The 72089-nt window shown below is 37.1% G+C and overlaps 1 protein-coding gene and 1 non-coding gene across 5 annotated transcripts; both read right to left on the reverse strand.

Annotated features, from left to right (window-relative positions):
- Positions 1-19946: 19946 nt before the first annotated feature.
- Positions 19947-38494, reverse strand: LOC131239623 (selenium-binding protein 3-like). 4 transcript variants are annotated; one of them, XM_058237418.1, is made up of 8 exons: positions 38343-38494; positions 37645-37824; positions 29169-29364; positions 24979-25206; positions 23465-23696; positions 23270-23377; positions 22522-22794; positions 19947-20422 (listed from the first exon to the last, which is right to left on the reverse strand). In XM_058237418.1, exons 2-8 carry the CDS (start codon positions 37790-37792, stop codon positions 20141-20143), a joined length of 1467 nt encoding a protein of 488 aa, XP_058093401.1. In that variant the 5' UTR covers positions 37793-37824; positions 38343-38494; the 3' UTR covers positions 19947-20140. The 4 variants fall into 4 exon arrangements, with proteins under 4 accessions (XP_058093401.1, XP_058093402.1, XP_058093403.1 ...); XM_058237419.1 differs by lacking the exon at positions 38343-38494 and adding an exon at positions 38096-38113; XM_058237420.1 differs by lacking the exon at positions 38343-38494 and adding an exon at positions 37927-37945.
- A 14157-nt stretch (positions 38495-52651) lies between these two features.
- Positions 52652-52758, reverse strand: LOC131241856 (small nucleolar RNA R71). Its single transcript, XR_009169423.1, has one exon. It is a non-coding gene; the product is annotated as a small nucleolar RNA R71 (small nucleolar RNA).
- Between the last annotated feature and the right edge of the window lie 19331 nt (positions 52759-72089).

The following is a 72089-nucleotide window of genomic DNA, read 5'->3' on the forward strand; positions in this document are numbered from 1 at the left end:
GTCGAAATCCAGCGATCTTCCCAATCCAGCGCAATACCTTGCCATAGACAGCGGTGGATTTGACAATCCAATCCTTCCAAATCCATCTTAATACCACCGAATCCACCCGTCCAAACGGCCCCCTAATGAATATGTAATTGGAATGAGCATCAATCCGCACTATTATGATTGTGAGATCTTTTTTTTTTTAATTTTTTTTATAATAGCATAAAAATATTAATTAATCTCTCTTAGCTTATCTAATTGATGGGTATGAAATGAAAGGCCATAAGGTAAATAATCAGTAATTCATATCCATTTTTTGTAACATTTTTAGGACCCCCGTGTTTTGAATGGTAAAGATTGGAGTATATATTCACTATTGTATATGAATTACCACTAATTATTTCATAACTATTGAAGGCCTGAAGTCCCATTTAGCGAAATCAATAAATAACAATTGTATCCAAGTAATTGTTGTCTAAAGCCTCCTTAGTCAAGTGGGCTCATATCTGGACTTGGGCATTTATTCATGTAATATCATTTTTTAAAAAAGAAAAAGTATCAAAATCTTCCTTTTGTATAAAAAATAAAATAAAGGGACCATCGTTAGCATTCCATGAGTGGTTGGAAAGACTATATGGACCCCCTATTAATATACAAATTCAAATGGGCTAGAATTGAAGTCTAATTCACTTATTTTAAGATTAAGTATATCTAATTAAAGCTTTTTTAATCAACCATTTGTGGGTTAATGTAAACCAAGTATTTAAAAGTGACTAGGAGTTTTTTAAGTAAGATCTAACCTATAATGCAGTCCATTTTTATGATTAATGATTAAGATCTCTTGAAATGATAATAATCGATGTATGTATTAATTTTTTTTTTTTTTTGTGATCTTGATTACGATATATTAGTATCATGATTGTAATAATTTAAGGTGGGCTACACATTTTTGGAGTTTAGCAATCAAAATATATATGTCTTACATGTTTCTTGATTATTATATGTACGTGTGCATGCATGAGAATTAGTTTCCTTAATATATCATTCTATTAACTATTGATCAATGGACCATTAGTGATAGAAACCATCATCAATCGTGATGATCAACATTGATGAGAGGATCCATCGTCAATGGTGATCATTATCGGTAATGATCGGATCCATCAAGAATGGACATTATCATTGGTGATGATATGACTCTTTTAATATTCAAGTACTTATATATATATACATATATTTTTTTTCTGATGATAACATTTATATATATGATATAATTAGGTTTGATGTGATTTGATCTAAGCCCATTTTCATTAGAAAATAGAAAACTTACTAGTAGGATGTTCCATATATATAAAGGTTGTGCATAACCTGAGTGGGAATTAAGTTTTCTCCACCAAATGATTTATGTAACTTGTAATGGAATGTTGCACGTTATACAAATATTTTTTTTTTATAAAAGTATCGAATTCATCTTAAATAAGAGAACTTGATTGATCTACATCGCCCATTCAGATATGTAGACTTTCAGATCTCGTTAAGATGTGTTGACTACTTTTATACCTTCAAATTTTGAATAATAGGTAGAAATGTTGATGTTTAGTGCTAATATTTTATATTATAGCTAAGTAGTGATACTTGATGTAATGTAGAGATAGCCACTAAAGCATTAATTGTTGACCAACTCAAAGGTCAATAATTCGATGATAACAACTACAAATACTGGTAATGTGCGGTGCGAAACTTTCTGGATGAGTACGACATATCAAATACACTCGATGAAGTTCAAGAGGAACCTATATTGGCTAATAATGGATATTTATGAGAATATAAAGCTGTAATGAACCACTATAATAAGTGGCATAAACAGAATCGTTATGCCTGTAATGTCTTAATTAACATAATGCACAAAGAACTTATACTAACGTGTGAAGTGCATGACACTGTTAAAGGGATCGGAGAAGCACTGGCAAATGCATATGCGCAGAAGTCAGATACCAAAGTTCGAGCAATGGAATTAGAATTTCAGGAATATAGGATGTCAGTCAGGTGCCCTATCAAAAATCATATCCGCAAGATGGATCAAATGATAATTGCCCTTAGGAATATGGTATGCAAATTGACTAAAAATCAAAAGATAATAGCAATGCATTATTTCTTACCCAAATCTTGGTCCCCAATTAAAAGGATTTTGAATCATACTGATTTTACCACTATGTTCATAGACTTTTGTGGCAATTCGGTACTAGAGGTTGAAATGAATGCAATTCAGCCAAGTTCGGTCAAGGCCTTTGCAACAGAGACCCAAAAGCGGAAAGCTAACAAGAAACGATACAAAGCTTGTAAGAAGGCAAAAAAGAATGACCAAGAATATAAGTTTGCAACACTTTCTCCAAATCTTTAGAAGATGAATGGAAAGAAGAAGCAGAAAAATGCAAACATAATCTGCTTCATTTGTGGAAACTTCGGCCATTATGTTGGCATTGTGCCTATAAAAAGATGATAATTTTAAGTCACTAGATACTTTATATGTATGCATTTGTTCTGAAATCATTTCCGTTGATACTCTATGTAACGAGTGAATTTTGGATTCAGGCGCAACAAATCACATGACACGAAGTCATCGATAACTTGAGAAATTCTTACCTGTAGCCATGGGGAATTACAAGGTCATGTATATGGGAAATAATGATGTTGAATCGAGCATTCATCAGCCTATATCACTAAAGATATACAATACTTCTGTCATTAGCTTGGTAAAGGACCCTAAACACCATTAGAAGTTCAAGCACATTGAGATTAAGTATCATTACGTCCGTGATCAAGTAAGAGATAAGAAGGTCACCCTCACATATATTTCTACTAAGGAGAATATGGATGATCCCATGAGATTTTCCCGCGTTACTCTGATAACGGCTAACTATGCCAATCTTGAGAAGCAGAATTCCCACTCTCCTGAGATACATCGAAAATTTTAAAAAGTTCTATTGTAACCTATTACTTCATTTGACTAGGATAACTATATTCGATGAAGGTCATGTCCCGAGATTCTATCTCAATATTCATCCATGGTCCTTATAAACTAGAACACATCTCTTTAAGTGCATGAGATACTTTATGAACATACATTTAATGATTTTACTATCAAGTTTACTTATATGTAGGGCAGGCAACAAAACATATTCCAAAGATCCCAAAGGGCGTAAGTTGGCTAGAGAATGAATTCTCCCAAACCACATCTCATATGGGCTCTTAGGAATGGATTTGGATGTGACTTTATTAAGGACGTAGATGGCTGTTAGCAGTGCATCTCTTGAGAATGTGGTAGAGAGATTAACTTGTGTCATCATCAATCTAACAATATCCAATAGTGTCATATTCCTTCTCTCTGTAATACCATTTTGTTGTGGAGTGCAAGCCATTGTGTACTACCGGATAATGCTAACGTTTTCACAATATGATTTAAATGTTTCAAATGTATACTTGCTACATTTATCGAATTGAAGGATTTTAATATTTTTCTCAAGCTGATTTTCACCTCATCTTTATATTTAAGAAAATAATCAAAAGACTCATATTTGTATAAGATTAGATACATATATTCATAGTGCGAGTAATCGTCAATAAAAGTGACAAAGTATTGATATTCATTTTTAGTACGTACATTTAAAGGTCCACATATATCTGAATGGATTATCTCTAGTAGGCCCTCGGACCTAACTGCTTTAGGGAATGGTTTCTTGAAGTCTTCTCAAACACAAAATATTTATAAAATGGCAAATCAACTTCGGATAAAGAATCCAACAGACCAAAAGGTACTAGTCTTGCCATCTGATCCTTTTCGATATGACCTAACATTGCGTGCTATTTTAAAGATTTAGATATTACAGTTCCATTCAACATAACAGATAAAGGAAGCTGTGCATTATCACTACCTATGTCAAGAATAAATAAATCTGAAATTAAAATTTTCTATGCAAAAATGAAGCTATTGAGTCTTAAAAAAACTCATGTCCCAAACAAACTAATATTAAAACCATCAATTAATAACCTATAAATAAAAATTAAATTCCGACGCATGCCGGTGCATAAACAATATTAGGAATGATTATTGTTCATCCTATGTGCATACGGAGATGGTAAACATTAATCCCCAGTATATATTCAACGTCATTATTTCATATATACACCTTGTAACTCCCCGTGGATACAGGTCATAATTCCTGGAGTCCTCAAAGATTTCGTGTCATGTGCTTTGTTGTGTCTAAATTTAAAATCCACTCGTTAAATAGAGTATCAATGGAAATGATTTCAGAATAAACACCTATATACAAAGTATCTAGTGACTTGGGAATTACTGTTTTTTTATTGACACACTGCCGAGCATAATGGCCTAAGTTTTTGTAAACGAAGCAAATTATGTTTGTATTTTTTTCTTCTTTCCATTCCCCTTCTTAAGATTTGGAGGAGGTGTTGCAGATTTATGTTCTTAATTGTTCTTTTTTGCCTTCTTGCAAGCTTTATATCGTTTCTTATTGGCTTTCCACTTTTGGGTCTCTGCTGCAAAGGCCTTAGCTGAACTTGACTGAATTACATACATTTCAACCTCTCGTACCAAATGGTCACAAAAGTCTCTTAATATAGTGGTAGAATCAGTATGGTTCAAAATTCATTTGTTTGGAGACTAAGATTCGGGTAAGAAACAATGCATTGCTTTATCTTTTGATTTTCAGTCAATTTTCACCCTATATTTTTAAGGACACTTATCTCTAATCCATCTTGTAGATATGATCTTTGATAGGGCACCCGACTGGCATCCTATATTCCTAGAATTCTAATTCCATTGCCCGAAATTTGGCATCTGACTTTTGTGCAAATGCATTTGTCAGTTCTTCCCAGAACCCTTTAGCGGTATCACGCACTTCATACGTTGGTATGGGTTCTTTGTGCATTGTGCTAATTACGACATTACGGGCATAAGGATTCTGTTTACGCCACTTATTGTAGTAGTTCATTACAGCTTTATGTTCTCCTAAATTTTTGTTATTAGCCAATATGGGTTCCTCTTGAATTTCATCGAGTGTATGCGATATGTCATACTCGTCCAAAAGGCTTCTTACTGCACGAGACCAGTATTCGTAGTTGTTGCCATTAAATTGTTGACCTTTGAGTTGTTTAACGATTAATGCTTTGGTGGCCATCTCTACATTGCATTAAGTATTACTACTTAGTTATGATATAATGTATTGGTACTAATTATCAGCATTTTTACGTGTTGTTCAAAATTTGAAGGTATAAAAGTAGTCAGCACATTTGAATGAGATCTAAAAGTCCACATACTTGAATGGGCGGTGTAAAATAATTAAGTTCTCTTATTTAAGAACAATTTGTTGCTTTTATTTAAAAAATTTTTGTATAATGTGCAACCTTCGATTACAGGTCACATGCGTCATTTGGTTGAGAAGACTTATCTCTGACTTAGGTTATGTACAACCTATATATATGTATATGGGGCATCCTGGCATTGAGTTTTTTATTTTTTAATAAAAAAGGGGCTTAAATCGAATCACATCAAGACTAATTATATCACACATATAAATGTTATCATCAAAAAAATAAAAATAAGTGCTTAGATATTAAGAGAGTCCTATCATCACCAATGATCATGTTTATTCGTGATGGATCCGATCATTACCGATAATGATCACCATTGATAATGGATCATCTCATCAACGTTGATCATCACGATTGATGATGGTTTCGATCACTAACAGTCCCTTGATTAATAATGAATAAAATGATCTATTACGGAAACTACATTCCCATGCATGCATATGTACATGTAATAATCAAGAAACACGTGAGACATATATTTTGATTGTTAAACTCCAAAAATGTGTAGCCCACCTTAAATTATTACAATCATGATACTAATATATCATAATCAAGATCACAAAAATAAAATAAAATAAAATTTAAATACATACATCGATCATTAGCATTTCAAGAGATCTTAACCATTAATCATAAAAATGGACCGCACTATAGGTTAGATATTACTTAAAAAACTCTCAGTCACTTCTAAATACTTGGTTTAAATCAACCCACAAATGGCTTATTAAAAAATCATTAATTATATATACTTAATCTTGAAAGAAAGTGAATTAGACTTCAATTCTGGCCTATTTGAATTTGTATATTAATATGGGGTCCATATAGGCTTTCGAACGACTCATGGAATGCTAACGATAATCCCTTTATTATTATTTTTTATTATACAAAAGATAAATTTAGATACTTAAAAAAAATGATATTACATGAATAAAGGGCTTAAGTCCATATATGAGCCCACTTGACTAAGGAGGCTTTAGACAACAATTACTTGGACACAATTGTTATCTATTAATTTCACTAAATGGGACTTCAGGCCTTCAATAGTTATGAAATAATTGGTGGTAATTCATTTACAATAGTAAATATATACTCCAATCCTTACCATTCAAAACACAGAGGCCTAAAAATGTCACAAAAAATAGATTTAAATTATTGGTTATTTACCTTTTAGTCGTCCACTTCATATTCATCAATTGGATAAGCTAAGATAGATTGATTAATATTTTTATGAGCTATTAAAAAAAAGGATCTGACAATCATAATAGTGCAGATTGATGTACATTCCAGCTACATATTTATTAGAGGAACATGATAAACCCACACCGTATCAGTCCCTTATGTTTACCCTAGTGTAAGAGAGAGGCGTCGCTTATTAAAAAGGCTTCATTTTGTTTGACCATTTATTTTCCCCTTATCATTTATTTATATCTCAAATCAATCTATGTTAATATATTATATTTAAACTTTATCAAATCTCCAATGTCTGATTTTATTAATCATTAGAATTGACTTTTTTTTATTTTTCTTTTTTTTTTTTAATTCTTCTTGGGCTAATAGGATATAAATTTAGATATCATACATTTGATATTATGATTATTATTATTATCATTATTTAATGCCCATACATTAGGAGGAAAATAAATAATAATAATAATAAATGAATATAAAAATTATCGATGTGTAATTAAAATAAAATATAAAATATAATAAAAAGGGCCACTGACCTTTCGTGATTAAAACAATAAATCGGAGATCCGCTATTGAGTTGCTCTGATACCACTGAAAGTCTGTACAGAAAAGCGAGCCCTCAAGATCTGAAGGTTTACACGATATGTGACCTTCACAAAGCCGAAGATGAACGGTCTAGATCTAGCACTCCACCTAACCATTACTAGAGCAAATGGGTCTAATCACCCCTATGATTCTACGATATAGATGGCCTCAGATTACGATATATGGCTTAGATCGTATAAAGGACAAGTTATAAATGGACAAATATCAATATCTTAAATTTCTCTTTCTTACTCTTGTTGTTGCTTAATGTATAATTAACGAGAAAGCCTCTTCCCATTTATAGGGAAGGATGAGGAGTTTGTATGAGACTAGAAATTATTCGATCTTATCTCATCTCCTCATCTAAATCTTCATTTAAAGTTGAATTTGAAATTCAACTTCAAACGGAAGAAAGAAAAATGATTAATAAAAAAGAGGTCAAACCTCATGGGACCCACCCACTAGTGATTGCTCGCCAGTGGCCTCCTTGGCCTATGTCCACCTAGGACAGTCTCATTAGCAAGCTGTCAAATATATATTCTGTTATCTCAGATGAATGAAAGACCTAATGCTGTGTTATAAAGGCACAAGTCTCGAGCTCAAATGATATTCTGATGTTGCTTAGGGTAATGACGCCGACGAGGAAAAATCTACTTCAGGATATGTCTTCTTACTCGGAAGGGGAGCTATCTCATGGTAGAGTAAGAAACAAACATCCATAACTCTTTCATCTATGGAGGCTAAGTATATTACATGCTGTACTGTAGTTCAGAAGTGTGTATGGGTTCATAAATTTTTACTAGGTCTGGGTGTTATACCGAGCGTTCATCAGACTACATCGTTGAAGATAGACAATACTTCTGCCTTTGACTTGGCAAAGGACCCTAAACACTATCAGAAGTCTAAGTACATTGAGATCAAGTATCATTATGTCCGTGATCAAGTCAGAGATAAGAAGGTCGCTCTCAACTATATTTTTATTAAGGAGATGATGGCTGATTCTATGACGAAACTTATAGCTAGAGATCTATTTCAGGTTCACGTCAGGTAGATGAGGTTGATGATTGCTTAAGTGATATGCTTGTATGTAGTACCATTGATATTTCATTAATGAATAACACATTTCATTTATTCAGTATTGAGTACTTATATAGACTAAGTATGTAGATCATCAGCATTTACTATGAGATCGTGTAAGATTTTTATTTTTTGTTGGTAGGCTGGTCACCCACTCGCACGGGTTAACTAACCTTAAATGTACAAGAGATGTATATTTGAGGTGATGTTCATACACTGAGATATGAACTTCTCTTTATTGTAAATAATAAATGATGAGGATATGAGTGAGTCCTATCCACCTACAGTTTTAAAAGATTGTAGATGAGACTGATCGAGTCGAATAACATAATTGTACCATTACTTTACATGTGATCAATGTTATGGCCTGAATTAATAGTTAGGTTGTGAGGATATGAGATGAGTCGTAACTCATGTGGAATAACCTGCGTATTGTAGACCCGACATATACCTAGTATTATCTACTTTATGAAGTGGATTGTAGTCACGTGCTGGTACCTTTTACCTACAGATTACTTTGATTCAATTTAATCATTACAACGTGAGAGTAGCCAGTTCCATAGGTGACTCCTTGTGTCCTTAGCTACCCTCTTCTTGTGTATAGGAGGATGAGATTGAGTATCGCTACTTTAGCGTACTATGCTGAAAGGCCTTTGATTGGCCAGACACAATTACGCTAGGAACAACTTGATTGATTTCAAATTACACATTTATGTGGAAAAGATCCCATGACAGCTACACTAAGTTTTTAAAACTATAAATACGTACTTAAAGATTTATCCGCCGACAATATCGAGTTTTTGTTTTGTAAACAATATTCTTTCTTAAAAGTATATATATATATATATATATATATATATATATATATATATATATATATATATATATATATATATATATATATATATATATATATCCCATATAGGGAAAAGGTACTATGCGCTCAACCTCACGATAAGCTCCCGTGAGGTCGAGCTGTGTGGGCCCCATTGTGATGCGTGTCGACCATCAACACCATGCATTTGATGGGTCCCCTCTAAATTATGGGATATCCCAAAAATTAGCCGTATACGGAACTCAGGTAGGCCATACCATCTAAAATCATGTGAAGACACCGTTAAAACATACAAAAGCACTTGGTGGGGCCCACCTGAGTTTTGAATGCTGCTGAAACTTGGTATGAACCCTCATCCAAGTGGGACACACATAATGGATGGGCTGGATTTGCAAACGACATCTCGGTGAGCCCAAAAAATGATTATGAATGTTTTAATGGTGCACAGCCCCTCCCCACTTCTGTATGTGGTGTGGCCCACAAAAGTCATGGATTGACTTGATTTTTGAGACCTAGGCCCACGATGGAATGGTGCATCTAACTGATGGGGTAGATGTTCGAAACGCATCACGGTGGGGCCCACATAGCTCGACCTCATGGGACGGACTCGTGAGGTCGAGCGCATAGTACCTTTTCTCATATATATATATATATATATATATATATATATATATATATATATATATATATATTATATTACGGATATAGCTGCTGCTGTGCAGCTTTTATGCATATACATATAAAAAATAACTTGATAAGTTGGATAAGTGCGTATGTTAGCCGAGTACTCCAGATTGGGAGTTAACTCCATCCGGTGTGGTCATGTGGACTATGACATGTATTATAAAGTTTGGGTTATTAAATACTAGTTAGGTGGTCATTTAGTACTTAAACACCCATGAGAATATTACGGTGATCCAGTTAGTCCAACGCCTTTGATTCTTTTGATCGTGATGTTTGGTTGTGATTGTTATTAAGTGAGTTAGATGGACAATTTTATTTTATTATTATTTTTTTGTGCCTATCCCGCAATGTGATTGAGTGGGAGATATTGGACATAGGCCAATGGGGCCCACTGGTGAGCAATCATTAGTGGGTGGGTCTTATTAGGGTTGGCCTCCTTTTTATTAATCATTTTTCTTTCTTCCGTTTGAAGTTAAATTTCAAATTCAACTTTAAAAGAAGAATCGGATAATTTCTGGTCTCATACAACTCCCAATCCTTCCCTATAACTGGGAAGATGCTCTCTCATGAATGATACATTAAGCAACAATGAGAGTAAAAAAGAGAAAATTGAGAGATTGATATTTGTACATTTAGCTTATCATTGGGATGATCTAAGTTATAGATCGTAATCTGAGGCCATCTATACCGTAGAATCAGAGGGTCGATTAGACCCATCTGCTCCAGTAGTGGTTAGGTGGACTGCTAGATCTAGACCATTCATCTTTAGGTTTATGGAGGTCCCCTATCGTGTAGACCGTCAGATCTTAAGGGCTCACTCTTTCGCACAGACTTTCATTATATATATATATATATATATATATATATATATATATATATATATATATATATATATATATATATATATATATATATATATATGAGGAATGCTTAGCTGAGCACTGAAGGGGAGTTATTTCAAGCTACTTTATAAAAAAAGATATGTTTATAGGCCCCACCGTGATGTTAATATGAAATCCACCCCAACCATCAAGTACATCAGCCCATGTTAGACCCGTGGACTGGAAATTAGCCTAATTTGTGGTTTAAGTGGGCCCACAATTGGAAACATTGTACAAGCAAAAGCTCAACCTTCAAACTGTTTTCCTTAGTATAGTCTACTTGAATCACGTACAACTTGATTCTTACACTCTCAAGTCTAGGTTTTTGTGTGGCATCTAATGGTTGAATTGGATTTCACATTCTTATTAGACACCTCTGTCCAAACTATTCCATTGGTATGGCACACCTGAATCACAAATCAGCCTGACTCTTTAAACTCTAATCCTAAAATGAGGTTACATTTCTAATGGTAAAAGTGGATCTATATATACATTACAGTGGGCCGGTCAAAAATCAAGATTAAGGCTTCCGACTCCCAACAATTCCATTCCACATGATATGAAACAACTGGATACGTTACCAAAAAAAAAAGGGTGTTCTCAAGTCTAATTGTTGGAATATATGCTACAGTCGATTATATCATAATTTACAAAATATTAAGTTCATGTGATATCCAAACCTTTTAAAAGATTTCCCCAAATGATTAATAATATTTGCATGTCAAGGATTCACCTGATATGAAACAACATTAAAACATTGATAAACAGTGAAACAAAAGTCTGGACTACCTAATGAGTGACTTTTATGATTTTTAAAAGGGTGATGCTCACGATGGCCAACTCATTAGATAGCGGTGGATATCATATATACATGAAATGTTGGGCCATTTTGGTTAGTTGGACCTAAGCTGCTAGTCCAGCCCCTTGGACCTTATAAAAATTTCTTTTATCCGGTATCAGTGTCTATCCAGGTACGCAGTTTATAAGATATAAAAAAAAGAAAAGAAAAGGCACCGAACAAATCACAAGTGGCCATACCATAGAAAATAGTGGTGATTGAAAATTCCTTGAGCCACAAAAATTTTGGATCAAGCTTATATTTGTGGTTCCTTTCATGCAGGTTTGTGAGACCTAATCACCAGGTTGGATGGCAAATAAGCATTATAGTGGGCCTTATGAAGTTCTCAATGGTGGGCATTCAATCATAGCTATTTCTTGTGGCGTGGTCCACTTGAATTTAGATCTGCTTCATTTTTAGGATCATGTTCCACTATGATGCCGAAAAATGGATGGACTGCATGGACAAAACACATGCATTATGATGGGTCCCACAGAGCACCTCTAGTGCCAGACTTTGGCATTAAAGGAAACTGCCAAATCCGAGTCATATAACATCTAAACACTCTAATAAACATCATAAGAATCATCTCTTTTTTTCTTTTTCTTTTTTTCATTTAACAATGTATGCTTATTGTTTTACATGGTGTGGACCACTTGATGAGTGAATACTAACAATCATTGTGAATGATTCCCATCTTGGGGCTAAACCTAAGGGTTGGACTTTATAGCACTTAATACTTTAAAAGTTATCATACGGTCGACCATAGCCTGTAACCTATAGCCCAACCGATTACACTAAAGGACTACTTGTCTTGGGAAAGTATGACTTTCATGGGGACTTAGGGATGATCTTACGGATGTGGGATGGATACTTTCCCTTGATTTTTTATTTTTTATTTATGGGGTTTATGATCCACTCTGATCATTACATGTGTAATCCCATAATGGTCCAAGAGCCAAAAAATCAAGCTGATCTGTGATTCAAATGAGCTATATAAGGGAAATGATTTGGAGAGGGATATCCACCCTTGATTTTTATAGAGCTCAATATAATGATGGTGTGAAATCCAATCCAACTATTAGATGCCACATCAAACGGCCCAAAAATTAGGTTCATATGTGATTCAAGTGGGCTATGGCACTTAAATCGGCAACTAGTTGGACTGTCCAACTAGTTGTGTGTGAGCATCTCTCTGTATATATGGAACTTCATTCCTTATCATATCACAAGTTTTACACTTTTTTTTGGGTAGTTTTACTATAAATAAAAAATAAAAAAATTGCCATGGATCATTCCATTACCTTTTGGAAAGAGGCTTTCTATAGTTACCATTCCATCCTGTCAGAGCAAATAGTTCAGTGGGTCTGGTGGGTCCCACCGTGATGTTTATCTACAATCGACCCAATCACCGGTTGTGTCACTTCATGTTATGCCAAGGGCTCAAAATCAGTTACATTTGTGATTTCGTTGGACTACATGATTAGAAGGAATGTATAGGACAACACTCGTGCTCCAAACTGTATCTCCATTAGTGTCGTGCAAATAAATCATTGATGGGTATGGTTTTTGGGCCATGGGCATGGTTGAGTGGATTAGATATAATTATCATAGTGGGCCCCTTAAAAATTAAGGATGAATGTCTCTCTACCTACTGTTTCCTTTGGTATGGCCCACCAAAATCACAGATCAGCCTTCTTTCTTTTCTTTATTATTATTATTATTAGTAGTAGCAGTATTAGTATTTTGTCTCTGGAACTAAACGTCTAATGGTTAGAGTGGATTTTACATAAATATCATGATCGGCCACACATAAATATCATGGTGGGCCACAAGAATGAAATCCCATACAATTCCTAACCCCCCCCCCCCCCCCCCCCCCCTAAATGGTCTCTTTATACCATTGGAGAGTAACGCTGTACTTATTTTGGTTGGGCCGACCATGATGTTTTTTATGTGAATGTGTATGCAAAATCTGCTCTAATCATTAGATGCCTAATCTCAAATTAGGCACAGAGATTTCAAAAAAATAAACAGAGAGAAAGAATCAAGTCAAGTGGGCCACCCAAAGAAAATAGTTGGGAGAGACGTCTACCCTTGATTATTTTTTTACTTGATTTTTATAGGGCCACCGTCCTAATTATATGAAATCCACTCCAACCTAAACCAAAATTAGTCTTCGGGACTAAACATCATATCCATCCCTCATTCAGGTGGGCCATACCAAGGGAAACAATTTAGAGGGCGCTTTTTTTTTTTTGGTTAGCTTGTTAGTACACCCACTGTCAGTTCACACTTCACTATTAGCCACCCCCACTAGGGAATCAATACCAAGACCTCGGTGTTGAAACGAGGTATCTTTCACTCAGTCTACCACTTGAGCTATGGATCAGGGTGTTGCCCTGCAACCGTTTCCAATCATGTGATCCACTTAAATCACAGATTGAGGTGATTTTTGGACCCTTGAAGCACCTTGTGCTTGGGATGGGAATGAAGCATTTAGAAAGATTAATTAAGCTGTATTTGGTTGCCTTTCTACTTGTCGGTTAGATACTTTATTGAAATTAGCCAACAAGAATCCACTGGCTGCTCTAAAACATGACCAGAAGTATCTGTGAATAATGGTCCATCCAACCCATTTATCACATGCTCATAGTACAGGCAGAATTCTAGCACTTTGTCTTTTGAAAATCTAATTCATATTTTGTATATGCTTCTTTGACTGGAATTCAGGTCCAGCTTGATGCACTGAAAATGTCAATCATAGTGCTCTGAATGCTCACACAGCAGTCACCCTCCACAAGGGTCCTCTTCAGGGAGCTTCCAAAAGAGATATATCAAATGCTATCACTGCAATCAAAGGTCTATGACCATCTCCAACAACATGTACAAGAAGATTTCATAGCAGTGATCAAGAACATTGCTGTTCGTGATGATATCAGCAAGCAAATGATGGGGTAGAGCCTAGATGCCATCCCATTGCTCATTAAGGCCTTGGAAACCGGAAATGATGTAGAGTGGGTCGCAGACACTTTCATGTCCAAGATGGACCAGAGAAGGCCTGATCGGAGGCGGAAGTCATTAAGACCGTCAGAACCTTAAAACAAGCATATCTCGCAAATTGGAATGTTACTCGATGTACCATTTATGATTTTGGGTAGGACGAGCTACTTTAGCCAACTAACCCGGAATAGCCGGGTTGCCCATGCCGAATTTGTGAGATTCGATTAGATCGACGGTAGAATTCCATGTTTATTTCCGTTCTTACTATTTTTCGTTAGTTTTAATTTGATTATAACTCTTCATTTGTTGGGCTTTAGGAGTTGTGTCCCACATGAAAAATGTTTAGAAAAATTAGGAGAATAGTGTGGTTAAGCCACATAGGACACTTATTATAAATAGAATTTTACTATATCTAGTAAGTTACGAATTTTAGGAAGTTTTAGTTATAGTTTAATTCCTAAACTTCTTCCAAGTCTCAGTATTCCTATTTAAAGGGTTGTAGTCTCATTTATCAATGATTAGCGAGTTTCTTTCATATATTTTAAAATTATTACTATTTCTTTTCCTTGTGGATTTGAGAAGTCTATGTGAGGAGTCCGTGGACTCAAGAGTAGTTATCCTCGAGGAAGAGTGATTGACCTCATCATGTTCATCCCTGCATCAGGAAACATGGATACTAGAACTCAAGCAATCAAAGCGATTATTGCGTTATCCACTGTCAATTTGAACATGATCATGCTCGGTGCGTTGGGCACAATAGAGGCCCTTGTGCAAACACTAGAATACAATACAGTGGTTGAGAAGGATGTTTTTGAAGCACTTTATAAGCTATGTAAAATTCCCAATCCCAGATTGAGGTTGTTGCAGGTAATTCTGGACCCGATGAAGGGAAAAAATGTTGTGGTCAGGATGTTGCCGTTGCTTGAGAAAGTGTCAAGAGATCAGAATGGCTGTAATGAGATGTGTAACGAGGGTGCAGTGCGTTGCTTGCTAGCATAATCAGGGAGTGGACAGATCCTTCATACCAGGAGATTTCAGCTACTATTCTCTTTAAGATCAGTTACTGTATGATTAGTTTCGATAAACAGTTCAGTACTTTGAGGGAGATCATGGAGGAAGGGGAATCCTTGCATACCATCTCAGAACTGGCGAGGGATGGAACCCAGTTGGGGAAGGTGATGGCCCAGAACATCCTCGATATTCTGAGATTTGAACCCCCAACTGCATGAATTCCCCATACATGTGATTGGATGAACCCTGTAGATACTTGCTTTCTGATCCAACTCTATATCAGGTCCTACTGGCCTGTCTTTCTCCTCATAAGACTAGTGTTTCTTCATTTATATTTATTTTGTTTTTTCCATGCATCATGAATGAATATCATTCTATGGCAGTGTGCTGTTTTAGCCATTTTGTGTAGTTAGAGGGATTCTAGTAAGCTATAAGAGGCAGGGACTTATTGATTGATGTAGAACGTGTCGCAGATACATTCCTAGCATGGTTGGACCGGAAGAAGGTGGATCGTAAATTGATTATAACTTTTGATCTAGGTATTGTTACGGTGCATTAGACCGAGTATCAAGAACCAAAGCAGCACGAGAACTCGAGGACGAGTTCTTTTTAAGTGGAGGGGACTGATGTAGAGCGGGTCACGTACAACTTCATGTCCAAGATGAACCAGAAAAGGCCCGATGGAAAGCAAAAGTCATCAAGACCGTCAGAACCTTAAAACATGCATATCTTGCAAACTGGAATGAGTTACTCGACGTACCATCTATGATTTTGGGGTAGGATGAGCTACTTTAGCCGACCAACCTGGCTGCCCATGCCAAATTTGTGAGATTCCATCAGATCGACGGTTGAATTCCATGTTTATTTCCATTTTTACTATTTTTAGTAAGTTTTGGTTTGATTATAACTCTTTATCCATTGGGCTTTAGGAGTTGTGTCCAACATAAAAAGTTCTTAGAAAAATTAGGAGAATGACGTCGTTAAGCCACATAGGACCCTTACTACAAATAGTAAATTTACTATTTATAGTAAGTTGTGAATTCTAGGAGTTTTAGTTGTAGTTTAATTCTGAAATTTCTCTCATTGCTTAGTGTCCCTATTTAAAGGGTTGTGAACTCATTTATTTCATTTATCAATCAAATTACGAATTTTATAAAATTTATTTTTTATTTTTCTTGCTTTTTCCTCGTGGATTCGAGAAGTCTTTGTGAGGAGTCCAAAGAAGCTCCGTGGTTTTGGAGTAGTTATCCTTGAGGAAGATGGGAAAAACTATCTTTAAGTACTTTTCCGGGTGGCTATTTCGCCATGGCTTCCTCATTGTATGGTCCTTTTCGAGTAGGTAGTTCTTCTTGGATGTACCTTGGAGTACTTTTTTGAGTGACTAGTTCTCATTGGACGACTGATTCGCCAACTAGATATGCATCTCCAAGTCAATGAACATGTGCATATATCCATGTCGTTAAATAAGAGTGTGTATTATTTAAAATGATATAGGCATGTCTTATGAATGTGCCTTATTGTTATACGGGTCATTATGAATGAGTTATTGTAGACTTTTCCTAAAAACTATTATTAACTGTTATGATGGTATGGTAAATCTTTAGAGGTATACCTTACTGGGATAACCATCGATGCTATCAAACCATATTTAGTGGTGCAGGAAACGTGGATGATGTGTAACTTAGTGCTCATGTGGAGCATGAGGAACTAGATGATCTTTATTTCTTTATTTTTATTTATTTATTTATTTATTTTTTACATGCACACACACCCCACACACTCACGCTGGTGGAATTTCACCACCTATGGGTACTCGAACCCTTGACCGAGAGTTGAAACTCCCGAGAGTCTACCACCCGAGCAAGAGTGAGGAGCTAGATGACCTTACAGCTCTAAATTCTTAATTTAATTATATTGATTTTTGTACTTTCTTGTATTTGTAAGTTTTGAAACATTGGTTTGTATAAGTCCTATGAGCAGACACTTGTATATCTTGTGTATCTAGAATGCATATTTGAACTTTTCATTTATGTCTGATTTGTCTTTCTTCCTTTGCGGTGCTCACTTAAAAAATAAATAAAAATTGATTATACGGTGAAATGTGGACTATCTTTTAAGGTTAACACTCAGAATTTTGGAAAATATGTTTAAAACTCAAGTTAAGAAATCCGGGGGCATTACAAAATCCATGTCCAAGATCTACGCCATTCATCCGAGCTCATCCAAAAACCAGGCTATGCCACAAATCAAATAGGCCAGGATATCATTAGTCTAAATACTTTTATTCAAGGATCAAATACCTAGTCAAATAAAATAAAACACTGTATGAGTCTTCTAATCAACCCAACCTGACTGGACATCGAGTTAAAGTTCTCAGGTTTTTGAAGTATATCACACTGCAACCCGCCTGATGAATCACATATTTAAGACACAAAAACTTGACTGACAATCGAGTTAGGTTTGTTGTAAACTCATGCAATCTTTTATGAGTTTTTTCAATATTATTAATTATTTAAAAAGTTAACGTCGAGTTGTTCTATCAAATTGCAACACTAAAGTGGCTGATTTCTGGGGTGGCCATCATGCGGATTAAATCCAGTAGAGTGATATATGTACTTGGGAAAAGCTATCTTTGAGTACTTTTTCGGGAGGCTATTTCACCATAGTTATCCTCGTTGTATGGTCTTTTTCAAGTAAGTAGTTCTCATTGGCGTACCTATAAGTACTTTTTTGGGTGGCTAGTTCTCATTGGATGATTGATTCGATAGTTGAATATGCATTCCCAAGCCTATGAGCAAGTCCATGCATCCATGTATTTAAATAAGAATATGTATTGTTTAAAATGATATGTGCCTTTCATATGAATTTGCCTTATTGTTATAAGGATCATTATGAATTGGTTATTTTAAACTTTTCATAAAAATTATCCTTGACTAGTATGATGGTATAGTAAATCTTGGAGGTATACCTCACTGGGATAGCTATTGACGTTATCAAATATATTCAGTGGTGCAAGAGATGTTGATGATGTGCAGGTTGGTGCTCATGTGAAGGATGAGGAGCTGGATGATCTTGTGACTTTAGATTTTAGATTTTATTATATTGATTTTGTATTTTTCTGTATTTGTAAGACTTGAGACATTGATTTGTATAAGCTGTATTGGCCACCACTCATATATCTCGTGTATCTGAAATGTATATATGAACTTTTTCATTTATGATTGATTTGTCTTTCTTCCTTTGCAGTGCTTACTTTTTTTTAAAAAAAAAATTATATGGTAAAATATAAATTATCTTTAAAAGTTAAGATTTTGAAAAACAAATATTAAACTTGGGTTACAAAATCTGAGGCATTACAAAATCCATGTGTGAAATCCACGCCATTCATCTATGCTCGTCCAAAAATTAGGTTAGTCCACTAATCAAATAGTACAGAATATTATTAGTCTAAATATTTTAATTCAAAGATTAAATACCGAGTGAAAAAAAAAAAAAAAAAAAAACTCCATATGAGTCTTCGGGTCAACCCAACCTGACCGGACATCGAGCTAAAGTTCTCAAGTTTTTAAACTATGTCACACTGCAAACCACCTAATATATCATAGATTTAAGACAAGAAAACTTGACTCACAATTGAGTTAAGTTTCTTGGAAACTCATGCGATCTTTCCCGAGTTTTTTCCAACATGATTAATCATTTAAAAAGTTAATGTCCAGTTGTTCCAAGTCGAGCTAACTTTCACCCAGTTTTGTATAATAGTTTTCAATTTTGAGTCAGGTTTCGATAGATTCATGACCAGATTGACGTTTTCTCAGGTCATGGTGAAATCATGTTGAGTAGAGTTTTTCTCGATTTTTTCGCCAGACTCATGACCGCATCCAAATTTTCTCCTTCACCATATGATCTTGACCCTATGATAAAATCAACCATCCAATCTTGGTCTAGGAATGATAAAATCCAAACGGTATAGGACTTTCAATAAATGCATTCCACACCTTCAATCATTTCTCTACCCAAACGTTGAGTAACCTGTAGTGCAATTATTGATTATCCTAGTACTTAGGCTAGGATGGCCCATTAACAACTGACAGATTATATGGTAAGGTAAGAATTGATTGATGGTAGTATTCAAACATTCTTTTGTTCCACCATTTTCCTGAAAAAGATACAGGTCTATCAGATTGCAAAGGCAAGGCGGTGGATTTCTAGGTCGGCCAGCATGCTGTGTGGATGCCCACAAAAGATTAAATTCGATAGAGTTCATATATGTACTAAGAAAAAAAAAAACTATGATAAAGTGCATAACCATATTTGCTAGGTCATTATTTTTGTTTTTTTATCAGATCTGATAACATCATGATTTGAAATGGCTAGCTTTATTAGAACACTTGTAAGATTTTCTGCTCATCAGACACCCACAATGTGGCCCACTGAAAGGAGCGTATCAAGATCAACAAGAGTCCCCATATCAACAACATCCACATGGTCACCACATTTATGGTTATGATAAAAGATGATACAGGAGAACCATTTAGTGCAAACTTTATCTCATTTATTTAACATTCTAATCTAGTAGTAACAGAGTAATTAAGATACAACCCGCTTATTTAGTCTAAAGGGCAGTTGAAAATAGACTACCTTCCTATGCTCACCGAACGATCGTTAAACCCATATATCTGAAGTGCAATCACCACCTGGATATCTCATCTCGTGGGCCAAGGAAGGACCTTCAGGTTCAGCGGCAAAGTCCACGAAGAAGTTTGGATTTATTGACAGCCCTCCTTTCTCCGAGTCGACGTCGATCTGTAGCATGTGAGACCCTTTCTCCAAAAGATCCGGATAGAACTGGCGGTCCCATGTACTGAACAGTGAGTTGGTAACGTACAGCCGCTTCCCATCCAAGCTCAGCTGGATCATCTGTGGCCCACCTCTCAATCGATTTCCCTGAAGACAGGAAATGACGTTCTCAATCGATGTTACACAGAAAGTCGTAAAACTGCACGTATTCTTCAAAACATTTTTGGAGTATTATTCAATAGAACTAGCATGACCAATGAGATCTCCGGGTTCAACTTTAAAAATGTGTCAAAGATGTAAGGCTGGTGCATCAATCAGAACCATCAATAATATAATTATCAGTGGGCCCTGCAAAAAATCAATGGTGGACGCCCTTCTCCCAACTATTTCTTTTAGTGTGACCCACCTGAATCATGGGTTAAGCTTTTTTATTGGGCCCCAGTCCTAACAATGGATGGCACAATTGATTGACAGAGTGATTTCACATAATCATCACGGTGCCTCCCGCCGCCTCCCCACCCCCCCCCCCCCCCCCGACTCTCTCTCTCTCATGCCCATGCACAACTAGTTGTACATCCAGCCAGTCGGCATGTGGGCCCAACCATGGTTTTTGCATCTCACCCTTCCAGCAAGTTTGCCCACCATGACAATAGGATCCCCAAAAAATCAGCGCAATCAAACTATTCATTTGGCTTAGCAGTCTCAGATGAAGGGATGCTGCAAAAATCAAGCCATTCTGAAACTTCAGTCAATAGTTGCTACTAGTTTGGGAGTTTTGAATCAGCATATTTTTGGACCCTTGTCCAACCGGAGGGTGGGGGTTGGATGTCATGCATACACCACGTGGGCCCCAAAGCAAACTGGTGCCACCATTAGGCTATGGTGGTACTGGTACTACTTGAGCGCACCCCATACACACTATTCATGAATTAACATATGAACATAACAAAGTTCAAAACAGAAAACACTAGGCAATAATCAAATGCTGCATTCACAGAGAGCATGAAATTTCCATCATCTTTACAATGAAATTCTAGGATATGCCTTTCTTTCAACAGAACTACACCAACGAAGTGACTCAAGCTAAAATTTTCACCGAGCCGAGTCGACATGTCTGAGTTCAGAGTTGACTCAATGTATTGTCATTTATAACCATGGAACATGCATGCATTTCTATAAAAGAAGCAAAATCTATTTGTACATGATGAAGGCTGTATGACCATAAAATCCAATAAATCATCCAACAAAACTAACAAGATGGATGGTTTGGGTTTTATATGTTACTAGTTTTTAAAATAGCTTACACTATGCAGTGTGTAGCTCACGCTACATAGCGTAGCTTAGCCTTCATGCCACATAGCTTGTGAGAATAGCTTAACACATGTAGCATAGCCTACATGGATAACATATGCTACACGCTATGTAGCCTACATACGCATTATGTAGATTACACTACAATATTTTTTTTTCACTGAACATTAAGGGCATGCTTGGATATCATCAACTACATAGAAATCAATGGAAATGGAAAAGGTTTTCCATGTACTTTGAGGTGTTTGGATAGCAAAGAAAAGAGAAGATTCCACAAAGCAATCATTACTCTATTTTATAGTTTAGATTCTTTGACACACGAAACTAGGTGACCTTTGTCACAGGTGTATCAGATTTCCACTTGCTATCCAAATGAGAGCTTTAAAAAGGAATCCATGTTTCAATAGTCCTTGTAGAAGTAATCATCATCCAGTCATTATGCTTCCTTTCCTTTCCATTGGAATGCATGCATGCAAACATGCCCTACAAATAATTTATGTTTTCAATGATTTGTTATATTTTTCTATTTCATCATCACCATCAAAGCCTTATCCCAATTAATTGGGGTCCGCTACATTTTTCATATATATATATATATATATATATATATATATATATATATATATATATATATAGTTAATATTTTCAATGATTTTAATAAAATTTCATTGCTATTTCTTATCTTTATACCTAATGTTTGCCCTATTTTTTTTTCTATTATTTTACAATGTGTTTTGTTGCACAGCATATCATGAAATTTCATTACTAATCAGTCTAATTTGGTGGAAAATATCATGAATTTTCATGATATTTGGTACAACCAAGCACAACCTTAATTAAAAATCTAGTAGTGTGTAGCATAATACCTCATGCCTCAAAGGGATGAATGCTATGCTACATGCTATTCGCTATTTAAAGCATCGAATGTTACAGACCTGAATCTGTGGGACATCAAACTGCCACTCTTTCCCGTCTTCTGCAACAGCCACTATATCACTCCCCTTTTGAATTAGCCCTCCCACCCACACTTGGCCGGTCAATTTGGGCTTCGCAGGGTCTTCAATGTTATATTGCCTGATATCTCCATGCAGCCAATTCGCAAAGTATAGGTACCGGTCATCAAGAGAGATCAGGAAATCAGTTATGAGTCCAGGCATTTCAGGAAGAATCCAGTTTCGTACTTTCAATGGTTGCACTGATATTACGACCTGCACAGCAGTGTCATAGTCAGGGTATCATGCACCTATAGTGGCTGTGTAATGAAATGAATATGTGCTGGTCTATTACATGTACTTTCCACCATTTCTTAAATGGTGATGACTCGCATGGTGTCCACATGATATAAATGTCAACCATGATGAAACAAATCGTGAAACCATTTTGGACGGAGAAATCCCAAATGGAGGATCCTATTCCATACAATCGGTGCCTGTTATTTGAGTGGTTAAAAATAAAATGATCACAGGACCAAATTTAAAAATCAGTTGGATGGTTAAGATCTTCAGATCAAAGTAATTTCTCGGACACGTGAGGCCCTTGAATTGGACCATATGGCTTGACATACTTGTATGCCACCTGTACAGCATTGAGTCACCATTTAAGAACAGCAGAAAGAACAACCAGACAAGTTTACCCTTGAACATTATATAGACCCAAATGGTTGTCTGATAGAGAAAACCATACCTCGTGGCTCCATGATCCATCTGATGTCTTGAAAAATCTTACCATGTTGCTGGTAAGAGCACACCCAACATAGCCCATGTCCCTAGATGGTTCGTGGAGAAACCTGATCTGCACAAGATTGAAAAGATTTATATAACACCGAGTCTAGGACAATGCAATCTTAGAAGAAAAGCAGATGATGTTCCTCCTATTGACCTCTAAAGGTAAGAGCCCCGTGCTGCCTAGATCCAATGTCTGCTTTAGCTCACCATCAGGCCAGCTATATACAAACAAGTGTCTTCCATAAAGACCATCCGAAACATGCTGAAGGTTGAAGCCTTTTGTGAAGGCTGCAGGAGCCCCCCACGATGAACTAATCATCGTCTTTTGTCGAGGTTGGTACCAGTAGTCGTAGCCAAAAGGAGGACTATGACCTGGTTTCTCCCACCTAAGTAGTAGAACGTATAGTCAGAATAGAATACACAAGCTATAAATAATCTGACAGTTTAAAGCAAATTCACTCCATGGATTTGCAAAATAAAGTATGAAAGGGCCATTTTCATGTTAAAAGGATTTTCATATTATTTTCCTGATTGTCAGTTTACATGTTGACAAACTGGTAAAAAGTTTGTGTTTCTTGGTAAATAAATTGAAAATATTAAAAACAAGAAACATAAACACAAGATGTGTCAATATCAACTACAGCTTCTAAATTTCCTAACCAAAATTTATTCCTGCTGCTGCTGTTGTTGTTGTTTGAGTGATAATCCACAGGGTACTTTATTGTCATCACATCTATGGAAAACGTTTTCTTCTTGGATTCATCCATCCAGAACAGCCCTTAAGCAATACCATCTCTCCTAACAAGATATTCAGAAAGCATTTACTTTTTGCCACCAACATACCAATACCCCTTTTTCTTCCCGCTGGCGCTCTGTAGAAGACTACCGCAGTCTAAAATCTAAGCACTCAGAAACAGCCTCGAGCCAAAATGAGCCCTTTTGGTGATTTCATTGTTCTTGTTTTCGGCCTGCAATTCCTTGGCAAACCAGAACTCATGTCCCAGACAATGAGTGACTTCGCCGAACTTTGATTCATACATACATATATATACACGAACACACACATGTATACACACACACACACACACACACACACACACACACACACGTGTGTGTGTGTTCTACTATAATGTTGTGTTTCCAATGGTCTGGTAAGAAGTTCACAAGGTTAAGAAAAACAAAACAAAGAAATATATATATATATATATCAAAATCTAGAATGAGGCCAAAATAGCTGTTGCCCAAAAGTCAAACCTGTAAGTCTATAACACCAACAACATTTGAATCAATACCATTCCGATAGGACCATGATTGAGTTATGCAGTCCAGCAGGTCTGAGCCCCCTTTGAGAGCTGAGCCTTGAGGCCGTGGATTGGAAACAGGCCTGAGTTTTAATGACTGATAACTAAAGGCCAGGCATGTAGGCCAGCCAAGCCCAGCCTGTCTTAACATTCTTAGGCTTGAGTTTTTGCTTGTGAGCTTGGCACAAGCCAAATCTAATTCATTAACTCAAAGGCTAGGCTGGGCCTGGATTTGGACCCTTCGGCCAGATGGGAGATGCTTCAGCGTGGTCCAACCCAATGGTAACCATAAAATTAGATAAAATATGCTACTCCTAATTGCTTAAGTAATGCATGTCAAGCAACCCACAAACATTGAGACTAATACCTTCCTTTCACATTGAATTCTGAATCGAGAAGAAGGAAGCCACTTCCCTCAGCTTTTCCATCTTTGTCCCCAAGGCAAGACACCATAATATCACCAGATGCAAGGCAGTGGGAAGTGTGTGGATATGCTAACCCAGTCTTTTGCTCAATATCTGCTGGCTCAACAACTTTATGCAAAGCAGGAGCTCTTGGATTCTTTTGCGTGTCAAATGCATAAATACGGCCTGACCTGAAAAAGAAAGGACCAACTGTTCAATGATGGTGAACTACTAAAACCAAAGGGAACACAAAACCCATAGCTAGCAACAAAATGAGCATGGTTATTAAATGCAAAAGCAAATAAAGGTCTCAGACATGCCATCAAAAATCTAGAACAGAATATTTCTAATTGAAAGGAACTAAGCAGTGTTTCAAGCGCCCGTAGCGTACGCTACGTAGTGTAGCGTGGCCGTAGTGCTACGTAGTGTAGCGTGGCCGTAGCACTACGTAGCATCCTAAATAGCGTAAATCCCTTATAGCGTATGCTACAGGGATCATAGCGTACGCTACAGCTACGTAGCGTGTAGCGTCCGTAGCGTAAGCTACAATGTATTTTTTTTACTATTTTAGTTTTTTATTATTTTTTCATGTTTTCTTTGTTTCTAATATTGAGGAATGTGACACTTGTATTATACTTGATATTTTAACCTATGAGATTTTTATTTCTTTTCATAATTGTGACTTGTGGTTTCAATTACACATTATTAATTAAAGTGGTTTGCTTAGAAAGTTGTTGATGTGATAATTATTTGATTTGGCTTATATATGTGGATTGGCTTTTGATAAATAACTAGTAACTTTTTTGAACATGCTTATAACTGATAAAATGAATCATCTTTTAGGCAATTTTATATTTTTTTTCCTTTTTTTTTTTCACTATTTATTATATTTGTCCTATTTTTAAATTAAAAAATATAAGTATCGTGTAGCTTATGCTACACGCTACATATTTACTCTACACACTATAGAGGGCTGAGCGCTACGCATCACGCTACCGCTATTTAAAACACTGGAACTAAGTATAACGTAAACTCACAGGACGAAATAAAAGTGAACAAAACTCTCGTTTAAAATCACCAGAATGAAATCACTCAACAATATCATGTTTCCATTGTTTCACAATCTACGTGAAGTTCATGATCTAGGGTGAAGGCATGTTCATTTACAAAGTAAATGGCTTTAAATACGATTGATAGGGAAAACAGGATTTGTAAAGCCAGCCCCAAATAGTCAAGATAGCTAATAGGGCTATGATGACAGTGGACACACAGATCAGTTACCAAGGAAGGGGCCTTAGATATGATTGATTGGCAAAACAAGATTTGTAAAGCCTACCCAGAATAGTTGGGACGGGGCTTTGATGACGGGGGAAACTACCATAGTTTAAGAACTTGAAAACATGACTCATTGAAGGTTTGCCGAACCAAGTAACTCAGATGAGTTTTTTTCGAGTATTTTGTGATTTTTCAGTGACATTTAATATTTAAGTAAATATCTTTGAGCCATGGCGAGTTGAGTTCAGCCTGTTCCAGTTTTGTTGAGTTTTTGTTAGCCAAGTCGAGTCTCAACTGCATCATGACTAAGTCAAGTTTCTCTTGAGTCTCATTGAAAACCGATTGAGTTGAGTCAAATCAGCCATGTTGATTTGAATTTTTCCAAGGTTTTATACTGTAAATTGCATGGGATAAGATGAAATGAGGTGATTGGACGACTAAGATGGTCAGTCTACCTCTAGTAAATTGAATTTTGCACAGAACCAATGTTGTGAAAACTAGATCAGACAAGCAACCGTAAGTGGTTTCAAGTTTCAACGGTGGGTGTCATTGCCCCCATTGTTATCTGTGGTAGGGTAAACTTGAGCTTCGGATCGGCCTAATTCTTTGGCTCAGGCCCTAAAATGATCTATCCAAATGGATGGACAGTGTGGATACAACACATACATAATGGCAAGGCCACAGTCAGGTCCCACGCACATGTTAGTTCCGTAGCATGGCCGGGTGTAAAAACGGTGGTCACTGAATCTCCACTCTTTCCTCTCTTGCAGCCCGCTTGAGTTTTGTATCCACCTTATCTTTGGTCTCTTGTCCTAAAATGATATGGAAAAAGGGATGGACGGCGTGGATTTTTCAGAAACATCATGATGGCCCCACCTAGCATCTCAGCGCAGGAACTTCCCATTAAAGGCCTTCGCATGAAATCGAGTCCCAACATAATTGCCTACACTGTACCAGTAGCTACTGGTCGGTGCCCTGTGGGCCCCACAATAATGTGTTTTATTTGTGCCATCCATCCATTTTTTCAAATCATTTTAGGGCATTAGCCCAAAAATGAGATAGATTAAAATCTCATGTGGACCACACTAAAGGAACCAGTGGTGATTGAAGGCTTACCATCAAAAACTCCACGAGGGCCACAAAAGTTTTGGATGAAGCTGATATTTGTGTTTTCCCTTCATCTAGGTTTGTGTGACCTAATCAACAGGTTTGATGCAAAATAAACATTACAGTGGGCCCTATGAAGTTTTTAATGGTGAATGTTTAATCACCACTGTTTTCTTATGGTGTGGTCCACTTGAGATTCGGACCTGTTTCAATTTTGGCCACATGCCCTAAATGACCTAAAAAAATAGATGGACCATACGGATAAAACATATATCATGGTGGGGCTCACAAAGCATTATCCAGTAGCTACCTCACTACCAGCAGCGTCAATACGCAACCTGCGTCCCACTCATTGGATCCCTAACTATGGGGGACATTGTAGGGTATGTGCCTTACATCCACACTGCCCATCCATTTTGAAAGCTCATCCAGGTCTGTATAACCTTATGAACAAGTTGGATCTCAAATAAACATCATGGTGGGCCCTAGGAAGGTTTCAACGGTAGGTGTCACTGTCCCCACTGTTTTTTGTGGTGGGGTCTACTTAGTTGTGTTTTCATACATGTTTTGATACATTTATAAATGTTATACATTATATTTGAATATAATTGACTAGGTTCAATCAGACAGTGCATGGCTTATGACCCTATACAAAGGAAACCTATTGTGTGCACTTTTTTTTTTTGAAATGTTATGATTTAAAAGTGTGTATTAAAGTCTTTTGTAATCATCCCCAAAGTTTCATTGAAAAATTCAACCATTTTCCCAATGTTTCCCCATGTTTCCCAAAAAGTGCAATAAATTATGCGATACAAACGATATATCCCGTGCGATAACCGATACGTGTCTATATCCCAAGGGTGCGATACATTGTGCAATACCAATATTTTGAACACTGACCATAACCACTTTGGTTTTACACAAAAGCATTAAAGCTAGAGAAAACCATTTACAAACACCTGTTTCGTTAGTTATCCTACAACTCAGTCCCAAAGTGATTGAGATATCCTAGTTCTAGGCCCCAAAGGACCTCTGAATCCACCACCTCCCTGCCAAATGAATAGTAAGGTAGGTGTGCTGGGGATTCAGTAGAGACAAACTCTACTGAATTGTTTTGCCTGATTAGGATTTTGAAGATGGATGAAACTAAAGACATGTTTCATTTTCAATATTACCATTTTTTTTCTAGACGTTGTTCCCTAACTATAGTTCCTTGTGGCTTTAATAATCAACATCTATAACTAATTGGATCAGCAGTTGGCACGAAATGAGAGCAGTCATTTTTTAGCACGGCGATCAGTTGGGTTTTAAATCACTGTATGAAACTTTACGTGAATATTATGTTATTAGTTATCACCCATGCCAATGATTGCATGTGTGAAAAACATAAACTGTTGTATTGCCATTTAAGGAGGGGAAAAAATCAACATGGTCATAAATCTCAGATTTTTTTATGCGGCTGGAATTCAATTAAGAATAACTGTTATAACCTCAACATGAGACCATCTCTGAAGAATGCAGATCATCTACATCATACAGTTTGTTCATTCCCAAGTACCTCTAAAGATGTTTATGTAATGCCAACAGACAAAATATCCCATTAAGGAATATTTTCCAAACTTAATCTTTAGTCTCTCATGCAATATAGATTGTGTATCATATGCATGTATGTGTAAATATTTTAACCCATATAAAGAGAGAAAATATTCGATTCATGAATATGCCAATGTAAGAATCAAATTACACCATAGCTCACAGTGAAGTCACTTACACCAGTGAAGGCAAGATCAGGAAACGTCTAACAGCTGAAGGATCCCCATGGCAAGAGCTGCAGGAATTCCAACCAGAATGATGTAACTCATCACCTAAATAAGGGACAGGTGTCCTGTGGATGACTTTTGAATAGGTAGGTGAGCTCGGATCAACATCTATTGTAGCCAAGTAATCAGGCTTCTCTATTCCGGTTCCTGTCAGACGATATGATGATGGGCATAAGTAAATGATGCGCTAAAATCCAGTCTGAGAATAGATTAACATTATTTTGGGCCCGAATAAAACTAAAAACAAGAAAAATCCAAGTCAGCTTATCCTTTCATAAACTGTAATATAGATCAATCTTCTTTGAGCCGAGTGACGTGAGAAAGAAATGTCTTCTATCTATTATGAAAGGTAAATTATGTATCATAAACTAAAGCCCCGGAAAAACAATGATGAAAAAGATAACCATGGCCATTGGTGGAAGCTGCATGATGCTTCCATTGGTAGAAAATGTAGATGATAAGGACCCAGCCAAGTATAGAACAGGTCCCCAACTGAACCAACGTGACACTAGGGATGAAACTTTGGTTAGGTTCAACCCAACCCAAGTTTGGGTCGGGTTGTCAAGGTCCTAGGATTGGATTCAGGATGAACCTGATTTGAAACTGGGTTGGGTTTAGGTTGAGCAAATTCAAGTCGGCTTGGGAATATATCCACATGTATTTGGGCTGGTTGGGTTGGGTCGAGCTCAAAGGAATTCGGGTTAGGCTCAGGATGGGCACTTTGAGCTGGAATTTGGCTCATGTAGTGTAACGGGTCGTGTCCTCTTGAGGTTGGGTTGGGTCAGCTTGAGGGCTCAGGTTGACCCTCAAACCGATGCAACACATGCTACTTGGCCCAATATTTTCACCCTACTAGCTGAGCAGTTATTACAGAAAAGTACCAAAAAGCGCCTCAATCCAGAAACCACAAGCAATAGCAACAGCTACAGAAACAAGAAAAAATCACAGGATCCAACCAAGAAAACACATATATGAGTGCCCAAAAGGCCTCCAGCATTTTCATAGAGAGGTTTGATGCTTAATTAGATACCCCCTCATTTAGGTTCACAGAGGCCCTCATAATAAATGCTCCCCAAGTCCATGAATTTGTAGCTTGATTACAAAGCAAGAGTTAGGATTTGCCAAATCCAAATTCCAAGCAAATTCATGACTTTGTCAAATTTTATGGATTTTCCAAATCCATATTCGCATTTCCACAATCCAGAACAGCAGGCCCTTAGTGAACTTCGATCCTTCATCTGGTAAGATACCTCATGGTCTAAGTTTCTTTGGTTTTGAGAATGATGAAACATCAACATCCCCCTTTGCAGGAGATGAGTATACTAACTTTGTTTTGAAGGCACTACAGGCAAGCATCATTTCAACATAAAACAATGTTGCAAAGGTCTTGAAGTTTCCTTTGAACCAGAGGGATAAAACAATGCCACTTTTCAGGCTTCCTTTGAACCACAGGCATATCGCATGTGCTTGGAATCTATCAGTATTTTTAAGTTGATGCTCTAACAAAAACAGAAATTTCCCCAACTCCAGGCAATCATTTACACAGCATTTTCACGGTTGCCTGCTTCCTGATAGATTTTTGTCCTTCTAACTTGTAGGAAACCCTCCATTAAGAAAATACCCAGTGTTTAACTTACAGTTATTTTCTCAAAACCGTAAGACTACCATTTTATTCCATTTGAACATTATGCAAGAGAACCATTCTTCCCTGAATAAAGTGACCAAAACCCACAACTTCGAACACCTTGTGATTTACTAATCTCTCACAGAACTGATGTGATGCAGGACATGAAAATTAAATATGATATGCAAGATTTCACGCTTAAGATCACGTTAGTTCAGAAACAATTACACAAATTCCATATCCCACATGAAAGTCCAAACATTCAATTAAGGGGAATCTATGCGGGTCCAAGCCTACACATGATAGGGCTGGATCAATAAAATTATGAACCAAACAATACTCAAAGATAAGAAATAATCATTCACACATGCATAGTAATTAGTCCCTAATCCAAGGGATTCAGAAATTCCAATTCGAGGAACCCTAGGGTAAGAAAAGGGGCATAAAATTGGAGATTTGAGTAATTTAGAGTTAGGTTTAGAGATTTTGGGTGAAAGCAGAGTGAAAGAGAGGAGAGAGATGAACCAGAAAAGTACTGCACGCGTGGACAACAATAATGGCCCAGATGTACGTGCGTATGATCCCGGCCATACGTGCGTATAATCCCGGCAGCACGTGTGTGAGGCCCACTATTCTGAAAAAGGCTACCTTGGCCCTGGTCAGCCAAGGATGGACTCCAAAACTCTCAAATCTCAGCTCGATCCAATGTACGATTTGTGTGTGGTGCTTCGCCGAAGTTTCAGCCCTCTTGTAGGGCCAGATTCTGAAATTCTACTGTGGGGAGGAGAATTGCTGCAATAGATGATTGATTCGAAGTGTAGATGATGGAGTGAGATGAGAAGAATGAATGGTAGAAGATAGGTAGTAGAGATAGCGATGGATGGGGCGAATCGGGATAGATGTGGCTTCGCACCACGGTAGTTAACCATTCGATGAAGAGAGGGCTTCGCACCCAATTAGGCTTCACAACTCAGAGAGTACGAAAACGCAGAATTTTTATTAATCTTCAATTCATGAAAAAAGCTACAAGGGGTGCCTATTTATAAGAAAACCCTATACCCCAAAAACTCGCACCATGTGCGCAACCTATTACTTGGTGATGAAGTAAACTAAAATAAAAACTAAACAGAAAAATTTAAAGTGTTCACGATGTTTTAAATAATAACAATAAGTAAAACCTAAAATATGAAATCAATCCGACGAGTGGGCCACAATCATGAGATCCCATGATGGGCTTTTCTTAACTCATGATGGGCTTTTCTTAACTATCGGGCCCACTTTTTTTTAACAAAAACTTGTCTTCTATCTAAGAGGCCCTCCCTTGATGTCGTCATCGAGCCAGATCGATGGTGGGGTCCTCCTTCTACGTATGTACATGCGTAGGGGTGGTGGTGTGAGTGCGCGTGTGTGCGTTATGTCCCCATCAATTTTCCCCGGCTGCGAAAATTTCGCCACTGGCGAAATAAAACTCCTGAACCGCTTCAGGATGTCAGGATCAAGTCTCTAAAGCTCCTCCTCAGTGAGCCACGTGCTGTCTGAAACTGGGCATGACTTCCATTTAACCAAGTACTTCTGAAACCCACCGTTTGATGTTGAAACTATCTGATGGTCCAGGATATCCTCTATTTCCTTTTTGGGTATGTGAAGGTTAGGTATGGGAGGTAAATGTTGAAAAAATGGGTCGGAAAGGATAGATATGGGAGCTAGAGACTGGGAAGATGGGTCGGGACGGGTACGCATGGGAGGTAGAGGCTGAAAAAATGGGTTGGGAAGGGTAGGTATGAGACGTAGAGACTGAGAAAATGGGTCGGGACGGATAGGTATGGGAGGTAGAGGCTGGAAGAATGGGTCGGGACGGGTAGGTATGAGACGTAGAGGCTGAGAAAATGGGTCGGGAATAGTAGGTATGGGAGGTAGAGGCTGGGAAGAAAGGTCAGAAAGAGTGGGTATGGGAGGTAGAGGCTGGAAAAATGGGTTGGGAAGGGGCCATGGTTCAAGGGATAAATATGGGGAATGAGGACGGGTAGGCAAAGAGCCGGACAAAGTATTAGTGATCCCCTGAAAAGTAACTAGATCCTCCACGTTGAATGTGGAACTAATTCTCATAGAAGGTGGAAGATCTACCTCATACGCATTGAGACCGTTTCGTTTTATAATTTTGAAGGGTCCAGCGCTACGCGCGTGTAACTTACGAACGGCTCCCGGAGGGTACCGTTCGGGCCAAATGCGGACTATCACAGAGTCCCTAATATTGAATTCTTTGAAACGTTTATGTTGGTTTGCAGAAAATTTGTAATGTTCATTACTAGTAGTGATCTTCTGTCTGATTCCTTGATGCCATGAATGAATATGATGCGCAAAAGACTCCACAGGCTCTGACACCCTATGGGACAGTGACATAGGGACAAGATCAATAGGTTTCCCAGGTTTATAAACAGTAACGACTTCATAAGGACTGAGACCTGTGGACCTATCGACAGAGCTATTAAACGCAAACTCGGCTGTAGGTATTACAGTGTCCCATGTTCTGGTGTGCTCTATATCCCTCCTAGGGGGAGACTCATCCAGTAGATCATCAGGAAACACATCACGTAACTCATCCATTATCGGAATGGCCTCAGTGGGTAACTCTACACTAGCGTTTGGTGTACTCTCTCCAGCCATAAGGCCGCACATGTTGTACCTCTCAAAATAGTGGTCTTGATGTCTCTTATGGGGTGGGTGCACGGGTGCACACCCATAATTGATTCCTTCACCAACTCCATTCATTGGTCTATCCACCAGGCCACTTGCCTGAGATGGGACATCTACCCCAATGGTGGGGTTTGTCCTGGCGATGGTCTTTAGATGGGTAATGCGCACATCAAGTTGTTCTAAGTATTGGTCCATTTCCAAGCGCTTAATCATAAACTCCAACTTTTGAAACAGCTTGTTTAGTGACTCTTGCAATTGTTCCATGTTTAGTGTAGGGTGCCAACCAAAATTCAGCAATATAGTTGTCAAAATATAAGAAATTATTATTATTATTATTTTTTTTTTTTTAAAAGAAACAACCTAGTTTCTAAAAATGAAAAAGGAAAGTTTTTAAAACAAGTTAGGAAAGTTTCTAAAAAAAAGCAACCTAGTTTCTAAAAACGAAAAAGGAAAGTTTCTACGAAAAACAAATTAGGAAAGCTTCTATAAAAAATAAATTCGGAAAGTTTCTAAAAAAAAAACAAATTAGGAAAGTTTCTAAAGAAAAGCAACCTAGTTTCTAAAAACGAAAAAGAAAAGTTTCTAAAAACAAATTAGAAAAGTTTTTAAAGAAACAAATTAGGAAAGCTTCTACAAAAAAAAAAAAAAAAAAAAAAAACCAAATTAGAAAAGTTTCTAAAAAAAACAACCTAGTTTCTAAAGAAAAAGAAAAAGGAAAGTTTCTAAAAATAGAAAGTAAGTTAGTTTCTAAAAAAGAAAAAGGAAAGTAAACTAGTTTCTAAAAAGAAAAAGGAAAGAAAATTAGTTTCTAAAAACATATTAAGAAAGTTTCTAAAAAACAGAAAAGGAAAGTTTCTAAACCTAGAAATAGAAAACTAAGTTAATTTCTAAAATAATTCAAATAAGGGGATAACAAAAAATTTCAGCAACTTATGTTAGGGTTTATGGACCTCTAAACAGCCATATGTGATGAGAATTGATGCGTAATGGACATAAACAACCAAACCCTAAACATGTAATGAATTCCCCTACAAGAACCCCAATCTCTGATACCAAATTTGATGCAAGACATGAAAATTAAATATGATGTATGAGATTTCAGGCTTAAGATCACATTAGTTCAGAAACAATTACATAAATTCCATATCCCACATGAAAGTCCAAACATTCAATTAAGGAAAATCTATGCAAGTCCAAGCCTACACATGATAGGGCTGGATCAATAAAATTATGAACCAAACAATACTCAAAGATAAGAAATAATCATCTATACATATATAGTAATTAGTCCCTAATCCAAGGGATTCAGAAATTCTAATTCGGGGAACCTTAGGGTAAGAAAATGGGCATAAAATTGGATATTTGAGTAATTTAGGGTTAGGTTTAGGGATTTTGGATGAAAGCAGATTGAAAGAGAGGAGAGAAACGAACCAGAGAAATACTGCACGCGTGGACAACAATAATGGCCTAGATGCACGTGCGTGTGATCCCGTTCGCACGTGTGAGGCCCACTATTCAGAAAAAGGCTACCTTGGCCCTGGTTAGCCAAGGATGGACTCCAAAACCCCCAAATTTCAGCTCGATCCGATGTACGGTTTGTGTGTGGTGCTCCGCCGAAGTTTCAGCCCTCTTGTAGGGCCAGATTCTGAAATTTTGTTGTGGGGAGGAGAATTGCTGCAATAGATGATTGATTCGAAGTGTAGATGATGGAGTGAGATAAAAAGAATGGATGGTAGAAGATGGGTAGTAGAAATGGCGATGGATGAGGCGAATTGGGATAGATGTGGCTTCGCACCACGGTAGTTAACCCTTCGATGAAGGGAAGGCTTCGCAGCCAATTAGGCTTCACAGCTCAGAGAGTAGGAAAACGCAAAATTTTTATTAATCTTCAATCTATAAAAAAAGCTACAAGGGGTGCCTATTTATAAGAAAACCTTATACCCCAAAAACTCGCACCATATGCGCAACCTATTACTTGGCGATGAAGTAAACTAAAATAAAAACCAAACAAAGAAATCTAAAGCGTTCACGATGTTTTAAATGATAATAATAAGCAAAACCTAAAATATGAAATCAATCCGACGAGTGGGCCACGATCATGAGATCTCATGATGGGCTTTTCTTGACTATCGAGCCCACTTTTTTTGTACAAAAACTTGTCTTCTAACTAAGAGGCCCTCCCTGGACGTCATCATCGAGACAGATCGATGGTGGGATCCTCCTTCTGCGTATGTACGTGCATAGGGGTGGTGGTATGAGTGCGCGTGTGCGCGTGATGTCCCCATCAGATGTGCCTCTAATACCCACTTGTAGAGGACTAGAAGCAAAATATTAAACTTTAGACCAAAAATACCAATATAGTGCAAATAAGGAAGTACCCAACATCCAAATTACCAAGTAAACACTCACATGTAGAAACTAAGATGAAGAGCATGAGAAGAATTATAAGAGAATTTCTAAACAAAATCAAGATAAGTTTCTCAACAAATAGAGTTACAAAATGTTCTCTTTTTTTATCTTATCTCTCCAAAGAACTCGCTTCACAGGGTCATGTATTGCAGAGCAACTTAAGTGAATGCTCTCACAATCCACCTGTGTATAAACTCATAGATGAACCTACTACAACTCAAACTAACAAAAGCAATCAACTAAGGTCAAAGGATCTAGAACTCTAGGAAAACCTAGATGATCTTTATATATATATATATATATATATATATATATATATATATATATATATATATATATATATATATATATATATATACCTACTGCAGAAGTATGACTAATAGGAGGTAAATCAAGGACTCAAAGAAAACCCAATGCAATGAGTTTTTCATCAGGTCAATTTGAAATTCAATCCAGTCGACTCGACCCGGTCAAGTTTCGGGATGACTCGCGAAATCCTGAGTAGAAAATGAAAATGTGTTTTGCAGGGTAGTCATACCAAAGAAGCAATAAACTGAATCTATTAAATATCCAATGACTAGATGCCCACATGACATAAGCAGTAAAAAATAATCACGAAACAGATATGGGGATCCTTCTTTTTCTTTTTTTCTTTTTCTGTCAGCAATAACATGTAACGATCAGAGTTAAATCCTGCAGGGGTGCTGAAATTTCAACCCTTCATCTGTAAATCTTAGAAGATGAAGTATAATCTATTTCAGTTGGTCAGGATGAAAATCACTACAATCATATAACCCATTATGTGAAGATGTGATTTCCAGAGATCCATGATCCTCCAACCCCCATATTAAACTTTTATAAGTCACAATTCAAAACAGAGGAACATTCCACTAAAACCTGCTGCAGCAATTTTCCTTCAATGCACGCACGCACGCACACACTCGTGTGTGTGTGTGTGTGTGTGTTGGCAGCCCTCTCCCCACATGAAGTTTCCAGATGAATGATATTTGATCCCTCTAACACACGCATGCGTTCGCGCACACATGTGTGTGCATGTGCGCATTGGCATTCACTGCACCAATAACAACCAAAAGACTCCATTTTTCAGATGGTTAGGATAATCTGATCAGAGTAATTTTTGAGCCACTGGCATACACCTTCCCCCTAGGTGGAGCCCACCACATGCACTTCCAGATGAGTGATCAATCTGATCAACTATCAATTTCATTTCATATGCATGACACTCAACATCCTCAAACAATTAGACTCAGACAAAAACACAGACACCTAATTCAATAAAAGAAAATACTTCCAACACCCATGAAATCTCTACATACAAAACCTATCTAAAGAAACCAAAATAAGATCACTTGCTGACATAATTTCCACCAAAAGAGTACCAAAAAATAGTTACAATCCAAATCGAACAATACCCACAAAAATTCAAATAATTCAAACAAACAACTAAATCATGGTTTGGTAGATACCTTAATTTCATTTTAGTTAACAGAAATTATGCACTGGCAATCTTGATCTCTAATACATAATGAATTCCTGTTAACAGTGATGATCTCTAATACATAATTACTATTAACTAAAATACGACAAACTCATTTTTAGGCGTCTACCAAACAGAACCTTATATTTTCATTTTATTCATGATAAAATTAAAATAAATAGTCTAGGAAATTGGCAGCTACCCGTGTACACGCATGTGACATAGAGCAGAGACTCCCGTGGGCCCGACATGGCCTCAATTGGAGTGGCGTAACCCGGGCCTTTTTTACCATCACAGCAGCTGTTTGAAATACACGAAGATGGCGCTTGATCGACAGCAGCAGCGGCCATTTTGAACGCCGATTTCTTCACCAATCTCTATTCTATAATACAAAAAATACGCTCTAGTTACAATAAAATTTCTTCATTTCAAGAAGATTTTCAGATCAATTTGAATCCAATGAATGAACTCCAACATCACTGACTTTTGCAATTTCTTTGTCTCTGATAATTCAATAGCACCCAGCTGTACTCTTCCATTACCAAAAGTAGATAGAAGGGGTGTTTCTTTCGAACATGTGGGGGTGGAAACCATCCCGGAAAGAATTTAGAAATAAATATAAATATATACGTGATCATTGAAGTGGGACCCACGATTCAGTGATCCAGATATCAGTGTGTTTGGGACCAACTGTGGATGAACAATCCTAGCCTTTCAATTCGTGATCTTCCAAATAGACGGTTAAACTATCCGATTGAGGAAAGGCACAAGAATTGGTGGGCGATGTGAGGGATTTTTGGGGATTGGTCCATCCACGGCAGGTCACATCAAACCAACGGTCTGGATAAAAGAATCATCGCCGAGAAAAGGAAATGAAGAAGCGATTGGCTCAGGACTTACCCAATTTAGAAAATCGAAGCAGAGAGTAGGAGAGAGGCTGGGAGGAAGGAAGATGGGTAGATATAGAGATCCGGGCGGGGCCTGGAAGTTTGTTATATCCGTACACGTGGCAATCTTCCAATGGATGCGAGGAAGTGTCTAGGGGGGATGTACCGAGAAGTTAAAGAAAGCTCGATGGATTGTGTGCCGTTCTCATATGCCATTAAAAAGCACGATCGATGGTGATATACCGATAAGTTAAAGAAAGCACGAGGAGGAATTTTCGAATGGTGAGCGTTTTATCACCACTTTTTCCTAAGGTGTGGTTCACCTGGCAAATGGATCTTCTTCATTTTATGGAAATTTCCTCAAAATAATCTAAAAAAATGGATGAACGGCGTCATATATATATATATATATATATATATCAAGGTGGGCCCCGCAGGCACGGATACACCGATATGGGTGGTTTCACGATCCGCCGAATCCGCGTCCGTAGGTATCCGTCAATGTGGACAGATTGGTGTGATTGATGGATGGATATTGTCGACGTGACGTCACGGTTCTTGTCCGAAGCGGATCGGCAAATGTACCACACAGCAGCTAAACGCCAGCTATATAGCTGCTGTAGGTGCGTGTCGTGTGAAGACCGGCACTGACGCTCCTCAAGCTCCCTATTATACGAACGGTTCAAAGTAGATCAAAGTTACCTGGCTTACAGTCATGAATTTATCATATCTATCCATTTATCTATTTTTAGATATTATTTTATATCATTATCCAAATAAATAATCATATCCAAAGATCATGCGAAGCACACCACAAATAGCAGCAGAGATCACGAGATCACGATTTTGACCGTTAAAAAGTTTCTTAGGTTTACCATAACGTTTACTTTCCATCTAATTTGATCACCATGTCATAGGGACCCAAATGAAAAGGAAAAACAAATTTCATGTTGGTCAAAAACTTTTGGACGCTAAAAAAGGTTTCAATGGTAGACATTTAATCCCTTACTTCTTTTTTTTTTTGCAGGGTGGTCCACTCGATAGTTAGACCTATCTTATTTTTAATCTCAAGAGACGTTTGGGTTAAGGGCATGGTATTAGATGGGATTAAGTGAGATGGAATTACATTTGCTCCCATGCCGATTCAACCCAATGTTGGGAAAGATTAAAAAACCTTGAAATTAGATTACATGGAATTGCATTGAATCTTGTGCCAATTGCAATTCATGTTAGCAAGTTGTATAGATTTCAACTATTTTTTAAGATCATTATAGAGCATGGGCTAAAAAATCAAGGAAATCTAAAGCCCGAGTGAACTCCACCATAGAAAGCAACAAGGATTGAATATGTGCAGTTGAAAACTTCTTTGGGGCCACATGAGTTTTAGATTTGCCTTATTTTTAGACCCATGTGAGGTTATAAAACAGATGAATTATTTGCATATATCACATGCATTATTACCAATAGTTTAAAATGATGGTGGGTATATCCAATCAATGTACCACTATATTACAAACCCAACATAGAATTAAGCTTATCCATGGTATCTGGGGACAATCCCTACCATTTATTATAATTATGTTTTTTGAATCCCATCCCACCTAATCCTTCCCAATGCCATGTGCCAAACACCCCCCCAAGCCTTAAGATGAGCTTGCCAAATAGGTGAACCGTTTGGATATAACACGTTACTCATTATCAGGCCCACATAATTTGTTGACTTCAATGTAGCAGCTATACAGCTAGTGTGCAGTACACCAGCCGATCTGCTCCTGATCTTGCCGGGTTCGGGAGCGGATTAGGTGCGGCTCTCACCGTGGGGCCTCCTTGATATGTTTAATGTATATCTACACCGTCCATGAACCTGATCCAAATCTCAGGTGAACCTTATTTTAAGAAACGGTGGTGGTTGAATTGTCCATCATTAAAAACTTATTAGGGCCCACCTTAATGTTTTTGTCACTTTTATTTGCCATAAAATCTGTTGATTAGGCCCAAGAAGGTTTTAAAGCTGAATATCCACCGTTTCCTACGGCATGGTTCACCTGATATTTTGATCTGCTTGACTTTTAGTTTTATACTCTAAAATGATCTGAAAAAATAGATGGACGGCGTGGATGGCTCCATGGTAAGGGCCGCACCGTCTTTAATAAGGCTGGCCCGCTCCAAATCCGCTCCCGTCGGAGGTTTAAATGAGAGTATTTAATACGTACTAAGAGTACGACGATCCGTACGCGTGCATCAGTATGGTCTATACATGGATTACATTTATCTCAATCCTAACCGTCCAAATAGTATTAAAATTTATTTTGTGATAGTGATACAAATTTTATGCGGAATAGTTTATTATAAAGGTCATAAACCTTACAACCGAACGGTCAGATTAAATTAGAAATTATGATCGTTAACCACTGGGAAGAGATGAATATTTTTTTAAATGACTTCGATATCTATGATAGGACCCACTATTTTGACGATTCGGATTGATTTCATGTGCAGTGGCTATATTCGTGCATGTGGAGGATGGTTGCGGTCGAGTATTATTGACTTTTCTCAGGATGACTCCCGTCTGTTGCTTGAAAGTTTCTGCAGGGCTGAAGTCACGAGTACGATTTAAGATCTACACTCACGGCCACACGTGCTAGTTTGACACGCTTGTGTCATATCCACGCTGTCCATCATGTATCTTGTACCATATCTGAAATTTATTAGTGATAGTCGAGCTATCCTATAGGCCAGTTTTTTACTTTAACATGGACTGTTCATTAAAACACCCTGGAAATTCAATTTTCTATATTCTGGCCTGGAATGGGAGGTTTTTTTCTAAAGTACGTATAAAGTATAAAAGATTCACATTGACGGTCTGGATCTCTCGAATATATGCCTCATTATCATGTTTACTCGTGCGTGTAGCATTGGTAGGATTAAAATGGAATTTGGCGAGGTGGGATGGGTGCTTATCCGGAGTTTTCGATAATTCGAACGATGGGGCTTTCAGTTCCTGCTTGCCTTTGAAATGTGCAATAATTTCCAAAACACTCTTATAACGAGAAATGCAAAAGCTAATCGCGAAGATAGATTGAGTGCAAGATATGAATCCTGAGTGGCTGACGTCTTCGAGATCCGGTCCATGTACATGGTGGGGACAGAAGACGAGGCTTGAACCGTTGATCATGCGGTATGTTAGATAAAGGCCACTGATGATTATTTTCACTTAAACCGTCCATTTTCTCTGAAATAGCTGGAAGCATTGGATATATAAATTGGTGTGAATTTTTTATCGGTGGATTGTACAATTTCGATCCTAATCAATTGTCGGTTGGGATCTCGTGTACGTGTGGCAATTTATCTGTGTCACACGATTCACCTCTTCGATATCTTCATGCGCGCATGCCTGAAGCAAGCAGCGAAGGATAATGTCGTGTGGGACCATTCCATAGAAAGAAAATGGAGGACTGACCATGTGACACCTGCGACTTTAATACGTCCTATAAAACTTTGATACTCTAGTAGAGTTTAAGAGATGATACACAGGCTCTTACGAATTGCATGTGTGGTATATAAGCAATTCAACATAAACGGTCCAATTATGGGTCCAGTATAATAATTAAAAATTTTAGGCTCATTTGATGGTCTGACTATGGTATTGGTGGACGTTTAATAAATTATTAAAAAACAAACATGGGATGATCATATTTCAACAAACAGGCGTCCTTGCATGGTTGGTTAGAATTTTTTTCAATTCGACAACAAAGATATAAGTTAAGGGCCAGTTTAGATGGAATTCAATATAGGGAATGCAATAGCTTGCATCGACAACCATGCAAAGGCACGGTGTTCACAGGTGCCTTCTATTTGGAAAGCAACCCATCCAAAAGCACATTGTTCACACGTGCCTTTTAATAAAGCATAGTTATCATATTCTCTGCATGAATGTAGAATACATTCAAATACCTCAAATCCCTCGATTACACATCCTCCTCTATCCGTTTCCTGATTGAACATATTATAGAATCTAATAGATAAAATATTATAGAATTTAATAGATAAGATATTATATAATCTAAAAGATAAAATCTAATAAATGTTGTAATAATATAGATTCTAAATTAGAGGATCTCAAACTTATATATATGTGTATGACAGTAATATAGAAAATTCATACAAGTTTTCCACATTTTACAAACTTTGTTATGGTATCAAGCCATCTGGCCTCCTATGGAATGATCTCTTTTTTTCTCTATTTTTTTTCTTCATTCTACTGCAATGGCATCGACTGACTCCTCGCTCTCTAACTTAGCCTCTTCCAACAAGAATCAGACTCTCTCTTAGAATACTTATCAAGCTAGTTCAACTCTTCCCACTCTTCCCACCCTTAAGATCACTAGCATCAAATTGACTCGAGAGAACTACCTTGTTTGGCGTGCAACCTTGCTTCCGATCTTCAATACCCATGCTCTTATAGGTTATTTAGATGGCTTTATCCCTCCTCCCAGTCAGACACATCTCGACGACATTCCTAACCCTTAATATTCTGAGTGGTTTCGCATGGATCAACTCATCATGAGCTGGCTCCTCACCACTTTTTCTGAGCCTCTCCTTGCTTTCGTCGTCAATTCTCCTACTTCTCATGCTCTTTAGAGCTCTCTTGAAAAGATGTTCTCTATTGAAACTTCTGCTCGTGAACTACACCTTTGATGCCTCCTAAAAGATACCGTCAAAGGTGACAGCTCTATCTTGGACTATTTCCAAAAGATCCACTCGATTGCTGATCATCTTGCCTTCATTAACTAACCTCTTAGTGATTCTAAATTATTCAATTATATTATTAGCAGTTTATCTGGTGAATATCTTCAGTTTGTCACGGCTATCATGACTCAGGGATGCAAGCATAGCTTTGAAGAGCTCTATAGCTTATTATTAAGTCATAAGTCACAACTTGAGCTTTTTCAGGCTAAGACTAACTCCAAATCTGAGGTGTTAATGACCTCAGGGCCGCCCATCCTCCTCTACCTCTCGCCTTAACAATTACAAACCTAAAAATCGCCATCAGTACTCCTCGCCGCACCCTCAATTTTTTCCACCACAATATCCCTACTTTCATTGAACGAAGATGCAGTTTCCCCGCTTTACAAGTACTCGTTCCTCCGGTGGTCGTTTTTCCTCTTTGCGCCCCGCCTTACATCGACAAATGCAACCTGGGCTCATGGGGCCACATCCCACCCTCTATCAGATTTGTAATAGTGTTGATCACACTGCACCGGATTGCCCTCATCGACTTGATTAGTCCTACAAACCGCATATTCAGGCCTATGCAGCAATGACAGCTCCTGATGTGCACGACCCGGCATGGTATCCAGATTCTAGAGCGACCTGTCACGTTACCTCTGATGACAGTCACTTTCTACAGTTTACTCCGTACACAGGTGATAATCAGGTCTATGTGGGCAATGGCATTGGTATTGAAATTCGTAACATTGGTAACATGTCTCTCCATACTACTTCCTCTTCTTTTCCTCTTCATAGAGTTCTTCATGTTCCTTCCATTCGCAAAAATTTTCTTTCTGTTTCTCAATTTACTAAGGAACGTAATGTCTTTTTTGAATTCCACTCATGGGGGTTTTTTGGTTAAGGATTGTTAGACAAAGAACATCTTGGCTCAGAGACAGATTAAGGACAACCTCTATCAATTTGACGGCCCATCATCTCCTACGCTCCAGTGTCTTACCACCCATTCTTCTTCTAACGTTTAGCACCATCGATTGAGACACCCTCTCTTCGGGTCATGCATCAAATTTTTGCAACTGCCTCCATTACTCCTTCCGGTCCACCTCCATCATTTTGCACTTTGTGTCCTCTTGGCAAGGCTCACAGACTGCCGTTTTCTTCTTCTGATTTTATTGCTTCTCGTCCTCTAGAATTAGTTTGTTCTAACGTGTGGGGTCCAGCCCCTGTTATGTCCTCTGCTAGTCATAGGTTCTTTGTTATCTCTATTGATATTTTTTCAAGATTTTGTTGGATTTTCCCTATGTTTCATAAGTCTGAGGTTTTATCTCATTTTCTTACTTTCAAAAAGGCTATGGAACATCAGTTTTCTACTTCAATTTGTATGCTTCAAACTGATAATGGTGGAGAGTATGCTAACAATGATTTTATGAATTTTCTTACCACCAATGGCATCCAACATCATACTACATGCCCATATACGCCCCAACAGAATGGCATCTCTGAAGATAAGCATAGACATATTGTAGAGACCGCACTTACCATGATGACTCTTACATCCATACCAAAGAGGTTTTGGCATTTGGCATTTCACTCCACTGTTTACTTAATCAATCGAATGCCTACTCCGGTTTTGAAAAATAGATCCCCACTTGAAGCACTGTACCACAAGCTGCCGGATTATGAATCCTTGAAGGTTTTTGGGTGTCAATGCTTCCTTAGACCCGACTTATGAATTCCAACAAATTTGAAGATAGATCCAAACCTTGTGTTTTTTTGGGCTATCTAGTGAATTAAAAAAGGCTATATCTGTTATGATATGTTGGGAGGAAAGTTTATCACATCTCGACATGTTACTTTTAATGAGATTGTGTTTCCTTTTGCAGGAATTGAAGCTATAGGCCCACAACCCTCTAACCTACCCGATCCATCCCCTACTTTGCTAATTCCTCTCTCACAATACCCATCTCATCTGACTCCACCAATTCCCTCACAATTATCCTCTCCTTTTTCTCCTCCCTCTACAAATCGGCCCCAACCTTCTTCTTCTCCTACCTCACAACTCAGCCCATCTCCCACATCTCTCTCTCCCTCATCTCCTCCTTCTCCCCCTCCCCACCATCTTCCACCCTCACATAGAATGATCACCAGACATCATGATGGCACCCTCCCTCTACCCCCATCTCGGTATCTACATCTCCTAATCCTATGTCATCCCTTACCTTCCTGTTATGCCATATTGGAAACACAGCCACTAGTCGAGCCCCAGAGTTTCACTGAAGCCTGCAAAGATCATGCTTGGTGTGACGCTATGTTAGAAGAGTTCAGTGCCCTTCTCAAGAATCACACTTGGACTCTTATTCCAACCACGCCGGATATGAACATCATTGGTTCAAAATGGGTATACAAAATTAAGCAAAAATTCGATAGCTCTATTGAACGCTTCAAGGCACGCTTGGTCGCAAAAGGCTTCAATCAGCAGTATGGTCTAGACTATGAGGAGATGTTCTCTCCTGTTGTCAGGCCCACTACCATTCGCCTCATTCTTAGCCTAGCAGCATCTCAAAGATGGCCTATACGCCAACTAGATGTCAAGAGCGCCTTCTTACATGGCGACTTGACTGAGGTTGTTTACATGAGCCAGCCCTAAGGCTTTGTGGACAGAGACCACCCTCATCATGTTTGCTAGTTACAAAAGACTCTATATGGCCTTAAACAGGCTCTACAGGCTTGGTTTCACAAGTTAAGATCGGCTCTCATCAAGCATGGTTTTTCTCAGAGTGCTGCAGAATCCTCTATGTTCGTCTATCATACCGGGCCCTATCTCACAATCTTTCTCATCTATGTAGATGATATCTTGGTGGCAGGTGCCAATTCCGATCATATTTCGTACATTATTACTCTCTTGTCTCAAGAATTTGATGTTAAAGATCTTAGACCATTCAACTTTTTCCTTGGAATTCAAGCTCAATATTCTTACGAAGGTCTATTTCTTAGTCAGCAGAAGTAAATTTTAGATCTTCTCTCCAAGGCAAAAATGTTCGAAGCAAAGCCTTATTCCACTCTATTGTCCACCACTATAAGTTTATCAAAATATGAAGGCGATGTTCTTTCCAATGCTACAGAATATCGGAGCATAGTTGGTGCCTTATAGTACCTAACTATCACAAGATTACACATATCCTACGCAGTTGATCAGGTTTGCTAACACATGCAGACTCCTTGAGCTCTACACATGGCTGCTGTGAAGCGTATACTTTGATATATCAAAAGCTCTCTCCATAAAGGTCTATTCTATTCATCTAAGTCTCCGCAAGCTATTTCACTTTTCTCCGATGCTAATTGGGTCGGCAACAAAGATGATAGACGTCATACGTCGGGGTTTTGTGTCTTCCATGGACACAACCTCATTGGGTGGTCGGTAAAGAAGCAGCCGATGGTATCCAGATCTAGTACTGAGGTGGCATACAGGTCACTTGCTAATGCCATGGCTGAAGCTGTTTGGATCAAACTATTACTTCGCGACCTTCATTATACACACTTGGGTGCACCGGTTCTGTTCTGTGATAATATAAGTGCCACCTATCTTGTGTCCAATCCGGCCTTACATCAACGATCGAAGCATATCGATGTCGATCACTATTTTATATGAGAGCAAGTTACCCAAGGACACATCAAAATTCAATATATTGCCACCCAGGATCAATTGGCGGACATACAAAGCCTTTATCTTCACCACGTTTCTCTTACTTATTGAGCAAGCTTCATGTGGTCAAGACCCCTCTTAGCTTGAGGGGGGTAATGTAGCACAGCCTCAATTACATATTCTCTGCATGAATGCAGAATAAATTCAAATCCCTCAATTACACATCCTCCTATCTGTTTCCTTGATTGAGGATATTATAGAATCTAATAGATAAGATATTATAAAATTTAATAGATAAGATGTTATATAATCTAAAAGATAAAATCTAATAGAATTTGTAATAATATAGATCCTAAATTAGAGGATCTCAAACTTGTATATATGTGTATGGAAATAATATAGATCCTAAATTAGAGGATCTCAAACTTGTATATATGTGTATGGTAGTAATACAGAAAATTCATGCAAGTTTTCCACATTTTACAAACTTTGTTACCTTTGATGTAATATTCTCTTTGAGAAGGTGCTACTATTTTAAAGCCAGATGAAAATAAGTTTTTCTCTGATGTAATATTTTAAATGGTAATTTTGTAACAGTTGAATTGCGTTAAGCAATTTCAAATACAAAGAAAAAGTGTTTTTTAGAATTTATTTATAATAAAATAAGCAAGTATAAAGAGCTTGCTTTTTCCAATGTCAATATTAACTTCTTGTTTTTCCTTGCTTTTCTTATTATATCTTCAATATAAATAGGCCCTTATGATAAAAGGATTTAAAATTTATCCCTTTAACTTGAGTGAATGTATGCCCCCTGTACACTTTATAAGTGTCTGCATCTTGGGCATTGTAGTTAATTAATTATCAAATAACTCCCTTTAAGATATTTACGTCAATTCATACTTAAGGCTCACTAGAAGTGTGAAAACTTTACAAGTCATTTAAAAGTCTATTCTCTAAAACAGTTGGATGTAGCCCACTTCTTAAGGTTGTTGCCTCAAGTTTTTCGATATATCGTATAACCTCTTTAGTGTGTTGATGGAACATGGTAGAACATTCATATTATAACCCCTTTAGTGTGTTGATGGAACATGGTAGAACATTCATATTATAACCCCTTTAGTGTGTTGATGGAACATGGTAGAACATTCATATTGGCCTCTAACAGAAAAAGAACTTAAAAATGAATTATTTTGATTCAACCATCTCTTTCTCAACTCGCATATTTTAATGGTATATTTATGGTGAATCGTAACCCTATGAGTATCAATTACCTACACTCGCCTTAAAGTCACTTTCAGCAACTTTTAAGAATCATGTGCCCAATACCAAAGAATTAGGAAGATTGTTAGCCAGAAATTTTCCTCCGGAGGAACTAAGATGATTTTTTAAACAAGTGTCTTTTTACTTTTTATAAAGGAGAAGCTGCTTAGAGTTTTGAAAAAGAAAAAAATGTAAATTCTCCTTTCTCTATTCTTTTTCTATCAATTAGACCATTTATGATTTTTTTTATTTGTTTTATAGCATTAAGGAGGTGGTTTGGTATTGGTGTAAAGATTTACATGATCTATGCACGCTTTGAAGATTTATCTATTGGGCATTATATTCTAGAGTAGCACATCAACAATCTTATGCACCTGGGTCTCATTCATGGCTTAGTATTGGTAGACTCACAAGAGTTTCAACACAGAGACCAATGATTGAGTGCCCATGTGGTGTGAGTGGGTATTGTAAAACTGAAAATTGCATAATTGAAAGGACCATACACCTCTGTGTACCAAATGTGGTAGTCTTCAATACCTTACACCTTTAAAGAAGCATCGAGATGGTATGAAGTGACTTTTAATGTGTGTACGTTTGGGACCCAACCATTCTTTTATATTTACTAGGGGTGGGTAGTTTGTAACCCATCGAAACTCCTCCTCTTTAGGCTCCACATGAATAGGATTCTTAGTATGTCTATAACACTATGTGTGTAACACAGTTATAGCGCATCACCCCTTACACGATTTTAGACTAATTGCAATTGAGTGGGGTCCATCAATATTCCCGATGTTGTTATCTAACTCTTAGGGAATCCAGACTGTTAATCAATAAGGCATACCTTATAAAATTCTTACGTTCCCCCACTTAAGCCACATTGATCAATGTTAAGGTTTAATTTTAAAAAATATTTTTAAAATGTGTTTTGATTTTGAAGAAAACATCTGAATGGTTAACCAATGCATTTGTTGGATAATATGGACAATGCTTTTAGAATCTAGTCCATCAAGATTACTGGAATCGAATTGCGGTAGTCTTCACAACATTTAATTTAAGCAAAGTGAGACTAAGCACGGTCACAAATATCACTAGTCTTAATGACATATATCAAGAATTAGGAAGTGTTGTATGAGGATTAAACACGTAGTATGATCATATGTGCTGATCCTTAAGAGGTCTAGGTTCTTTCAAATGTCTTCAACAAGACAAGATTGCTTACTTAAACAATAAATTACACACACACACACACACACATATAAGCAAAAATTAACTTTATATTAAAATCAACAAAACCTTATAAATGAGATCTCTTCAATGTTTATAAATTAAACATTCTCAAATCTCACTAACTGAATACATCTATGGGGTCAATGACTTGTATATATATATATTATATACTCCCAAAATAACATGATAGGGAGTCCTTTAGTAAGCGGATCCGCAATCATCTGCTTGGTACTGATGAATTCTACAGATATTAGACGATTTTGAACTCTTTCCTTCACAACAAGATACTTAATATCGATATGTTTTGACCTTAATGAATGCTTATTGTTACTAGAGAATGAAACTGCAACTGATTTATCACAAAAGATTCTCAATGGTTTTGAGATATGTTTCAATACCCACAAATCTGAGAAGAAACGTTGTAACCATGGTGTCGATTTGATTCTTCATGACAAGAAATGAACTAAGCCTTCATGGTGGATGAGGATGTCTTCGACTGTTTCACGCTTTTTCAAGACACAACCTTACCAACCATCATGAAGATGTAGTTTGAGGTGGACTTCTTTGCATCAACGCAACTGATATAATCTATGTCTGATTATTCAATCAACTTTAAATGATTAGATTTCTGTATGTGAGTCCAAAGTCTTTTATCCTCTGCAGGTAGCGCAACACATTCTTTACAAATATCCAATACTGCATTCCTGAATTGGAAAGATACATGCCTAACATTCTAATTACAAGGTAATATCTGGTCATGTGTAGACTTGAGCATATATGATGCTCTCCACTATTGACGTGCATTAAAAATTGTTCATTCGATTCTTTTCTAAATCATTCTTAGGACATTAGAACTAGCCAAATTTATTACCATTTACAATGGGTAATTTTCTAGGAGCACAGTTTTGCATGTCATACTATTTGAGTACCTTATCAATATAAGTCCTTTGTGATATGCTAAACTGAAAAAGCCGAACTAAAAGTCCTGGGGGGGGGGGTGAATAGGATTATGCCAAATTAAAATTTAAGTGTAGAATAAAGAAGGAACTATAACAAGATAGCACTTATCAATATCAAATAGCAGAAATAAATAGCAACCTCAAATGCACAAGTATTGAGAGGTTGATACAGATGTTGTTTTAAGGACAACCTTATACTAAAAACCAATAGCTTATGGTAGGACAACCTAATTTCTAAAACGATCTGTATGTCAACCTAATTTTAAGAATTCACATGTTAAAGATCCAAGAAAACCAAGTGAGGAATGAAGAGAATCGAAGATTTGAAGTGAAGAATCCTGAAATCGTCCTGAAAAAGTGTATTCTGAAGCTGTGAAGTTTATTTTGAAAAACTACGCAACAGGAAGTCTATTTTAAATGAACTATGCAGCGAGAAGTCTATTTTGGAAAAATAACATATATTTTAGACGGTTTCTAGGATTTTTCAACTTTATACGAAAATTGGAGTTCCCTACTTATAAATAGGGCTTCATAGGGCATTCCTAAACATTATTTAAGGCATCCCAAAGTAAAATTTAGGGTTTTTAAAGAGTTTTTAATTTTATTAAAGCTTTTTAAGTTTTTTTTTTTTTAGATCTTTTCTATTTGCATTTTTTTCTTTATTTCTTGTTGCTTTTTATTTCTGCAATTTAATTATGTTTTTCTAAGTTCCCTCTAGCCCAAGCTAGAAGGGAAGCACATGGGTTTAATATTTCTTTAAGATTATGATGATTGATTGTTTTAATGATGAGAAAAATGGTGAATGCATGTTATTTATTATTTAGGTTTTTTTTTAATCCTCTTGTGAGATCCATATGTTTCCATCATATGAGACCCACATTGATGGATAGGCTTACCCTAGATCAATTAGATTTTCTAGATAGGAGATGTTCTCAACCTATTATATTTCTTTGATATTCATTATCCTATAGATATTGAATACTTAAAATCATTGGCGCTTAAGAATATATGTCAATGGTGCAAATCCATCATTTTTTAATCTTTTATATCATTTATTAAAATATTTAAACTATTTTATTTTCCGATTAGGTTGACCATAGTGCTCAGATCCTAGTTGTGTTATCCAAGTCATCATGATTTTGGAACATTAACCTATGTGTAGAACTTTAAAACTTGAGTGTTATTTTATTCAGTTGAATTACATCTATTCAAAAATTCCAAAATCAAATCATCAGATTAATTTTTATTACTTAGTTTGTTTTGCATTTGATTTTTTTCTTCTCATAATTCATCTCCTTGTGGGATCGATCATGTATTCATGGGATACTACTTACGAACCTCTGCACTTGGAGGCAAGCAACCAAGTTTTTGGCGCCATTGTCGAGGAGAGACTATGATAGATCAGATCCGTGCAAGATAACTAAGGTAAGTTTTCTTCTAAACCCTCCAAATTTTCTGTAGATTTTTTTTCTTTTTCTTTAAAAATAAATTCAGTTGGGTCTTTCAAGCACTAACTATGACATAAGGTTGCCCTGCTTGGAATTTTATCACCCAAGTACTATGGTTATCCTATAGTTGTTGTTTGATCACAAAGTTCATCCGCTGAATCTATTTTCCAAATTAGCATAGTTTAATTTTTGCATTAGTTTTATTTTGTTGATTTATTTATTTATTTTTTTGTGGATTAAACCCTCATGGTCGGCCCTGCCACCTGGGTTGTTGATTTATTTTTGCTTTGTGAATTGAACCCTCATGGTTGGCCCTGCCGCCTGGGTTGTTGATTTATTTTGCTTTGTGGATTGAACCCTCATGATCAGCCTTGCCGCTTGGGTTGTTGGTTAAGTTTTTATTTTTATTTTAAGTATTATATTTGCTATTTGAATTAATGGTATTTGTTGTGTAGTGTGGATGGTTTATGTCCCGTTGGAGTAGGGATTAAAACAATTGACTCTCCTCTTAAGGGGGACTAGTTCCAGGCCTTGATCATTTACTTAGAAGAGGCACTCAACATCACTTGGATTCTATGGCAGGCCCAGTTGATAATCCAAATCCAAATCTGTCAGATCCAACTATAAATCAAAATAGAGAAAATCAACATAATCCTCCTCTTGAGGATGAAATGAATTTCATAGGAATGTGTTAAACCAACCACGGACTTTACGTGAACATTTACACCATAAGAGATCAACTTTACCATCTTGTATAGTTTTCCCTGCTCACACAGGAAACATTGATTTTAAACAAGGTGTGATTCAATTAATTCCTAAATTTCATGGCTTGGATTCTGAAAGCCCCTACTTGCACCTCAAGGACTTTGAGGAAGTAATTGCAACATTACAAGTAAATAATGGCAATAGGGATGCACTTAAGCTTAGGTTATTCTCATTTTCTCTAAAGGATCGGGCCAAAGCATGGCTCAACTCTCTAAGACCTAATACCATTACTTCATGGCAAGCCTTAAGTAGAAAGTTTTTGAAAAAGTTCTTTCCCAAGCACAAAATAAATGCACTAAAATAAGAAATCATGTCATTCTCCCAAAAGGGGAATGAACTATTTTTTCAAGCTTGGGAGCGCTTCAAAGACATTCTAATTACTTGTCCACATTATGGTTATGAACCATGGCACGTGATTGATGCTTTCCGAAAGGGGCTCACCATGGATACCCGTCAGTTCATAAAGATGATGTGTGGTGAAACCTTTCTTGACAAAGATCATAATGAGGCTTAGAATTTTCTAGATATGTTAGCAGAGAATACGCAAACATGAGATGTCTCTGCTAAACCAGACCAAACTAGACCCATTCCTAGAGAGAAAACGGGAATGTATGTCCTAAGAGAGGAAGACAACCTTAATGTAAAATTCGTTGTATTGGCTAGAAAGGTCGAAGCCTTGAAAATTAGGAAGGTTGATATGGTTAAAGTAAACACTTCCTTAGGTAATTTTTGTAGCATTTGTGGTGGTATAGACCATGACACAAAGGATTGTCCAATAATCTCAGTTGTACAAAATATCATGTATGAGCATGATCAAGCAAATGCTATAAATAACTACTAAAGGTTAGTTATGTAACCAATGAGAAACACGTATAATCCAAATTAGTGTAACTATCCTAATCTTAATTGGAGGAATAGACCACAAATTAATGCGCCCAATGCACCTCAAACGCCTCCACAAAACAACTTCTTTGGGGCACCTAACAATGCACCATATGTGCCCTCGCCAAAGCGATCATCTGTGGAGGATGCATTGACCGCATTCATGAACTCTCAAGCTCAAATGAATCAGTCTCTAATCCAATCAAATGAGGAATTAAGGACAGCTATGGCTAGGATTGAGACTCAACTAAATGCTAAGGAAAAAGGCACTCTTCCTTCTCAACCTGTGCCAAACCCTAGAAATACACATTTCATTGGAGACTCAAAACCAAGTGAGATACATCATGAATAAGCTAAGGCCATCATTACCTTGAGAAGTGGAAAAGAGGTCGATAACAAGATAATGCAACAGGTAGAAATACCGGAGGATGAGCCACTGTCTCAAGAAAATGATGAACCGGCTATGGTTTAAGACCCGCAACAACAAAAGGATAAAGAGACTAAGTCATATAAGCCTTCAGTTCCATTCCCATCTAGACTTCGAAATCCGACTGTCCCCATGAAATATCAAGAGGTGTTGGATGTGCTCCAAAAGGTTACTGTTAATACTCCTCTACTTGATGCCATTAGACAAATTCCACTATATGCTAAATATCTCAAGGACTCATGCACTATAAAGAGGAAATTAAATGTGCACAAAAAAGCCTTCCTAACTGAGAAAGTGAGCGCTATCATTCAACAAAGGGTTATACTGAAATACAAAGACCCGGGAAGTCCTGATTTGGGTACAAGTGTCAACTTAGTACCTTATTCAGTTTTCAAACAAATGGGGTTAGGCAAGCTTAAACTAACCACGATTACACTCCAACTCGCTGACCGCTCTATTATGGTACCAAGAGGAATTCTAGAGGACGTGCTAGTCCAAGTGGAGAAATTCTACTTCTCCGAGGATTTTATTGTACTAGACACTGAACCATGTGTAAATGCTAGCGCTCATGTTCCCATCATTTTAGGTCACCCATTCTTGGCAACTTCAAATGTAATCATAAATTGCAGGAATGGAATGATGAACTTGTCTTTTGGTAACATGACTGTAGAGCTAAATATTTTCAATCTATGTAAGCAGCCCATTGATAATAATGAAATCCATGAGCTGAATTTTATAGACTGCTTGATAGAAGAAAAGGAATTAGAACCTAGTCTGACTGAGGAATTGATTCAAGTCATTGGGGATTTGAAAAGTTCTGATTTAGAAAAAGTACTTGGCAAAATTTGTGATGATAATGAGAGCACTACCACTCAAGACATTGGTATGTACCAATGGAGACCGAGCACTCAAATCCTATCTATCGAGGACTCGCAACCTCTGTCATCACAGCCAATATTTCAAAGTTTGATTTAAAACCACTACCAAATGAGCTTAAACATGTATACTTAGGTGAAAATAAAACTTATCATATGGTAATCTCTTCATTTTTAGACAAGGATCAAGAGATTAAATTGTTAAATGTTCTAAGGGACCACAAAGGAGCCTTGGGCTGGACCATTTCTGACATCAAGGGTATAAGCCCTTCTATATGCATCCATCGGAGGACGCCAAACCAATTAGACAACCTCAAAGGCATCTCAATCCAAACATAATGGAAGTTGTAAAAAATGAGGTGATCAAATTATTGGATGTGGGAATCATTTACCCAATATCTAATAATGTTTGGGTGGGTATAACTCAAGTAGTCCCAAAGAAATCTGGAATAACTATTGTATAAAATTCTAATAATGAACTCATACCAACATGTATTACCATTGGTTGGCGTGTTTGCATTGACTATAAAAAATTGAACCAGGTCACAAAGAAGGACCATTTCCCTCTACCATTTATTGATCAAGTTTTAGAGAGGGTAGCAGGTCACTCCTTCTATAGTTTTCTTGATGGATATTCCAGATATAACCAAATAGAGATAGCCCTGGAATACCAAGAGAAAACCATGTTCACTTGTCCATTTGGCACGTTTGCTTTCAAACGGATCCCATTTGGATTGTTTAACACCCCAGCAACTTTTCAACGGTGTATGTTAAGTATTGTTTCAAATATGGTTAGGAAGTTTCTTGAGATTTTCATGGACGACTTTTCTGTGTTTGGGAGTAGTTTTGAGGAATGCCTCAATAATTTATCTCTTGCCTTGTCTAGGTGTGAAAAGAAATACCTTATCTTAAATTGGGAGAAATGTCATTTCATGGTTCAAAAGGAAATTATTTTGGGCCATGTTATCTCTAAAAATAGAATCAAAGTAGATCGCTTAAAACTCGACATTATAACTAATCTACCTATCTCCCAAACTGTTAGAGACATTAGATCACTTATACGACATGCTGGTTTTTATAGAAGATTCATTAAGGACTTTAGTGCCATTACTAGGCCCTTGACTAATCTTCTTCAAAAGGATATTCCATTTAAGTGGACAGATGAGTGTGCAAGTGCTTTTAGTAAAATTAAATCATCCCTTACCACTACACCTATCATGCGTCCACCAGATTGGACACTTCCTTTTAAACTAATGTGTGATGCAAGTGATTATGCCATATGGGCTGTTTTGGGCCAAAGGAAACATAAACGGCCCTGTGTTATTCATTATACGAGTAGAACTCTAAACTCAGCCTAAGTGAACTACTCAACAACTGAAAAAGAGTTACTTGCAGTAGTTTTTGCTTTGGATAAGTTTAGGTCCTACTTGCTGGGATCCAAAGTGGTCATTTTCACTGACCACTCAGCTTTGAAATATTTGCTATCTAAGAAGGATGCAAAGCTGAGACCTTTGAGATGGATCCTCCTACTCTAAGAATTTGACTTAGAGATAAAAGATAAGAAAGGAGTAGAAAATGTAGTGGCCGATCACCTTTCTAGATTGGTGTTAGATGATTCCACTTAGGAGATGCATATCCAGGATACTTTTCCTGATGAACAATTATTTGCGATCTCTAAATTGCCTTGGTATGCGGATATAGTGAACTATCTTGTAACGGGAAAAATACCATATCATTGGAAGTCACAAGATAGGAAGCGTTTTGAAACCAAGGTTAGGAACTTCTTCTGGAATGACCCGTATTTATATAAATATGGGACTGATCAGATTTTTAGATGTTGTGTCCCAAAGGATGAAGTTCAGAGTATTATTTCCTTTTGTCACATGGAAGCATGTGGTGACCATATTTCTGCTAAGAAAACAACTGCAAAAATCCTGCAGTGTGGTTTTTATTGGCCCACCATGTTTAAAGACATCCATGCTTTCTGTGTTGCTTGTGATAGATGTCAAAGGTTGGAAAGAGTGTCCCGGCACAACATGATGCCTTTATCCCCAATTTTACCATTGAAGATTTTTTATTGTTGGGGTATTGATTTTATGGGCCCATTTCCATCTTCTTTTGGATTTCTTTATATATTGGTTGGTGTGGACTATGTTTCAAAGTGGATTGAGGCAGTTCCAAGTAGGACCAATGACAACAAGTGGTCATACGATTCCTTAAAGAAAATATTTTTACTAGATTTGGAACTCCAAAAGCCATCATTAGTGATAGCGGGTCTCACTTTTGCAATAGGACATTTGGGCTTTGATAAAGAAATATGGCATCAAGCATAAAGTGAGTATCCCATACCACCCACAAATGAGTGGGCAAGCTGAGATTTCTAATCGGGAAATCAAACACATTTTAGAGAAAACTATAAGGCCAGATAGGAAGGATTGGTCCTTCAGACTATCCGACACTTTATGGGCTTATAGGACTTCTTATAAGACCCCGATTGAAATATCTCCATATAGATTGGTGTATGAGAAGGCTTGTCACTTACCTGTGGAATTGGAACATAGCCTACTGGGCAATAAAGAAATTAAACTTTGATATGGACCAAGTAAGTAGACAAAGAAAATTAGAGTTGAATGAATTAGAGGAGCTGAGAAGAGATTCCTATGAAAATTATAAAATCTATAAAAAGAGGACCAAAGCTTTTCATGACAAAAATATCTTGAGGAAGAATTTTGAACCGGAGCAAAAGGTCCTATTGTACAATTTCCGTCTCTAGTTCTTTCCGGGAAAGTTAAGATCAAGATGGACAGACCCCTTCATTGTGAAGAATGTTTATACTCATGGGGCTGTTGAAATTGACAATCCACGTAATGACAATGTGTATAAGGTTAATGGTCAGAGATTGAAGCCTTATGTGAAAAACTTTCATTTAGGAGAGGAGTCCTTCCCTCTTTATGAGCCAAAATATTCAGAATGATGCTCCTAGTTTGACGGAGCATTTGTATAGGATTTGTATCATATTCAACTTTTTTAGTGTCACATAGCAGGTGAGTTTTTCATTTTTTTTAGGTTTCAGTTTATTTTATTATTATTTTTATTATTTTTAGGTTTCGGTTAGGTTTAAGTTTATTTTTTTAGGTTTATGGGAAAATTTTTTCAACATTTTCAAAATAATATATACAAGAATGTGAACATGATATTATGCGAATTCCAAAGGTAATTCACAATAGACCCTAGCTAACTAAGTGAGGAATATGATATGGAACTAGAATAATAAATTTTGATTCAAACAAGGTTGAATGAACTAATACCATTGATATATGCTTAAAAGAGAGAATATTAAAAAAAAATTGATGAAAAAAGAAAATTTTATTATAGAGCATGAATGCAATGACCATAACAATCGTGTCAGTAATCCGGAGTAAGGATACCTAAATATCTATTATTGTTACCATTACAAGTATGATACCTTAGGTTATAAAGCAAACTCGGAGGGAATCTTCATCTAAGGGTGGTCTATAATAATGAGAATATGATGATAAAAGAAGAAATGACATGAAGAAAATGAGATAACTAGAGATTTCATATTCTTAGAATGATTGAAAGGAGTTAGGATAGAGAACATGCGTATTTCTCAAAGTTAGACTAGTGTCATGGAGCACTTAAGGATATTGGATCATAACTATTCTAAATTTTGATTAGGTCTCTGAACTCAAGGATGTAATGAATTAGGAAATTGAGATTCTAACTAACTTCAGACTTAGGATAAGTATTGTTTTGCTTTAGAATTCATATGATGAATGAAGGCATAATTGTATAAATTTCTAAGTGTTGAATTATTTTTCATGTTTTCAATATTTGTGGGTAACATTTCTGGAAACCCTCACGAGACTATAACTCATCCACTAGGGGAAACCTAGGGGTTTAAAGGCTTGTTGCATATGCTAAATGCAATCAAGATTACCTGCGAAAGTGTAGTTAGAATTTTTTTCATTTTAATTTTATTTTTAAAATTAATTTTTATTTTTATTTTTATTTTTCTTCGCTTATTTTGCTCGGGACTAGCAAAATGCTGGTTGGGGGTGTGTTGAGACTCAAATATTGCATAATTTTCTCCATTTATATCTTGGTTTTATGAACATAAATCATCTTAATATTTTATTTTACTTATGTATGTGTTGCAAGGTGAATTTAAGAGCTTAGATTGAAAAATGGTGCTAAAAAGTAAAAATTTGATGCTCAAAAATCACTAAGGCAAGGGATGGATCTTAGGAGACCAAGATTGAAGAATTCACATGTTAAAGATCCAAGAAAATCAAGTGAGGAATGAAGAGAATCAAAGATTTGAAGTGAAGAATCCTAAAATTGTCCTGAAAAAGTGTATTTTGAAGCTGTGAAGTTTATTTTGGAAAACTACGCAGCAGGAAGTCTGTTTTAAACGAACTATGCAGCGAGAAGTCTATTTTGGAAAAATACGTATATTTTAGACGGTTTCTAGGGTTTTTCACTTCAAATCTTCGATTCTCTTCATTCCTCACTTGGTTTTCTTAGATTTTTAACATGTGAATTCTTCAATCTTGGTCTCCTAAGATCCATCCCTTGCCTTGGTATTTTTTAGCATCAAATTATTACTTTTTAGCACTATTTTTCAATCCAAGCTCTTAAATTCACCTTGCAACACATACATGAGTAAAATAAAATATTAAGATGATTTATGTTCATAAAACTAAGATATAAATGGGAAAAATTATGCAATATTTGAATCTCAACAATATTAAAATCCCAAACTGATACAGAAGAAAAAAAATAATAAAATAGAAATAAATTTCTACTGCTATTACAACATTCACCACATGTGCAAAAAGAAAATTACAATCATTCACCACAAATGCACAAAAATAAACATTCACCACAACTCCAACAATCATAGTTGTTCGCTTGTGTGTACACCAACTGTTAAAAAACAGCCACACAACTACTCCACTCCCAATATCCTCACCCACGGGATATTGGCTTTCACTATGAAATAGGTTTTCCAAGGTTCACCTAAAATCTTTACAATTGTGTTTTCAAAAGGGCTACCACAATTAAAAATCCCACTCACTAAGATTTTTTGGCTATCTTAGTCAAAACCAAAATGAAAGATTTTCTAGCAATCTTACAAACTAAATACAGAAAATTGATATGTACTTATCTGAAGATTCTCCTTCTGATGAAGCCCGGTAGAACCAATTCGATGTAGATGTTCAATTTCCAATCTCACATATGAAAGGGTTTTTAGATCTAAATGATTTTTAGATTAAAATAACCTGAGCTAGCTTGATTTGATTTTGATCTTATAAAGGGTAAAATCAATATTTCCTTTTCAAAAGAAATAAAATTGAAAAGAGATCTTAAAATCAAATGTAAAAAAGCTATTAAAAGAATCTTAAATACTAACCAGTTAGCTTCTAGAATGTGGGGACAAGTTTCTCAGAGTTGTGACATGAATAGCTTTGAATGAATTGAAAAACTCTGAAAATCGTCCTCAATTTATAAGCAAAAATACTATTCACTCGATTGGTCGAAGGACCAGCAACTTGTTAAAATTTCTGGCGCGATAAGATAAGATCACCACTCGACTGGTCGAGCCCTACACTCGACTGGTCGAGTGGGACCCAGAAATATTATTGGACTTTGAATCGAGCCTGCTCGACTGGTCGAGAACTGTTCACTCGACTGGTCGAGTAGTCTCTTGGACTAGTCAAGGGTCCAACAAAAAATTCTAAAAATTCACAACAAACCTTGGACTGGTTAAGGGAATTCTTGGACTAGTCGAGCCAGTGTCTGGACTAGTTGAACCATGACTATGACTGGTTAAAAAATGACCTAAAAAATTATCGAATGACTTATGATATTGTATGACCTATTCTAAGGTCAGTCTAAGGTCAAACAAACCTTACTTGTGAGATTGATTCATCACATATCATTCTCTTAAAGTAGTTGAAGCTTGAAGACTTGATCTAGTACCTTGAACTTCTTATTCTTGAACCTCTTGATTATGTACTTGAACTTCTTGTTCTTGAAAGTGAACTTCTTGATGTTGTACTTGAACTTCTTGATCTTGTACTTACATGACTTGATCTTGTACTTGAATATCTTGATCTTGTACTTGAATGTAGACAAGATTGGCAAAGATGACATGAAGTTGATCTTACAATAACCACTACTCCAAGAAGTTTTGGCATAACAAAATTTGACAAACCTAGGAGCTAGATAAGATAACATTTACAATCCCCCCCTTTGTCAAATTTGTGATAAAACAAACTAAGACCTAGGAATCATGCACCAGTTAGATCAATAAAGAATCATGCACCAGTTAAATCAATAAAAAATCATAACACCCCGAATTTTTACTTTTTTGGGTTTGCCAAAAATCCTTATTTTTTTTAAAAAAATAACTAGTCATGTCATCACTTACAGACCATTAACGCGCGAGGTGAGCTTATATGTAGCTGGTACTGATAAACAACCGTACAAATAAGACTGATCAACTGTAGAAAACCAATGAACCCAACCGATCACTTGAACATCAAGTTTAGCCCCATGATTTATTCACATAAGGCCCACTAACGGACTCATCGCTAACTAATCTAGACAATCATAACTAACTTAAAGATTTAACCGAAGCCCAGTTAGATAAGGCCCAGATCTTAACTAATAGACCAAATCAACCCAATTCCTCTTTTTAGCCTAAAATCGACGGTTTAGAGTAATCATGACCAAATCTCCACTTTCACTAGTTATAAATAGGCCATACTATGAACATAGTTAATCCAAACCATAATAATTGCCCATGAGAAATCTCAATACCTAATTCATTCCAAAAATGCCCCAATTTTTCAAATAAGCTCTAGACCGCTCGTTAGTTGGCCACTAGTTCCACAACTATAGAATAATGTCCGTCTTACTGGGCTCAACGTCCATCGCGGGAATCGAACCTGCGTAGTGTCCAAAACCACTCAACTTGAGTCGAAGGATGAGTGTATGAGAACTGTAAATACCTTAAAGGAAGAAGCTGAAACTTAAGTGAATTAGATCGTCCACTCTTATGCAAAGTTGAGAATTTCGGACAGTCGGTGAACGACCAAACTTCACACGTAGAGTAAGGATATTTCCTTTCTCATATCCATATAGCCACGGCCCCAATCGACCATCGGTGACCGTTGAACAGACTTCTAATTATAACTGTCAATCAGTGCATCTAAATGGAGGGCCGATCATGTCCATACGTACTTCATCATTAGGGCTAACTATCCTACAATGTATATCAATATGTACACCCCACAGTAAGCCCTAGAGGTTAGAAAAACCCTCCCATAGGGCTAGTATGGTAAAAATTCAACCCTTTGAGCCATTGACACCAAATCTGACACTATAAAAGGGTCTCATTTGGGCACCCCCTTCTCCCATAAGAATTTCATGCCCCACCTTGGGTGAAGGAGAAGAGAAAGAGAAAGAGAGATGGAGAGAAAATGAAGAAAAAGATAAGGGAGAGAGTGTTTGTGTGAGTGAGAAAATTCTTGATGCTTATAGGATTGTTATTTTCTCAACCAAACCGGTGGCTACAACAAAACTTCCACCAAATCCACCTATGCCAATAATCGAAGGTAAGAATGATATATTTTCCCCTCAATTAAGCAACCTAGTGTAGATTTCTAGTTATTAACGTTATTTTTCTTGATTTTGATTTAGAAATTGGTGGTTTTACCCAAATCTCCAAATCCTAAGATCTTAAAGAATGGAAATCTCTTCTTAAGGTGTTGACCATTATCCTTAGGTGACCAAGTACCAATTTTAGGATAAATTTAATGATTGTAAATGTTAGCGTGATGTGCATGAGTGATTTAGGAAAAATCTAGCTAGGAACCTACATGATAGGTCCACTAACATGCATACAACGATAAATTATTGTTTGAATGGTCTTCAACATGTTTGAGCATTAAATAGGTGTTGCATATTCATTTCACATCTGATTTCTGCGTGATCTTTCCTGTAGCATGTATGATTACATTATTTCTTGTTGTATTTTTGTACTATGAGTGATGTGTCGTCCTTGGTCTCTTAGGTAATTCCAGCACCACACACACACACGTCTAACTTATGATTTAAGAGTACTTGTATTCATTTTAACAACCTGAAGTTTTATGGCAGATGTATTGTACGTATGATTTTACCTGTACAAGAAGATGAACTCATAATTGTTAGAAGAGTAATTGAATATAACCCATTTTCTAGGTTGGTTAGGGAACCGAGATTTGTGAAGGTGGTTCCATTGGTTAGACCGTCCTATGACTAGTCCGATTGATTTGGGCGGACGCAAATGGGCGAAGGTAGCGAGACTACATGGGTTGCTTGCACCCGATATCATGCGTTGCATGCTCGCTTAAACTTGGGCGGTCTAGTCCACCGACTGACCAACCATGTTTGTTAATCATGTTTGGTCACGTCTGTTTGGAACTTGAAACACCCCTCGCCCACTGACGCCCACCAATAACAGCTAGGAACTAATCCACAGTCTCGTGAGCCGGGCATGGTGGAATGGGATACTATGTCCAAGTTATCGGCATATGCTGGGGTGACAAGCCTCCCCGTAGTGACCGCGAGCGATCTCTCTTCCTAGCACTCCCCACGTGCTTACAATCGGGGGTGGGGACTCCGATGGGATCAAAGATCGTGAGGTCTTGGCCTCGCAAATAGATGAGGGCATTGATATCGTCGGGGTGTACCGGTTTCCCCAACCTGCTGGATGAACAAAATTAACTAAAAACTTGGATAATACATTATTCACGTATCGCATTAGCTAGGATTTGACGACTCGGCAGTTGAGGTCACAATAAGAAAGTGTTGGTCATGCGCAACCGTGAGACGAAGTCGCTCGAGGGAGTGCCGTGGGTGAGGTCATATATCATATATAACTTATGCATACGCATTAATAAAGACTAGTTAGTAACTTATGAATTTATGCTTTTCATTAAATTCATCATGGAATTGTTATTTGATGTAACTTATGACTAATGACACCCACTGAGTTAACTACTTACTCCCACTCTGGGACGGTGTTTTAAAACACTAACCAGACACGTTATTAGATACAGGTGAGGCGGAGGTCGACGAGCTGAGCGAGGTGAGCATGGATGAGGAAGAGGAGCTTCTTTGCTTCCAGACTTTCGGTAGATCCTTCTAGTCTAAGTTCAGGCTATCGTGGGGTATGGGTCAGGGCTCTAGTTACTTTGGGTTATGTATGAGTGGGACTAGTTCCCTATTTAGATGATTTTGGATTTGTGGTTTGAATATTTTTATATTTAGTGGCACTTGATACTGCTTCATGACTTACTTATGCTTCATGCCTTGCTAAACTCTCCATTGTTTATGAGATCATCCAAATGAAATTAAAATCTAAAGCCCATTAGGGCACTCGTGGCACTTGGGAATTCAGAAGCCAAGTTCCTACATGGCCCCTGAAAATATGGGGTGTTACACATGCATTAGTTAGATCAATAAAGAATCATGCACCAGTGATAAATGGTCAACATAAATCAATACTCCCCCTTAATACAATGCCCCATAGAATCCAAGTGAAGAGAAGAAATTACTTGAAAAAAATTAAAAAATAACCACACTTCTCTCCACATATTCTCCACAACAACTTCCACTCCATAGAATAAACACATAACACAAATTCTCCCCCTTTTTGTCACAATATGACAAAGGAAAGAATATATGATGGAAATATAAGAGTAGAATAAGAGCATTGATTAATGAGAATAAGAAGTAAGTTCAAGATAACCATTAAACATGTCCACAAAAATACAAGAACATGTCCTAGCATATAGAGTAAAGAGAAATTCAAGTATAAAAGTTATTACATATCAAAAATTCAAAACTAATCTGAACTAGAAGAAGGCGCAGGTATGAAAAGATCAATTTGATGAAGTCCCTTGTTAATACGCCTATGATATTTGTGCATATATTTAAATTACATTTCTTAGGACACATGCATACCTTCTACCTTCTCCTCAAGTGATCGCAGATGCACATCAAAGTCAGAAGGCTGATAATCAGGATCAGCTGCATAGTCAGAGTCAAGCTCATTAAATATGTCATCCATATTGACATCATGTGGAGACAAAGCATCCTCCTCTTCAGTTGCTTCTGCTGCTCCTCTAGCACCTACATCAACTTGGCCTCGAGCCAACCTCAAATTCATCTTATTTATGTTCGAATTGTTGAATGGTAGATGGTTAATTAGAGCTTCTCCAACAGGCATTGCCATAAGACCATGTGTGGCTAGTGCAATCATAAGATAGGCAAAAGGTATGTCGTTATGACCTGGATGGAGACGGAACTGAATAATGATATAACATATAAGGGATGAAAGACAAACGGAAACACCAGTAATAATCGAATGAAGAATACGAGCCATGAATGTAGTAAACTTGGTTTTATTACCAGATCTGGGGTAGACATTTGAAATGAAAATCCGATGGCGAACCCTGTATCTGGGTAATATAAAATTGAAAGCGAGCGCATTCCCAGAACTCCATTCCGCATTCATATTGCATAAAACTCTAGTGAGCATTCTTTTCTCAGATTCAGACAGTTTTGCTACAAGAGTATGAATGGGAATACCGTCATCATTGACTGATATATCCATCAACCTAGAAATTAGGTGACGATCCACTTCAATTGGACCTTCTCTGGTCATAATTGTAAATGTTAGATTCTCAGAAGAATAGTCACTAATGTAAGCAAACATAGCCTGCACAATGGAGTAGTATGCCGGTCCGCCTCAATGTAAAATGTTATCCCATCCTACAAATTGAAGGAATGGAATAATACCAAATAGTGCCAAATGATCAGGGTTAACTGTCCGTTCAACTATGACGTTGCATAAGCGAATATCGCGCACATACTCGAGATCTTCCTCGGGTGACCGAAGATGGCGCACCGTGATAAGAGCGGAATAAGAAGAAGAGGGACTACGAGATCCTTTCTTTTTATTTCTACTCTCCATTGCAACAATGAAATCAAGGAATACAAGAATTGCAAAAGAGCTAAGAAGGGTTTCTAGTAAATCAGATTTTTAGCTAGAAAACCCACAAAACAATCATAAACCTTAAAATAAACAACACAAATAAGAAAATGGAAGAGCAAAGAACTCAAATCTATAAGGAAATTAAAAATTATGCACTAACCATGGAGGAATCGAAGATAGGTTCGACCGGTCGTGGTAGGGCTTGTTAGAGAAGAACTAAGTGAAGAAAAATGTGCTTTTCCCTAAATAAAAGGCTAAACCTGAGATTCACGACCGGTTGAGTATATACTCGATCGGTCGAGCCACGACTGGTCAAGTGTGTACTCGATTGGTTGTGCACCACTGAAAATATACAATTTTGCATCTTATTTAAATTTTAAAATTTTAAAATTAATAAATATATACATTATGATACAAATAGGCACATATCATCAGTTTATATTGCACATACCAAGATCAAATTTCAATTTTGCAAACCTGTTTTTGCCGAGCGGTTTTATGAATATGTCTGCAAGTTGATTCTCGGTCTGAATGTATTTCAACGAAATTATCTTATCTTCCACTAATTCATGAATATAATGATATCTAATGTCAATATGCTTAGTTCGTGAATGCTGAATTGAATTTTTAGAAATATTAATTGCGCTTGAATTGTCACACTATAAAACCATATATTCTTATGTAAATTCGTAATCGCTTAGCATTCTCTTCATCCTCACAAGTTGAGTGCATGCATTACTAGTAGTAATATATTCAACCTCAGCTGTGGAGAGTGAAATGGAACTTTATTTCTTACTTAGCCAAGAAACCAAGTAGTTCCCGATATAGAAACAACCACCACTGGTCAATTTACGATCATTAATGTTACCAGTCCAATCAGCATCTGTATAACTAGCTAATTGCACACTAGTATCATGTGGATACTAAAGACCAAGATTAATAGAACTAACGACATATCGCAAAATATGCTTAACAACAATCAGGTGTGACTCTTTAGGGTCTGATTGATATCTCATACAAATACCTACGCTGAATGTAATATCAGGTCGACTCGCAGTTACATATAATAAACTACCTATCATACTGTGTGTAACATCCCGAATTTTTACAAACTTGAAAATAGATGTCCTTACGCAATGGATCAACCATAACACTTTACTGACCTCTCAGAACTCAATCCCAAAGTCTAAAATCGCTTTTCAACCCATTTCCTTCAAAATCTTACATTTTCTTCAAAATCTCACCTTACACCACCTTATTCTTCAAATTCTTTTAAGTACTTTCATATTAGACATAAATCCTAAGGTTTAGGTAATGAAGAACAATAATGAAATTAAAATTTACTATAAACAGTAAATAAATAAATAAAATGAGATTTTGACCATTAACCTTTTCGAATCTCACAAAACAAATAAGCTATTTGGATAAATCAACTTCTCCTACCCCAAAAACATATATTGCATGTCAAATAACTCATTCTGGTTTATAAAATACACCTATTTCAAATATTGGGTGGTGAAAACACCACCAGACAAGACAATGACCAGCGATGGCATTGCCGAATCGGCGAGGCCTCGCCGGCCAGCGGGCCGCAGCGGGTTGGGCGGCCCGTTTTCTGCCACATTTTTTGTAATTGTTGTCCAATTTCAAAAAGTCATATCTCCCTCATTATAACTCCGATTTAGGTGATTCAAATGCTAGATTGAAGCTTGATAAGTCTAGTTTCATATGAAAATAAGTAAAAAATATAATAAAAATTTTAATATAGTAAGTATAGGTTGTTGTGACAATTGTCTGAAAATCATTAGTTTGGACAGCTGCTGCTTCTAAAATTTTTAAAATTTTACTACAACACGAAATCTAATAAAATTTGATGGAGATAAAGTAGACTTGATGATGAATTACTAGAAAAATAATTAAAATAATATACTAACTAAAATGCCAGAAAAGGGCATAGAACTACCTAGGACCTTATTCTATCGTAATTAGGGCATAAATTTAGTTATACACTAAACTAAATAATCAGTAAAAGTAGCTTGAACCACGTTAAATATAAATTGCAAGATCCAAAACGAGTAGAACCGCTAACGCTATGTTACCTAGAAACCTAGAATCAATCTCTAAACTCAGTTGCTCTCAGGAACACTTTGAAACTCCGTATCAGACCTATACCGCACGTCGAAAGTCCGATTACCGCGGAACTATACGGTTATGACCGCCTTACTGGGCTTAACAACCATCTCAAAAATCAAGCCCTAAAGGTATCCAGAAATGCACAACTTGAGTCTGGAGCGAAGTGTGTGAGAAACACAAATATCTTTAGGAAATGAACTGAAACTTAAGTGAATTAAGTCGTTCGCTTGAGATCCAAATCTAAGGATTTAGACCATCAAAATCTGACCCAATTATACCCTCAGATCAGGAAAAATTTCCAACACATGTCAGCGCACTTATGGCCCTAATCGAGGACCGGTGACCGTTAAACTGAAACTGGTCCCCCGCGGTCGATCCATTGATTCGATCAGGCCGAGATCTTAGCGTGACCTAGATCCAATGTCAATAAGCTTAAGTCCAACCGCATATAGAAAAGGGGCCTCCGAATCAGCTCCGTTGGGCCGAAACGGCCGGTCTTTGGCTATAACCTAAGTATACCATGGCCCTGGGGTCATTCCCATCAGTTTTAGGCCTATATAAGGGTCTTAAACCCTCTATCTCCCTTCACATACGAATTTGCAACCCTAGGAGAGAGAAGAGGGTAAAGAGAGAAGGAAAGAGAGAGAGAGTGAGAGAGAAAGTGGGAGACTATCCCTAGGCTCCTTCCCTGCCGCTCCACGTGCTTAACCACTATGTCTATATTGCTATACCGGCGATTTCGACTTCATTCATAGGTAAGAAATCCTAACCCTAATCTATTTTAGGGATTCAAATAGAGTAAATAACGAAATAGCTAACCTATTTCGTGATTCAAGTAGTCATTGTGCCGTAGACAAAGGCGTGATGTTCGAATTAAGTTCGATACGAGTTTACCGACGGAAGGTGCGGACTATAAACATTTAGGTTATGGTTTTCAAGGCTTTCAATGTCAGTAATGGTTTATGACTGACTTGATTGCTGTCACATGTGCTTAGATACGATGTTTTCCATATATTACATATAGATATAAACTATGTTGAGAATAATGCGTTCTATGTGTTTGTTGAAATGTTTGAATGACTATGGAAATATGATTTGTGCTTGCCATGCTTGTAAACTGAGAATATATGATCGTTGTATAAGTGACAGCTCCTTTGTGAAAGGATTTGCCCTAATGTCTGTTGGAACTAGTATATTACACATATGTGTAATATGTAGTCTAAGCGTTTAACAAAATGCCTATATGAGTAATTGGTTGATGCTTTATAATTACGAGGGTTGTTGAGATAGCATTCTCAACTACCTTAGCTATATGTATACTTTTCTTCATGTAGCTTTAATTTTAAGTGCATGTTTTGTGTAACAAATGTATATGTAGAATATCATGTTTTATGTGTTAAATAATATGCTCTAATGATATATACATTGGAATTGGTTGTTAAATGCCCTATTAACTATCATGTATGCTTACTTCTTGCATTTGACTGTGATTGGGACTACAACGTAGTCTAGCCAATCGATAACAATTCCTGTTTGAGTGGCCGAGCTAGTCTCACCACATTTGAGGCGTTCAGTGAATCCGAGTCGTATGATGATTGTCGACAGTGGTTACCGTTCTATGTCGATTAATTTAGCGTACGCTCGTACAAATCGAACTTATCAAGTAACTCGATTTGCTTAATGTGTGTTTACAATGTATGGACACTACTACTTGAACCTAAGGTACCCCTTTCCAATGTAAAGACCCGTTTCAACCATGGTACCATGATCCGCTAAGACTCATGAGCCGGGTATGGTGGTATGGGACACCGTGGTCGAGCTGTCGGCTTACGCTGGGGCGACGAGTCTCTCCGTAGTGACCAGTGAGTAACCGAAACTCGTGAGCCGAATACGGTGGTATGAGACACTGTATTCGAGCTGTCGGCCTACACTGGCGCAGCCTGACTATTGTACCCAGTCGGGTTGGTGACGAGCCTTCAAAAATAGACTGCCAGTTGGTAGGGCATTGGTGGAGTGACTTCGAGCATAAAATAGGCCTACCCTGGTGCAGCCTAGCTGTGGTCCCCAGTTGGGTCGGTGATGAGCCTTCGAAAATAGACTGCCAGTTGGTAGGGCATTGGTGGTAGTGACCTGAACTTGCCTATCGTATGTGATTAACTAGGATTGACGACCCGAGATGGATCAATGTTGGGTCAATGATATAAAGGGAGGTATCTTAGCTTTCTAATCCCGCTGTATGAATATGTCTAACTAAGAACTTAGTTAACACGACCACGCATCACATTGCACAGTGCTTTGGCGAGGAAGTGCATAGAGGAAGGGGTGCATGCCGCGATCATGAGATGATGTTGCTGAGGGAGTGTAGGTCAGGGCATGCATCATTATAGCATATCATTCTTATATTAATAAGAACACTTTGTATTGCTTTATCATTACTGCTTGACTGAATTAATAACATGTTAACCTTTGCCTTATAGCTCTATTGAGTTGATCACTCTCCCACATTCTGGGACAGTGTTTTAAAACACCAACCAGACCCTGTTGTAGTTGCAGATGATGTCGAGGCTTGCGAGATGGAGCCTACCTTCTACGACAATGAGGAGGAGTTCTCCTACATGCAACTCTCTGGCGGGTCTATGTAGACCTGGAGTTGCGAATCGGGGCTATAGGGATATGAATAGATGAAATTACACTTTATTATTTTTTATATCTTTTAGAGTTACACTTTTATTTATTTAACCTAGTGACACCCATACTCTGAAGACTTACAATCACTTATATGCCCTATATATTTATCATAGTCTTCCGCTTGTGTAATTTAACTATCTTTGGAGTATGATATGCTGATTTGGTATAATCCCCTTTCATGTCTAATGCACTGATATGGACAACATTCAATCATCATTATTTATATTTCATAAGTGATGCGTTGGAACTCGGGAGCTGAGCTTCTGCTCGACCCCTGATTTTCAGGGCGTTACACTATGATACAACTTAGGATCTACACTTTTACCTGTTGAATCCTTAGAGAGTTTAAGTGTCGTACTCATAGGAGTATCGAAGTTCTTACCACTCTCAAATCTAAATTTTTTCACCAAGTTTAGAGCATACTTGGTTTGAGAGATAAATATCTCATCAGTAAGCTGTTTCACCTGTAGACCTAAAAAGTAGTTCAATTCTCCTACTATGCTCATTTCAAACTTGGTCTTCATTAATTCTACAAACTCAATAGACATGTTAGCACAAGTAGATCCATAGATAATGTCATTAACATTTATCTGTACTATTAGAATGTGATTATTGTATTTCTTTACGAACAGTGTCTTATCAACATTTCCCATTACAAAGTTATGACTGAGTAGAAACTTAGTCAACTTCTCGTACCATGCCCTGGAACTTGTTTTAAACCATAGAGTGCTTTTTTCAGATGATAAACATAATTAGAATGTTTAGGGTCTTCAAAACCTTTAGGGTGTTATACATATACCTCCTCATGCAAATCACCGTTGAAGAAAGCACTCTTGACATCCATTTGATAGATTTTAAAATTTTTGTTACAAGTAATGGATATGAACAGTCTGATAGATTCAAGACGAGCTATTGGGGTAAAGGTTTCATCATAATCGATGCCTTCTATCTAAGTGTACCCTTGTACAACCAGTCTCGCTTTATTTTTTATAATGTTACCTAATTCATCAGACTTATTTTTAAAGATCTACTTGGTTCCAATTATATGTTTATCATTAGGTATAGGAACCAAATGCCATACATCATTTCGAACAAATTGATTGAGCTCTTCTTGCATAGGTACAATGCAGTTTTTGTCAGTAAGGGCTTCTTTTATGTTAGCCGGTTCTATCTAAGATGTAAAACACACATAGTTGCATATATCTTCTAATTGTTTATAACTGCACATACCAGTGAGAGGGCTTCCAAGGATTTGATCAGTTGGATGGTCTTTAACTGATCGTAGTTCAGTGTCATTATTTCGACTGGATGAAGAGTCTGGTTTATCAATTAATGAGACTTCATCATCTCCTGAACTAGTGGAAGATGTATTCAGATGATCATCTATGACAACATTAATGGATTCCTGAATTACACCAGTCCTCTTGTTAAGAACCTGATACGCTCGACTATTTAGAGCATACCCTAAAAATATCCCTTCATCACTTTTAGTGTCAAATTTACCCAGATTTTCTCAGTCACGCAAGATGTAGCACTTGCTACCTAAAACTCAAAAGTATTTGATAATAGGCTTCTTATTAAATCACACTTCATAAACAGTTTTACTGTTTGATCTTCTAGCATAAATGCGGTTAATTATATAACAAACAGT

The sequence above is a fragment of the Magnolia sinica genome, chromosome 3 (assembly GCF_029962835.1).
Source record: "Magnolia sinica isolate HGM2019 chromosome 3, MsV1, whole genome shotgun sequence".
Classification (NCBI taxonomy): domain Eukaryota; kingdom Viridiplantae; phylum Streptophyta; class Magnoliopsida; order Magnoliales; family Magnoliaceae; genus Magnolia; species Magnolia sinica.

Excerpts from the sequence above, each read along its gene's own strand:
- LOC131239623 (XM_058237418.1), bottom strand. The coding sequence starts at position 37,792 with ATGGCCGCTGCTGCTGTCGATCAAGCGCCATCTTCGTGTATTTCAAAC. Across the intron at positions 23,697-24,978 it reads GAATTCAATGTGAAAGGAAG|GTGGGAGAAACCAGGTCATA; the intron begins GTATTAGTCTCA and ends TCTACTACTTAG. Across the intron at positions 23,378-23,464 it reads CGGGGCTCTTACCTTTAGAG|ATCAGGTTTCTCCACGAACC; the intron begins GTCAATAGGAGG and ends AATCTTGTGCAG.